We start from the raw sequence: 72,089 nt of genomic DNA on the forward strand, positions 1-72,089 counted from the left end.
CGAAGAGAACCGCGATATCACGGGACGTTCTCGCCCCTAATGCGAGCGAGAGACCCTATTTTGCAGTTTCTATCGTAGCTGCAATTATGCACTGTGATATAATTCACACCTGTTAAACGTGAATAAGGGTGTAATTGTGTCTATAACCTAATTATCACACCCTTTCACCTAACCCAAAAGGGTGTAAGGGTGTGATTTATAGAGAAATTTACACTTTTAAGGGTGTAAATTGTTTTAGTGTGAGGGCAATCTGCGCTGCATCAGAGAGGTCATGCATTAATTTTTAATGCCTGGGATACTTTACCGCGTACATAAATCGAACTGCACGAGCGTTCTCTTTACCTTTTTCTATTTCATTTTCTTCCTGTATTTCGCCCCCATCAAATGCTGCCACCGCGAGGGCGAATCGAGCCCACGACCTCAGGTTCAGCAGCAGTACGCCATTGATAAACGCGGCAGATGAGGTCCCCATCACAAGCTTGCTACAAAAATACATTCCAATACATAACAGCCTAATAAGTCTGCCACAGCTATCTCTTCCGCTCTACTACAGTTTGGCTTATGGGCTGCGAGTTTTCTTTTATCTTTCTTTTTATATGTCCCTTGCCTTAGCATTAATGGTATCAAAGCGGAAAAATCTGCATGTGTGTGAAATGTGGGAGCTGCTTACATGATATATATATATATATATATATATATACAGAGAGTGTGCGTGTGTGTGTGCAACTGACGGTGAGTCCGTTCACTCCTCGAAGAGTCAGAACGTGTGACCAGTGAGCTTCTGAACAAGACTTTGCCATGTGTTGAAAGTGGTTTACATCATGGATAAGAGTTGCGGCGTAATGCCTTACCCCCATTTATCTCACATGTGCTGCTACATATATATATATATATATATATATATGTATATATATATATATATATATATATATATATATATATATATATATATATATATATATATATATATTTCATCTTGCTGTCAGCCTTGATGCATAAACGGCCTCCCACTGCTACACCGGCTATACGCTCGCCCCAAGCTGACGAGAAAATGCGGCACCACTCGACTCTCACCCCGCCGCCGTCTCAGCAACGGGATTCCCAGAGAAGCCCCCTCGGAGACTGCGCATGACTCGTCGCCCGTTCTGGACTGCGTCTTTCCGCGCCCGCGTTATTAACACTCGTCTTTTCACTTCGCTATCGTTGGATCGCCTTGTTTCCATAGTGAAGGCTTACGCCTTAATTCCTCCCTCTATTTCAGCCCACAGTGGCACGAGGTACGGCTTTGTCTTTTACCTCTTTCTTGCTGCGTGTATTTCGCCAGTTTCGCTTTATTTTTCTCGCATTTTGTCGCTGCCCATCCTTCGGTGTTTCCATTACTGCTTCATCTTCTCCTAAAAGAGAAAGAACAAAGTAAAAAAAAAAAAGCACGAGGAGATTTCTTATCTGGCTGAATTCTTTCAGGCTTTCCTTTCTCGTATGCTTTTTTTTTTTCTTTTATCGGACACGCACGCAGCGTTCATGCAGTGGTGCGGGGCAGCGGCGGCATTGCGCCAGCCAACCCAGCGCCGCCTAAAAGGGGTCGCGTTTCCTGCAGCCGCCCCCGGTCGCAGGCTCTGTGCGTAAAGTGATAGGGCATGGGGGCCCCCAGTTATCTTCTTGGAACACACTGCACCCGTCCCACCATGTCCCGGCAGTTCTCCGATGCCCCCTTTCCACCGCACTCGCCTCCCTCTCTCTCACTCTCTGTCGATTTTCCCTTTGATTTTACTTTCATTTTACGCTCTCGTTCTATACCGCCTTTCTTTCTCTTCTCAGCGACCTTCCTCAATTGGACCCGCGGCTTCTTTCTTGTTTCTTTTCGTTTTTCTATAATTCTCGGCGACATTCAGTTGGCCCTCTTGGTCGCTGCCGCACTTTCCCGCTGCCTCTCAACCTCCTCTTGTTCCTGCGATGCCATATATTCCTGTTTATATGTATTTTTTTCGTTCATTTTCTGATTTCCATATTTCCGTCTCCCCTTCAAAGAACTTCTCTTTTTCTTGGGCACGCGCCTTTCTTTTTGTCTTTCCCATCGCGTCCTTTTGTCGCCACGTTCCGTTCAGTACTATCTCTCCCTCTCGCTCTACCGTTTTGCGTTTATCACACGAACCAGGCGCCGGGCTCACTATCCGGCGGAAGCGGAAGCAACCAAGAACCGCCGCAGAGGAACGGCGGCGCGCCTGCGCTAACCGGAAGTTGGATTAAAGAGTTCATCGTCCCGTTAACGAATGAGGATCGTGCGAGGCGCCGAGTCCCCTTAGGCGTACTCTTATATCTTTGTGCTTTACTAATTAGGCGCGCGCTGTGCGATTCCCGAACGAGAGTCAAGTTGTTCGAGGGCGAACGTTCCTTGCGTCGCGTATGCCATGTCGTAACGGAATGCCCGCTTATTATCTAAATTAAAAAATTGTCGTAGAGGCTATTGGGTACTTCTGTAGACACATGTAAAAACGCAGAAACAGACGAACGGGTGCGCTTAATTGTAACTAAAGCAAGCCTTGATGTAACTAGTACAGTATAACTTGATGGAAGTGTGGTAATGGCTTTTTTTTTTTTTTAACTCCATGGGAAGACACGCTTATGCGCTATACTTATTAGCACAGGTTGCCAAGGCTATAGCCTTTTTTGCCTGAAGGAACACCGCGACCATTAAGTCGTTCGCAGTTCTGACGTCACAGCTGTTTCTCGCAACAACGGCAGCACACGCGAGACTCAAGCGCAGCGCAGTATCCGCGCAGCGCTACCACCCCGTTAGTATTGAAAGAAATAAAAAAAAAGAATAACAACCAATCAAAAACAGTTTAACGCAGTAATCGCGCTTGTAAAAACTAGGGTTCAGATTAAAGTAAGTCCGGCACAGGGTAGGCTTATTTAGCCTCCGACTTCCTAAATTAGTTAAGAACCTCAGAGATTTAGCTCGCAAAGCCGCAGCTTTAGGGTGTATAATCGCATGTATTAACACTGTCGCGCGGAAGAAAAAATAAATAAATAAATAAACTAAGCACGTTCCAGTACTACAAACTAATTAACTCTTCCGTCGTCCTCTACTGCGGCATGCGTCTCTTCTGTCGGATTACACAAGGCGCAGCACGGTAACAATGTACACGAACCACTGCATCCGGCGCCGTGGCAAAGCAGTGTGCTATGCCGGAGAGCAAACAGACAGGTCGTAAGCTGCTCTTCGCATGCGTGGAACTACAGCCGCTCATTCGGCGAAACAGTTTTCTCACTGCCAGAGATCGCAGCTTGTGCAACGCTCTTGCAAAACCGTAGCTGCTGCGAAGCATTGCAGGTGGGCGACGGGCTCCGTGGATGCTGCAGCTTTTCGTCGAAATTCCATGTGCTGGGCTTCACTACGGTGACATACATGTACGGTGCCGGTACACCTTGTCGAGCAATGATAAACGAAACGCACAGGGAAAGGGTAATGCACGTGATTAGTGGGTATTGAGGCGCTCACGATCGTTGACTGACACCGGTCATGTTGCGTTTATTTTGTCGCGAGAAGGTCAGACACTCGATGCACACATACGGTCTACAACATGGCCAGATCAGCGTAATATGTGTGTAAGACGAGTAACGAAACGAGATGCATCTACATTTTTCGGGGCATGAAAAGTTGGTTGCTGGCGCGCGATAATCACAACCGCGTGCACCGCATGAAAGGTAGATTACACTTCTGGCTAAAGAGCTAAGCGTTGCTGTAGTAAGCGAACTTGTCAGCCAAAGAGCACGCAAGAATGAAACACCAGTGGCGACACCACCTTGCACACCCGTACCAGTTCCGTGTGACATAACATATTTTGACAGCGTACGCTCGGCGCTAGGTATATGTTTAGGCATATATTATATAAGGGACACTGCATTCCCCTCCCCACGTGTAGGGTAGCAAACTGGACTCAGTCTGGTTAACCTCCCTGCCTTTCCTTCGTCCTCTCTCTCTCTCTCTCTCTCTCTCTCTCTCTCTCTCTCTCTCTCTCTCTCTCTGCATTTGAAAGTGAGCCGAGGCCCAAAGTCGCAACTGTTCGAAACTGCTCCTGCGTGGAAACGGGCGACGTAGAAAAACAGAAAGAAAAAAATATATCAGTGGCGTCGCACTGACGATGCAGTTGAGGCGCGAAATTCTAAATGCGGACTTGGGACTTCGTTTGCACCGGCGATAATCAATATATCAAATGCAAATATAGACAAATACAGTTTTGACAGAATGTGCTGTCGCTTATAGCCTAAATTTATTTGGTTTTTTCTTCGGCGTCCGTTTACGGTAAGCGTGAAAATGAGCAGAGTGGAGTATATATGAAATAGGTGACAAAGACGGCGAGACGCTGACTGGCATCACAAGGAACCTCCCGGTGTTCCTCAGACTTTGGCATGGCCGACACTGCAGCACCTAATCCAGGTTCCTTGTATAGCACGCTTCTTTCACTGTGCCCGTCGTCACCCGCGTCGCACGAGAACATGACCCGCTAACGGCGAAAAATGCGGCTTCGTTGCGTCGAGTCGTGCACGTTGACGGTATCGCCGGCAGTGATAAAAAAAAAAAACACCGGGGGCGAAGAATTTGAGCGAGAGCACCAGTAGTTGATCAACGCTCAAAGCGTGGCTCAGGCGGGTCGGATGTTCGCGTTCGTCACGCAGGAGGAGCTCGGCGAGGTACGCGATGCCAGCGCGGCCAACCGGAATCGCCTCTGAAGCTCGTATTCGTCGAACACTTCGAAGATTAATAGAGGGAAAATTAGACATCCACCCGTTCGTAGCTATTGCTACAAACCAGATGTTCGCGTGATCCCTAGGCACACGCTCTCAGCGCATCGGGAGCTCGACAGTTAGTTCGAGTCGAGCCAGCCGCACGGCAGCCATGTTGACACAGCGCGATAAAGATTGGAATCAGCCTGCGTACGGCCAGACTATGTTCTAAGCTTACTTTCCAAGCTTGTCCTAATCTAGCGAGCTGGCTTACGGTTTCGTGCAAGCGACTCATCGCCTAGGGAAGCTTAAGACTCCTTTAAGACAAATCACTCCGAAGACGCTGATTAGACTGGACAAAAGAGTTGTGTGCAAGTGGGCCCTGGGGGTCCTATAACGTAAAACTATTCCAATATGTCTTTAATCCAATCTCTTGACGTCAAATTTGCGTAACCGCCGACGCAAGCATCGGGCGGTCACCCGAAGGGTTATCTGAACGGACCAATCAAAGGCTCTCCTCCTTCATAGGAGGGCACTTTTGTTTGTTTGAAAAACGAATATCATTGCCTACACTGAGCGGCTTGTCTTATCTTATTAACTGACAAGAGGAGAGGGGCACGCTCAAGGGGAGAGGGATTCGATGAGGCCGAGCCACTGCACTGAAAATCGATAACCGGATGAAGATGGTGGTGCCGGCGTCGGCGATTGGTCCGCTTTCCTTTACTTAGCTTGCGGTGGCTGGTCGAAAATAGCGGCGGCATGCCACGGACGCTTAAGAATGACGCTAAAACGTATTTTCAGCTTAATAAAGATGGCAGAACGCGGTCGTAAACGTACCGAAAGTGCTCGAAAACATTACACGGCCACGCAAAAAGTTTTATTATGCGCAAATAAACCCATGCTCTCCGGCAGGTGCCAGTAGCCATTGCCTGAGCGATCGGCGGAAGCCATCTTTTATTCATTTGGGAGTGGGGTAGCCTGCTGCTACTCAGAAGAAAATTCAGTTTTTTCGTCATATCAATGCATGTTTAACACGTACACTTAACATTGACGCAGTGAATTTTTGCGGTTTTATGACATCACGTGACAGGCAGGTGAAGTGGGTGCAGCCCGAAAACTTTTGACTAATAGGCGAGGGCTAATGGCGAAAGGAAATAACCATTCAGAAATAACCATATTTCTTTTTTTCGGTTAAATCATGCATAATCAGGGTGCACACGTCATATCAGATGAGGAGCGGTCGTGGTTTTCGTGACGTCGCGTGACACACAGGGGAAGCGGGGTGGTCCAAAAATGTTTTTGACCAGTCGCGGAGGGCTGACTGCCGAATTGGAAAAGTTTGGAATAGTTGTACGTTATAGCGCCCCTGCAGTTGACCTGTGGTAGGCAAGTCAATGGGCGAGGCGGAGGCACACTTTGTATTGTATATAAAGTATACTTTAAATGCTTTAAATTCTTTCCCTCCGCCTCACCTGCCAAGAAAGTAAAGGTCGCGAACTGAAAAAAAAAATACGCTGAGTACATTTGTCCTTGTAAGCGTGATTGTTGCAAGCGATCATGTAACACGCATGATTCTTCGACTATCTTTGACATCCAAGCCTGACGCAGAACGCTTATCTCCGAATCATGCAAACCACGTTGTTGGTAGGCAGCGGCGAAGCCGCGCGGAACCCCAACCAATCCCGAGGTCCAAACAACCGCTCCCTCATCACCGTCATCAGAAAGCAAATCTAGCGGCGGCGCCATTTTACATTCGGGTTCGTTAAACGGCTCAACGTCCCCTGGAAACATCGCACCGCCGGTTGGCAATACTGAGTGGCGCAGTCGGACGAGTCCAATCGTAAGGCTCATAATTACTGCCTCTTTTGGGCGGCCCACGCGGATCTTGCGCAATCTGGTAGTCCGCACGATTTTGCGCAATCTGGTAGTTCGCGCGATGTGCGCGCAACGCGGGCTCTACACGTTCGTATAACGGGCTCCCATCAAGCTCTCGTAGGTCGGTGGTCTCTACCAACCCCCCCCCCCCTTCATCTATATAACAAACGGCAACACATCTGCCAAGTTTCCGAAACGAGTTTGCTAAATGACGCGTCTAACTCGCGGGCGGCCGCCACCGCCGATGCGTCCGGGGGCTGCCGGCGAACGAGCGAGGCAAGCGTGCACGGGCGTTGCGCGAGCCCTGGCGCTATCGGGGGAAGAACCGGGGTGCCCGATTCGGCCGCACTCATTCAAGCCTCGTTACCAATGTGCCGACGGTCGTGCTCGCCGAGAGAGGGCGCGCAGGAGGCGGCGGTGGCGACGCCATTAGGCCTAAGCAGCGGCGAGCCCTCGCTCGCCAGACATCGCTCCCCTGCCGGGAAGGGCCTAATTCGATCAGGGCCGTCTGTCTTGATAGCGGCCACTCGTAAACTGTTGGCGGCGCTGGCTGCGAGCAGGCGAGAGTGCCATGCACCTAGGCTCTGCTACTTCGGCGGAGGCCCGTGGGCCTAACGGTCGTCGCCGGACGTCTGCTGCCTCCTAAAGAAGCAGCGCGCCGAGCCACTCTTGTTCGCCTTAAGGTGGTGTTGCCCTATTGGCCCGCCCGTCGTGGATAAGTGGCCCATCTTTCCGTTCTTTTTCTTCCTGTTCCTTTCTGTTTTCCTCCTTCTTCTGGTCGGTTGGGTTTCGCCTTGGAATCGCATGTGCGTCTGTCTGCGTCGGGGATCAGCGTCTAAGCAGATGATCGTGCACGTTTCGGAGGCTAAAGAGAAAGGCTTCGTACATACATGCTAGTACACGCCTTTACAGATTTCTATATACGAAATACAGTCGCGACCAGGGAGAGCCTGAGAACGTGTTTCTACTGTGCGGAACGAAGAAACAGTTTATCGAAACCGAAGCCTCGTTGCCGATTCTGTGAAGCCGTTCTTGTAATACGTTTCAGTCTTGTGCGTTGGTCAGTAGCTTTAAACCTATAAGCTCAGCTTGCTGTCTGCTACTTTTCGTGCGTGTATGTTTCTTTTCTTATTTTTATTTTTTGCTGAGGTAAGCTAGTTCTAATTTTTCTTGTTTGCCCACAATTTTGCGGTATTTACGCCTGGTATATTATCTGATGTGGACATTAACACTACTGTTCAAACTCCGTGCGGCTGTGGAATGCTTGGAATATTGATTTCTGCGGTGGAGAATTGCACCGAGCTGGACCTGATACATATTTTAAATAACGAGCACTTTGAAGAGCAACCTGTAAACTGGCATGTTAGCTGTAGTAAACTGGGTGATCTTTCTTGACTTGACCGCATATACTCAGCGATGCGCTTGTTGTTCTAACTTTCACCTTATGTGCTTCCGACAGCAACCGAAGTTAAACTTCGCACCTCTAAGCATAACGAGGCATGTTAGGCTTAGAGGTGCGCCCTATATGTCCACGAATGCGTGTTTGCAAACGCGTGTCCCATTGTTGCTGATTAGAAGATCCGTGCGCCCGATTATGAACTGGAATGCAAAAGGCACCAAGTCATCGTTCGATAGCTGCCAGGTCACTGCAGCAACGCAGCACTACTTACAACTGCAGCACTACTGACAACGGATGTACATGCAATGCAAGCACGGCTGCTATTCCTTTGGTATAGTACTGAGCCATGCTTATGGGTATGGCGTATCGCCTGCGTCGAGGGCATGTACGTATTGTGTCCTACTTCTGTCTTCATCTCATCTCCATTTCCCATACATCAGTGCAGACTTGTAAACTGAATACTATATACTATCTATGGCTAACTTTCCTGCATTTCCTCTTCCTTTCTGTCTCTCTCTCTCTCTTGAGCATTTCAACAAATAAATGTCGTCTCTCTCTCTTTCTCTCTCTCAAAGGGGTTCATTCTCTGCAATTCGAATAAATAATTACATCCTCGTGCAGTGGCATATTGTAAGCTATTCTGGTTTTAATTACTACGTCTTACGGATTTATCAACGGTGTAGCGAAGAATATGGGGGAGGGGAGGGTTTCGGTGTTGGAAAGAATAATCCCTGCCCTATCGGAATTATGCTGATCTCTGCGAGAAAAACGAGAAATAGCTCGCGAGCAGGTGAAAGACATCCATTAACATGCAGTCTCGGCTATGGGGCTAACTATGGTGATGGGCAGAGAGGCAAGTACGTCTAAATGAAATGTAATCACCTGTCCTGAAAAACGCTTGCTGCGTTATCAAAGGAGCGCATCGCGCTGTTTCTTTTTCCTTATTTCTTTATTATCTTTTTAGACCGTTCCATCTTTCCCTAGGCTCCACTAGTCGACATACATTGAATTTTCGACTTCCACTAACCCTCGCAACGAAATTTGCAATTGACAACGCGAATTCAAACAGTTCCGTAGCACGTTGCTCGGTGACCATGTTCACCATAGCCTTTGTACGAGAAGCTGTAGTGGAGGTTCAGACGTCCGCTTTTGTTGGTACTGTACAACTCGAAAAGGTACTACGTCCTCCCTGGCAAAGACGGAACTGAATTAAAGAGCTAGGACGTCGGTGCGCCCGAAGCGGTCGTCGCGATAATGGCGTCCACGCAGAAAAGGCAGAGCCGACCGTGCCACCGTCCCCCCAACGTTTCGCTCTGCCGACGTGGAATAAATTAATCGACGCTTTCTGCCCAGCGGTCGCGCAGGGAAAGAAAGTTCGGGAAGCAACCGGAATGAGAGCCGCGGGACGCTGCCGAACACTGCTTCTCTGTCCGCTCATTAGAGCGCGACCGCAGGGCGCGGAAACCCCGTTTAGGTCACGTATGCGCGCTCTCGGCCGCGTAATTCCTTCCCTATGGCGACGTGCGATGGAGAGAGATTTTTTCTCGACTCGACAGTTGACCTCGCGGCTACGACCGGACACCGCGGCGAGCGCTGTGCGTACATACCCAGTGTGCTGCGGAGGTGGCGAGGTCGCGAGCGCCTGTCGGAGTACGGGTAGACACGCAGGCAGGCTCTGCGCAAAATCCGCGGCCCTGCAGCAAAGTAAAACACAGAGAAGGCGGTGACCGCAGCAACCCTGTTGGCGCGTGGTGATGGATGAGAGGAAATTGCAGACCATCCCGAGAGGAGGGGAAGGAAGAGGGAAGGCGGGGGGATGAATGAAGCGGTGGAAGTGGCAGTGTATATAGAGGTGGCTTGACTTTTGCCTGAACGTCACTCTCTCGACTCCCCTTCTCCTTTTCCAACGCACACACACGCACACACACAGGCGTGCAGTTGGAGTATGTTGGAGCGTTTCAAAGAGTCCCAGCCCTTTTTTTTCCCCTGACATTCCCCCCGCCCATCCAGAGACCCGTGCCACCTCTGTCGTCACTTCCGCCACTTCTAACTTCCGGTGTGTCGGCACGCCACCGCTGGCTCGAGAGGGGCTTCTAAGCTCGGGCAAAACCGTGCCCTGTGGCCTCCCGCGCCGAGACACGCTGTTTACTTTGCGCCCGCCGCGTCCGCGCCAGTGATGGCCCGAGAGTTCCCGTGCCCACGCTTCCCTTACCCTGAAGTTCCGATCTGTTGCTTTATATTTTTGCGCCCCACGCTTATCGTTCTATTTCTTATCACCCTCTTTCTTTTTAGTCCGCCATGTCCCAGTGTGCATCTTCTTTATTAAAGGGCGCGTGCGCGTGTTGCTGAAGCTTTTGTACACAGCGGCACAGAGCGTGAAAGGCAACGAAACAGATGTAAAAGCGAAGAACTTCGCTTCAGTCTGAGCACACTTCTATTATAATGTAAATTTGCTTCTTTCTTCGTTCCCACCGAAAACGTTTTTGTAGCGTCAACAGCTCCTTCCTGCTTTTCTTTTTTCCAAGGCCGCTTCGCGATTTTTCTTTGTTATTTCTTGTTTCTTCTTTTTTTTTCGTTTGAAGTATTCAATGCTCGTACTTGTTCTTACTGGGCAGAGTTACTTTCTCGTTATATGAGCGCTTTCGGAAGTTACTCGAGGACGTTTACTCAAAAGCGGAATACTTGTGGGCAGAAAGATAACTAGTTTGATGAATACGCTACGCAGCCGGTAAGTGCTTTATGACAGAGAAATAAGACCACTACCGTTGTTGCCTTGAGCTATATCATCGCTAAATTGGCTTACCAATAACTGCCAAGCGCCTCTGCTTCACGCGTCTCCACGTCTTTTTAAAAGCAATCATACAACGATGTGCGCTACACCACTTATAAGAGCCCACGCTTTGAGGTTAATACGTATAAGTATTAACCCCTTGCCCTGTGTAGTGTAGCAAACCGGATGTGCGTCTGATTGACCTCCCGACCTTTCCTTCCTTGCTTCCTTTTGCTCATCCTCCTCCTCCTCCTATAGGTGCGGGCGTTAAAACGCAGACAAGGACATGACAAAATAGCACGAGCAACATATAGGGAAGTTCGCGCAGTCCGGACTTCAAATACCATCGAAGGCATGGATATTTTTCTTGCTTTTTTTTTCGACAGGGAGAGAAACCAATAGTGTTTGGATAAATCACTGCGCAAACGTGCAGCGATATATATAAATTTACACAGAAAGCAATGATGTACTTGTGTGCTCAACTTAGAGTCTACAAGATAGCAGCAATATTCTTAGTGAGCGACATAAACTCATATTGTGCGCGTCGCTTTGTGATCTATAGCATCGAAATATGACAGCAACGGCATCAGTGCTACTCGCAGCCAAAGCCTCAATCGCAAAGTACCCGCCGCAGTGATGACGGTGCCCGTGTTGTCGTTTTTTTTTGTGTGTCTTTACTTGTTGTTGTTTGTTCGCGCTTTATTAGGGAAATGCAGCGGCTACACGAAGTGATGGAGCATCATTGCTGAGCACCATGCAGGTCGCACGTTCGATTCCCGACCACTGTGATCGCATCCTGACTCGAGAGGCATGCATGCATAAAAGCGCCTGTATAAAGATGTTTTTACGTGCTATAAAGCATAAAACGCATGAAGCAATAGTATCACTTCTACCCTGCTCACTATATTCTGATTCATTCACTCACGCACTGAATTACTTGCTCAGTCATGCCGCTGCTTTACGCGCTCACCCGATTATTTACTCACTTACCGGCTGCACTAGCTGACTTCCTGACTTAGCTTACTCAGATCGTATGTCCGTATATAAACACTGACAAACTGAACTTTGTGTGCCTCCTTATGTGATGCTCTGGTGCGTCCACGTTTCTTTTGTGCTACGCGTAGAATGCTTTCGCGATCCCGTACTAATGATACCATCCGCGTACTGACTGATTGAACTCACTCCCGTCCTTCTCACTCATCCGCAGAACCGCCAACTCACCTACCCGCTCGTTTACTCATCGAACACTCACTCCCTCGCAATGGCCACGAAATTAAAAAAAAAAAAAAAAAAGAAGTGGCGCCGTTTTGCCCGTTATTCCTTCCCATCGTCATCTCTACAGTTCCTCTGTCGGGAACGCAAAGCTCCGGAGCGACTTTCCGCATTGAGCGAAATCGCTTCAGCGGCGCGAAAACCTGCGTTTCGAGACGAATAAACAGCCAGAGTGCGCGCTGCATCCCGGTTATAACCGGAACGAGTGCGTTGTGCTGCTGCGGGAAGCGGGAGGCGAGTGAGGCTCAATAGTTGCCCGCGCACGCGTTCGCTCACAGCGAAACCAGCGGGCCATTTTACTACGCTAAGCTGGAGAGCCATAAAGTGGTGCGCTGCTCAGCGCATGGGTCTCTCCTTTAGCCGCCCGGGGAGTCGCCGCGGCGCCTCATTTGCATAACGTTAGCTCGCTTCGGCACGCTTTTCTCGAAGGCCTCTCTCTCTCGCTTTCTCTCTCACTGCGAACGCTGTACTCTTTCTTATGCACTTTCACCTATCACGCGTCCTTTCCCGCAAAGTGCCTCCTTTCCCCGATTTCGTAATCATCTTGAGAACATAAAAGAAAGAAGCATTATCTTCCGGAGAATGCTGCAAACGACGGATGCCAGGGAGTGGCGATCCCTGCAGTATGGGAATCACGAGTTTTGCTTACTCAAGAGTATGGGAGAAGTTGCGCCTTATACCCTCCGGAAGTGCGCGTTATGCGAAGCTCGCACACACCGACCCTTTCAATCGCAAAGGCCATCGGTCATCCTGAAGTGCTGCCTTCGAGCGTCTGTCAGTGAGAGTTTCGATTACCTAACTTGTGCAAACATCGCCTATAACATTCAGTTAGAAAAGCTTGCTGACGACGGCAGGGTCAAGACATCCAGAGAGATCGCTAGCGCAAAAGCTGCCTGCCATTTAAGTGCCTGCGATGATCTTACAAACACGCGAGCAGCGTATACTTCAACGCCTATGGCAACATCGACTACCACATAGCATCTCAGTGCTGACATATACTGTTTGTTTGCTACACGAATATTTTTTCTTGTCGCAGAGAGTGCTAGCTTCAAAGCAGCGCTGCTCCTAGGTATAAAGAAAGTAATCCACTCTCTACACCGCACACACGAAAACAAATACATGCAGGTAGCAAAACATGATTCTCTTCATGCATTGTGTCATCCCAGAAGAAGAAAAAATCAAACGAAAGCTGAAAAACAAGTGGCCTCAGCACAGCTATACACGCACGTTTGCGTCCTTCGGCACGCAACAGATGTTTACTACCGCGTTTTCTACGAAGCCGACGACACTCTATGTATTTGCAATTTTCTTCCTCAATAAAAAGAAGGAAACTGCTATGGGTTGCTGAGAACATGCGACGGCTTGGGACTATGGTCCACTCCCTGCCGTTTGCTCCCTCCTTGCCAACGCCGCTTTCCTCTTGATCGCAACCACACTTTCGCGCTTGGATTTCTTCTTTTTCTTCTTTTTTTGTACCGTTTCGATACTCCCCCGCTTCATTTCTCACAGCCACTTTCGTCAATTTTCCGACCACCCCCTACACTGGCCGTTCGTCTCTCGTGTTTTTGTTAACACGATTGCGCTGGTCTTCCTAGAGCTTCCCGTTTATTTTCATCTCTCCCTTTACCCCTAATTTTGTTGCTTTCTTTACCTTCGTCTCAATCTTCTTCTCACTTTCTGTCTGTCAGCACCGCCGAAGCCAGTTCGCATGTCATCATTGGCGAAGTGGAAAACTGTCGTAAAACGCGTGAAAAGAGAGTGCAAATAAGAAAAACAAAGGGCGCATTGGAAGGAAGGGAGACGGGGGAAGGGAAACGCTATATCCTCCCAAATTCACTAAGAAAAAAAGAAAAGGGGAGCACGAAAAAATAAAGAAACACGACACCAAAAATAAAGACAACAAACAAAGAAACCATTCGACTCTCCTTCCCTTCATCAAGCCCTTTATCTCCAACCTCTGCCATTTCTCCACTTTGGAGAACCATTTTTATCGCCCGCTTCTCCACGAAACAAGGAGGCGTAAAGTAAGCTGCCCAAAAAAAGGGGCAGAAAAGGGGGGGGACGGGTATCGTCAAGACAAAAGAAAAATTGGGAAGTAGGGAAGAACAAAATGGGAAAAGGCGGATCGGTAAGGCGACCAAGCGAGACCATAGTAAGAGGGTGCGGATGGGGGAAAGGTGCAGCAGGGAGGCATGGGGACCGGAGGGGATGGCGCGGTGGGAGACTTTAAGCCATAAAATGAGGCGCGAGCACTTGGCCACGATACCAAGAAGAAGCAGCAGGAGCAGCAGCAGCGGCTGGGCTGTGACTTCTTCTCGGGCCACGAAGAGACGAGCTGAGGAAGGGCGGGCGTTGGCCTGCTTGCTCACTGCTGCTGCTGCTGCGAGGAATACGAAAATAAGCGGAGAAGGGCTCCCGTCGCTGCCCGTTCTTTTAGTGCTTGCGAGGAGGGTAGAAGCGCGGATTCGGCGCGCTAATCAAATAATTTGTACGGGTATATATAGAACGCGTGGAGCGGCGCACTCCTTTTCTCCAGTCTTTCCCGCCCTCCTCCCGAGATACCGTCATTTGCGCTTGCGTTCCTGCACCGGGGCACAGCAGATGCGAGGAGTGCCAGGAAAGACGGAAAGAATTAGGATTAAAAGGGAAAGAAAACGGGAGTGCGGGAGGCCGTAGCTCACGACGGACGAAATCTTTCCTTCTTCTCCTCCTTTTGTTGTTAGCTCCTTTTGTTCTGGTTTAGTTGTTTCCTGGCAAGGCAGTTCCGAGCCCTTTAAGTGCTGCCGCATGCGGGAAAGGGTTGAAGTAGTATAGGAAGTGTGACGGAGGGTGGGGAGGTGGGCGGGGGAACGAGACAAATCTGATAGAAAGATAGGAAGCGTCATTGAGTGAAGGTTATGGACAGCCCGAAATAAAGCCACCAAACGGGCAGCGAACGATCAATAAGGCAGGCGCCATCTCCCGGTCGTTAATCGTACTGCGGCGTAAATATTGGATCGCTCCCGCAAACGGCCCTGGCGCGACGGCGCAATCGAGCATGAGCCGTTGGGAACGGGCACCAACTCGTTATCTCTTAACTTTAGTTGCGTGTACATTCCGGAGAGAAGCGGAAAACGCACGCGTTCTATAGTTTCGGTTTTATAAGTGCGCAATCTCTCGTTTCTTTTTTTATGAGAGCATTTCTATAAAATAGCGGCATGAGATGACGTCACGGAAATGCGGAAAAGCTGCCGTGAATTTCGGTGGAAGTTAATGAAGGGGCCACCTCCATTGCACGAGACGAGTCAGTATGCTTGCGGCTTAATTATCCATGTTATGAGTCACTGACTAATTCTCCCGCATAAGTTTTGTCCTGTGCTTTGGCGTGTTTGTTATTTACAGACTGCAAGAAGGCAGACGTGTTCGATTTCGGCTCCTGTGGTCGAGTACTTGGTGTCTTGAAAGAGCGCGGTACGGCTACGCGGTGCTCCAAATACATCGGTTTGTCTTCCACAAGTTCGAACGTGTGCCCCACCATATCAAGGATGATTAATTGTAAATCAAAAAGCACCACCCTCTGTCGAGGTTCGCTTATCCGCAAAAATCTTGCGCCGAAAGATTCGCAAAAACAACCTGGGTACGTGCAGTCACATCACTGCAAGTAAAAACGTTACGTGTGCGCACTGTTGCCACATCTACACGTTTGCATGGATATGTGCATATCTTTCTTTCTTTTAATTATGAAGACATATGCAGCGATATTTCGACATTTCTAAAAAAAAAATTATTCTTGCGCCTCCTGGGGCATGCAGCCCATCTTTCTGCTCACTTTGCGAATAGTGATTTTCCGACACAACGGTGCTCAGCGGATGCCCGAATAACACGCTAGGCTCCTCGATCTGCCTTCGTTTTACACTTGAAAGATGCAACGTTTAAGCCTTAAGAAATTGCTGGTGATGGTTGACCTGACACGAGACGAGACCAACGAGCAAAAACCTCTCAACGAGCAGTATAGTGTGGTTTTAACATGTTGCTTCCTCTGAGAGAGTTTACACTCTCATTACTTCTGGTGAGAATACTAAATTACCGCGAATTCTAAATTCGCGCCTGTTTTCATACGTTCTCCCACATTCTCGCGGGAGCTTTTACAAGCTCGTGGTGATTTTCAGTGTACAAGACCGAACGTTACAAACATGTGTTCCGTACGCGAGCAAGACAGTGAGCAGAGCGACTATCTCTTCTGTGAAATAATGTCGATCTTAATTTTGTCGTTTCTCATCCGTAAGAATAATAATTTCCTCTTGGGCATAATTTCAATCGGCGATATTGCAGTAAAGCCTGCTTCGTCACTCCAAAGGTGAGCGTAACGATTAATGTCGCGCTATTTCCCCTGAAAAGAATAGACGTCTGGGGATAGACAATAAACGAACGCTGTACACATGAAGTACAAGCTTTTACCAAGAGCTACGCACTTCCCGGAATTGTTTTTCATGCCGTGCTCTCTCATTCAGTGGCACATTGCGACCGTGTGCCGGTGAGATAAAAAAAAAATCCAGCGGAATTCTTATACGATGACTGTCTAAGTTATGCGAGAGTATTATTCGCTCGCGCAGCACATATACCTTATTCAACTTCCATTAGAGCCGAGTGGGCGGAACGTGACAGTGAGTCCGTTTAGTTTCGTCACTTTTGCATCCAAACTCACTGCGCGTCTCTGGAGGCATTCAAACTCCCCGCGCGCGAGCCGAACATGCGCCTTCATATCCTGGCAGCACATCGGTGGTGGCGTTCTTTCACTCGACTGTGGCACGTATTTCCACACCCCTTCTCAACTGTTGGCGCGGCCCCGTAGATAGGTGCTCACTTACGATGCTGCAGGCGTTTGATTTCTCGTATAGTGTACCAGGTGTTCTTATTTTACGCAGTCATTGAATCGAGGCCACATAGACAGGTCAAGGTGGGATAGAGTAGCCGAAAGAAATGTTCTTGTATTTAAAACGTGCATCGCCGCATGTGAGAATACGCGGAACTACAGGCTTTCCGTGAACAAGGGCTTGATTGTAACAATGGTTAAATTTAACTACGCATTATCACGGGTCTAGCTCCGGTATACTGTAACGTACAAAGGCCCAACATTTAGGGCGCGTATTGTCTCGGTAGATTATTCTAATGGTGTACACACTGCCATCTCCACCACCAGTGGACGCTGTGATAGCTTATCAGATTGTATCTTGTGTATTGCTGTGCATTGTTACGGTATAACCCACGTCACTATGTGCGTTATGTCCATTCGCTCACACTAAACGCCACATTACCGTGACCGCCCAAAGGTGTCCCTCATATGGCTATTACTGTAATAGAATGGCGCTTTGTGCAGTGCGCGAAGGGAACAGTGGTAGTTGAATGCATTGTCTTTCATTCTGTTCATGCCTGCAGGACGAACCAAACGGGCACGTCACATGCGGATTCCTCAGTTCTCATGGCGCACATTTTCCTGCCAAGAAGTGCTTGCAGTGATCCACGTCGCCAAGGGCGCCCGAGGTGAACGTCACCGAGCTAGCCGGAGCCTCCAGGTAAATTCCTAATTTCTGTGAACCCGGGCGAATGTTCGAAAGGCAAGTTCGTACGCAAGAGCAGTGAGTCAGAACAGGGGCCGGCCAATAATGGAAGCTTACAAGCGATTCGGTGAGGGCCTGTTTGTGCTGTCTTGGCCCCGCAAATAATAATACATACAGGACGAGTGATCTGTTATCTCCTACAAGAACGGTTGCCTTTACCGTTGCTCAAATTTACGATTGTTTCGTGCACCATTTCTCATTGTGGGTATGCAAAACAGAAAGAAAAAGAAAGAAAAGATAGTTCATCGGCGTTTTAAGGCATCCAATGTCGCGAGAACTCTGCGTCGCCTAGATAACCCAAGGAAATAGGATTGCACGAGTTGTAGAAGGAAAGAAAGAAAAAAATAACAAAAGGGATCCGCAAATGCTTACCAGCATAGCTCTGAGGCGCGCGCGCAGCTCCTCGTGAAAAATTCTGCTTCGGAGAACTGATCCCGCTGGCTGCTTTCTCCCGTGCCGCACTGCCGTAAGTCGAGAAAGCATTCCTGAACTGCGATTAAGCAAGAAGCCCGCACACTTGAGCAAAACGCAAGACTCCTACATATAAAAAACGACGACGTCCCCTTCTCTCCACCCAGAAAGGATATATATATACGTAATAATAAAAGAACAAGAACACCGGGCATGGTCAGTGCCGGAATCCGTTAAAAAGCTGGTCGCTGCTCGAGAGAGACCCAGCCAACCACAAGTAAACCGCCGCCGGCTGCCTCGCTTCAAAATCTACGGCTCTGCTCTTCTTCGTTCGCCGCGACGTTAAGCTTATTGGTTCGGCGGACACGGCGCACAGGATAATCCTGTCCAGACTTCCTTCCTGGCTCCGCGTAGATTAAATAAGGGATTTGCAGAGCGGCGTACAGGCGGGTACAAGTATACATAATAAAACGGGAAAACGAGAACGATTGGCCTCTGTCTCTCACTCCCTTTCTTCTTTTTTTAATCGCGCGTCCCGAAACGTTTCTCTGATAGGCGTGCGCACGCCGAGATAGCAGAGGAAGGACAACAGGCTTCGCCTTCCCCTCACTCCCGCATCGTCAACCGCGCTTCTCCTAGAACACACAAATCTCTCCTGGTTGCCTGTCCCTTCTCATTCGCCTCAAGCGCGGCACGCATTCGAGTACGCTGCCTTTCGTTACATTTTAACGCGAAAGAGATCGGTTCTTTATAGAGACTGTGAGTTACCGCCATCCTCCCCCCCCCCCCCCTCCCGCTTGCCTCTCCCGCTCTTTTCTGCCTGGTATAGGCGGTTGCCGGCATATGACGCTTTAACGACTGTGGGACTCGCCGTCGTTCCGGCTTTGGCCAGCTCGCATCGGCTCCGGAGCTTCCTTTTCGCGCCGGAGAGGAAGAGGAGTAAGCAGACCGGCACAAACACGCAGCTCACGCGGCTGCCCGGTTCTCGCATCCCAAAGAAAGAAAACAGAAACAGGACACGCCGCTGCGGTCTCGACGAAGTAGCAGCACAACAAAGCAATGGTGAACATCTCACGCTTACAGCGGGGCCCCAGGCCTGGGCTAGCTAGCCGGCCCCGGCACAAGCGGAGCGGCCACGCCGGCGTGATTTCCACGAAAACCTCTCTCTTCGATCGATTTGACTCCGTACACACAGCAGCGTCGGCGGCAGCAGCAGCAGCAGCAACGGCAGCGGCTGTTTTCTGACCGTTCATCCAACGCAGTTCTCTTTCAATCGCCCGTCTGGTGCTTCGTGTGTGTGTTTGCACTTTCTCCTCTCTCGCGTGGCTTCGCTTGCGCGTTCAGTGCTTTACCACCGGTTATATATGTCTGCGTGCGTGTGTGTGCGTGTGTGTGTGTGTGTGTGCGTGTGTGTGTGTGTGTGTTTGTAGCCACTTGTTTCATTTTTTCTTCCACCTCCTCCTTTCCCCTTGCTTCCTTCGCATACCCTTCGGTTCCTTCCCACGGCAAATTTCGCCGCTCTTTACATCGAGAAGCGAGTTTGTTCTTGCTGTTTCGTGTGTCCCCAAAGAAGCTTTTCTGCAATGTTTCCTGCAAGGTAGTTCGACGGGCCGGGAGGGAGCACCGCGCACGCACCACGTTCTCAGTCCGCTAAAGGCCGAACATTCTCTAGGCGGAGAAAGAAGAAGAAGAGGGGAACCCCCGTCGATGTTTCCGAAGAGGGAGAACGAGGTCGAGACGAAGATGCGACGAATTGGACCTCCAATTTATTGGCATGCTCCAGGCCTCCAGCTGCTTCAGTGCGCCCGCTTCCCTTCCTGTGTGTGCTCGTCTCCTACTGCTGGCCCTCTCTTTCGCTTCTTCTTTCGTCTTTTTTTTTTTCTTTCCTTTCTGATACCGTGGTTGTTCTGGTACGTGCCCCTGCCCTCCTGCTGTACCACGCTTCCGTGCGCAACTTTCTATGCGCTCAGCTTTAACCCCGCCTTATTCAGAGTGTGCTATTGTCCTTCTTTCTTCTTTTTTCCCCTTTGTTTTCTTTCTTTGACTAGGAATTCGCCAGTTTCCTCTTCCCTCGCTTATATAGCCTCCACGCGGAGCACGATCTCTCGTCTGAATTCGTTAAAGCTGCGCTGTTAGAACTCTATAGGCTTACGCACAGGTAAACCGTGGTTCTCTTTCTTTTTTTTTCATGTACTGCACGCTTTTGTATCTGCCGTCTCCGGCGTATTCATTTATAGCCAGCAAGGTTCATTCTAAGTGGACACGGATGAGCATTCGGTAGCACGAGAGACACCCTATTTCTTGTACTTGGTAGCATCATTGTAACGATCCCGTGGAATGACGAAAAACTGCTTAAGAAACTGTCCTTGCCTTCGAAGATTGGCCTGAAGTGCCACGCGTTAACCGATGCCGTACGAATATTTTTCCGCATAAACAAGACTATGCTGAAGGGAGATCAGAAAATTTCAATGACGGAAGAGCAGAGACGTCGGCAGATTGGCATTATCATCCAGTCGTGTTCTGGCCGTGCCTATATGCGATGAGATATGCTAAATAGTTGTGGAAGAAAGCGCGCTGAAAGCATGGTCTTGCTTTGCAACTACTGTCGAGGCTTATTAACTGGCTCAACGGCAAGCTCTCTTGAAGATTTGGATATATTCTGTTGACTTCCAGAAGTCTTGATCTGCATTTCAGCGAGCTCGCCCCCCCCCCCCTTTCTCATCCCCGCCAGCTTAATTATTTTTTTAAAAGTAACTGTACATGCTTTAGACATATGCTAGCAAGCCCATTCAATTTGGTCTACTTATGGTACACAGACTACGTGTTCGTGTATTTCTGTAGAAGTTCGAGTTTGTCTATTTGTTGACCACTTTCTTTAATATGTCTATGAAAAACCAGCTCGGCAACTAAACCGCTATTTGAGAAAAGAAGTTCACGCAGAAACTCCCCTGGGAGTTGTCTAAGTATGCAATATTATGAAACTTGATCCAAGCAGTACAAACGACAGAGCTGCGGCGATACGAGCTGCTGCGGATGGCGGCGCAAGGTGAATTGATGACGCAAGCAAACTACTGCAGTGGCGGTGCCAGGTGCACTGCTGACGTTCCGGTCATCAAAAGCCGTTATCGCTCTTTAGCGCTTTATCCATTCGCGTCGAACCGTTATGAATCGTGACCAACTGCATTCCGGCGGTGTCTGAGTATGGCGTGGCCACGCGGGCCATATCTTGAAAGCGATCTCCGATGGAGACAGAGAGCACCGACTAAAGATAGCTTCGTGAGCGTTGTGTTCTCGCCTCTCAGTTCGTGTTCAAGCTAAAGGCAGTACGAAGGCAAATTCGCTCGCTGCTGCGGGCCATATCTTGAAAGCGGTCGTCTTATGTGTCGGGCGGACGTTTTTCCTCATTGGATAAGCATGAAAATGTTTACGCATTTAAAAGAAAGATTTAGACTCGCTGACGACTTCTTTCCGTGAACGCTGCATATATTTCATTGATGCAACTGTATAGAAAACATGCAGCCCACTGCACGATTATTTCATACAAAGTACGCCGTGTAACTACTCGGGCCTATATTAACAGGAGAGGGAGCAAAACTTGTCTCCACCTTGTCCAAGCAGCAAATATTTTAGCACTCTTAAGGATGCGGGTTTGACACCTTACACTTACTTTGGAGCGGTAATATCGATTCGTTGAAGGGGACAACTGTTTGTCTTTTTCGATGAACTTTTGTGGAAAGTGAACATGATAAAATGAAAACTACATCAAATAAACGTTAGTAGTTATCGCTGTCACACTCTATAGCGTAGGATTTTTGGTGCACGCCAGACGGTCCAAATCAGTACACAGTCTTTAACTACGGGTTATCTCGTTGCAGTTGCAGTTTTAGCTGGCTGTCGTATACAGCTAAAAAATATGTTTATAGCATTAGGAACAGGTCTGTTCGCAATGGGGACGAGCTAGCACCCCTAAGGGTGCAAAAGAATGTTCATTGCGCCGCGTCGTTCGTGTTTACGCTGGTTCTCTCTGCGCAGGGAACAGACACTCCGCTGGTTCCTGGGAGCAACCGGGGGTCGCCCCGTCGAGATGCTGTCACTGGCAGCGACTCCAGGGACAGCGAGGCCGCACCTCGGCGACGCGCCCGCATCTCTATAGCTGCCGGATGCGACTCGATAACGCCGCCGCCCTGACCCGCCGTCACGCGCTATCCGGCCAACTCAGGAAACGGGCGCAGAACGGCAGCCACGGCGGACCGGAGTGCGAACGACGGTCTCCTCCGGCAAGCGGCAGCTTCTCGCCTTCCGCGACCACGGCACGACGCTCTCGCTCTCTCTCTCTATCTCTCTCTCTTCCGTCGGTAATTAGCGGCGCTACCGGCCACCGCCGCGGCCGGACAAGAGAAAAGGGGTGAGCGTGAAGAAGGCACTACAGTCTGCTCTGCCCACACTCCTAATTTCTCTACGTTTACACTTTTTCTGTCCCCTACGCTACCTTACACACCCCGTTCTTTTTTTCAGGCGAATAGTGAGAGCGTGCAACCAATGACGCCGCCGCCGGCCCAGAAGCCGCGGCGGGCCTGCGGCGCGGCGGGCCACGCGTCCTTCACCGGAAACGGAAGCGTCTGTCTCAACACGCATCGACCGGATCCAAGTTCCGTTTCCACGTTTCCTTATCATTCGACTGTCCAGACTGCTGTTTTCCGAGGCCTGGACGGAGAACTGATAAGGGCTTGTGGTGACATTACTCAGCGGTTTGAAGGGGAGAGAGGTGGACCTGCGAGACGCTCCAGCAAAATGGCACGTTCCCGCTTGCTGCCTGCCATTTCCCCTCCCACTTTTGTTCTTCCCTCCCCTAACTTCCTCACCATCCTTCTCGTCCTCTCCTCCGTCCTGGTTCTCAGAGGGCGGCATTGGCCACCCTCCACTCGTCCAATCTGCTTTCTTTGTGGAGTCATTTAGAGCCTGTTCCCTTTGTTCACAAAATGCCCGTTGATTACAGAGCCCCCTCCCCACTACCTTCGCCCTACCCCCCTTCTTTTGTCTCTTATCACCACCTCGCGCGGCAGTGACGGCTAACGCCCCAGGGCTCCGGCCAGATTTTTCAGCCACGACGAAATCAATGACGCCGGCGTCCCACAAAAACTTGAGAGCGCCGATTAAACTTTGGCTGCCGGTCTGTCGTTATCTGGCTCTGGAAGAGAAAATATGACCGCAGTGGCTGTATAGTGACGATGGAAACAACGTTGTAAACCATTTTACGGCTTTAGTAATGACCAAAGTATGTTAAGTTGACGGCATTACTGAAAGGTGAAGTATCACGCGCGTCAGCAGATTTTTATTTGTTTCCACAAGCAAGGAGGTACATGGTTGTGGCGGAAAAACAAGGGGGAAAAGCTGCGGAGGAAGCAGCTTTACTGGCCCCAGATGCTATATAGAGTCACATTTCTCGTTCCGTAGCCCAGGGGAAGCACACCAAAGGGAGGCCCTTGCGATAAGGGCGTTACAAACAGTCGACATGTGCGCTCGCATAAACTTTTCGCTGCCGTAACCTTTATATCGACGAAGAGACGAGTCGAGGGAAGAGGACACAAATACACAAATCGAGCGTTAGTGGTGGGCCACCCTACCATCGGAGGCTAACTCTCTAGCGATAGCAAGCGTTGCCATGGGAACATTGGATGCCAGAGTGCCACATGTCGACTATGGCACGCGTCTCCCTAGCGTAGCAACTTGTGCAATGACGCAAAACTCTGCACTGCACAACTATTAATGGTCCTTGCAGGTCAGAGCCCACACTATCACACATTCTGCCGAAAGTTGGTGGCACGGACCAGTTTACTTATACACCATATTTACGCCGTATTATCAGTTAAGGTAACCCGCGTAAAGCATACGTTGCAGCTTGAAAGCTTACAATCGGAAGCGCTAACGTGAGGCCGAATGTACGTCCCTTGTCGTCGCAGGTCTGCGACTGCAGCTGCTAAAATTCCTTGTCGCCGTAACTCTTGCGTCGAAGCAGCACGATACTCAGGTTTCAATGCCCTCATCACCGTAGAAACCAAAGCTTTGTGGCCTGACTGGTTAAACAGCTTGCGTACTTATGCGACCCTGTAATGTTAACTGGAAACTGCAGTTATGGCTCTCATTCCCGCCGCATTGCTCTCAGACCGCGTCTATAAGCAAGATCTACTTCACTTCCTACACAAAACACTAACCCTTCAAGGAGACATCGCAGAGTTGCTCTTCTCCAGAAGCTCCAAAGCTGAGGAAATGACTGAGCTATCTAAACATTTGCGTGAAAGCAGACTTTGAGAGCTCAGTGTGAGTAGACAAGACGAACGGTCTACTCCTTGGAAAGAGAACAAACAAAACTTTATTGAATGTCTGGCGACTCAACACTCCAAATGCCCCGGCTAGCACCTGTAAGAAAGAAATTGCAATCACTCATGCCGTCTCTCAATTGCATTCAACGGACAAGTGTAGCTTTAGGCACTACATATATGAAACAGATTTCAATAAACATCGAATTCTATGAAATCTGACCTTTCTCTTCCCGCTCTAGTGCGTCTCGGTGCGAGAAACTATAAAATGACAAAGATCATTAACAGTATAATGCCCGGTGAATTACGAAATTCGATGTATTATGATTGTGTGTTCATCACGATCCGATTTCAGAACCGCTTCTCTCTGTAACTAATGCAGCACGGTTATATGAGGGTAAATAAATCAATCTAACAAGTGAGTTGCTTTCTTCAGTGCACGATACGCTTGGGTCGACGAGCATGTCCCTACATCACTACATCCGGTTGCAATCATAGTTGCTGACGTCGGAGCACTAATCCAAGTATTTAAGAACTGCCTGCTTGGCTGGGGATGCGAGATGACCGGCGGCCAAGCCTATACGTAATGAATTACACAAGCAATTCAACCCCTCACGGCTTTTTTTTACCAGCGATCTTAGCACAATACATGATGTGAATTCATGACGCATTGAAAATTCGCTCCCGGAAAGAGTAGCTTGTTAAAGCAGATAAGCGTTTACCTACATGTCACGGAAATTTTCATGCACCTGCTACTGAGCATGAACAGCTACTTCATTAGGTGAATTTAGTGCCGTTATCTCTCCAGCATTACCTTGCAAGTCATCGTAACGTATTACGCGATTTCATATAGCGGAACTTTGAAAACTAGTTTCCTACATAAGTAATGAAATGAGCTAGCAAGTAGACAGAAATGTTACCTAACATTAACGCAACAACAACCGCGCTGTCAACCACAAAGCCAAACGGGTGATGCACGTATTCGCAATAGTGTGTTGCTAGTATTAAGCACACGCTAGTATGCACGCACCCTTGGTAAATGTTGCACGGCTTGCGGCACAAGGTTTCTACACGCGCCCACTGTCTGGAGAGCATATTGTACGACGTTCTTTTATCGCGTGGTATTAGGAATGTACTCTTACTTTGTCGTCACGTGAACAGTAAAGGTCTAATAATAAATGTCACTACAAAACTTCCAACTGCATATTTCGCTGTCCGACTGCCAATTAAGGAGCGTTTTGGCAGTGACAAGCGGCTCGACTTCTTGCGCCAGTGCGTTTCCAGTGTCAATAGGACTCCTCTATAACAACTTTTTCGACGGACTACAAAAATGCAACGAGTTTAATAACCAACCTAGCGCATTTGTCAAATATGCTCTGTATTCCGTTAGCGTCGCAGGTGCAGCAGGGCTTCAACGACGTAATAACCGGGAACGCGTATTAGCAGGCAGCGTACTAACGAAGACAGTATTAGTGAGGTCCTAACTGTAGCCTACGCGGTCAGAAGCTGATGCATTAACATCCGAAGTCATAAACGGCATTACCTACGGAAAAAAAAAGAAAAAAGATAAAAACAAAAAAAAAGGCCGACAGTTGTTGATCCGCGATAATGGGACTCGTTTTACCGTGAAAAAGTGCGACACGCACGGCAGACACACAATCCATCAGCAAAGAGAGTTCATTTGCCGGCTAAATTATGGCGGGCAACTTTCCATTAGGTGTCCCGGCGCAAAGGCACACACAAGCAATGGGAGACCTGTAACATAGCGAGCCCGGCACGCAACCTGCGTGGTATAGTGCCAGGGCTGAAAGGGAACGTTATTCCACCCTCGGGAGTTAGCGCGGGAACGCATAAAGGCAGGGAGACCCCCGTTCCCGTTCATCGTTCGCATACGCACGCACACAGCGCAGCAGTGGCTCCTTTTACTCGGCTAGATTGAGTGACTTTACGTCCCTACGCCGAACCAGCCCTGTAGAGGCCGCCTGTGGCACGCCGCTAATGGACAGTGACCAAGGGCCTACGCTTGCAGCGACGCACGGTGGGGGACAAATCAAGACGAACGCGCCCGCAAGGATTTCCCCTTGCGAGGAACGTGGGTTGCAAGACAACGAAGCACCGTATATAGTCGCGGTGCTCCTTAGCTGTGTATACGTGCGAGAAAGGAAAGGAGCGAAAAAAGAAGAGTAAAATGTTCTCGCGTTATTATATACAGGGTGGGTACACAAAGGTCTACCTCGTGCACACCGCTGGGAGAGACTCGAGTAACAACTGTTGTTCGTGCAAGCTCTCTTTTAAGACACCTGCGTGCAAGTTCTCCTATCCTCATTACACATTCTCTACACCCTTAAGTTTGTAGAATTACCCGACAACAACAATCGTCGTTATTCATTTTGGCGTTTCTCTCACGCTGAATATGCGCGGCGTTCTTTAGCTGTCAGGAGCACTTAGAAACGCACGTTGCACAAGGAAGAATAAAAGGCACGCTTCTCAGCATTAACTTGAAAACTGGATATGTAATATTGTAGGATAAGGTTGCGCACTAAACGGGGCACTATATATATATATATATATATATATATATATATATATATATATATATATATATATATATATATATATATATATATATATATATATATATATATATATATATATATATATATGTGTGTGTGTGTGTGTGTGTGTGTGTGTGTGTGTGTGTGTGTGTGTGTGTGTGTGTGTGTGTGTGTGTGTGTGTGTGTGTGTGTGTGTGCGTGTGTGCGTGTGTGTGTGTGTGTGTGTGTGTGTGTGTGTGTGTGTGTGTGTGTGTGTGTGTGTGTGAAAGAGCAACGCCCTGAGCTACACCCAGCGTCGCACACTCTAAATACAGTTGCATCCTTTGGGGTGTATATTTGCCACACAACAATAATCGTCATCTGTCTTCTCCGCATTTCTTTTAACGCGGCGAGCCCGGTAGTTTCCAGTAACGAACGGAATGCGCGTTATCAGCATGACATAGCATTCCCGACAGGAAAGTAACGAGCGCAGCGTTTTCAAGAAAGGAAATGCGGGCAAGACAGATGACGATTATCGTTGTGTGGCAAATATACACTCCACAGGATGTAAACTTTTCTTAGAGTGTAGCGGCCTTTTTTGTCTTCAAATAGGCAGCTTGTCTGTGTATATACGTTCTGCCGCAACTGGCGCCACCATTTCAATAATGTCGAACTGCACCTCTCAACGGTAGAGAGACCACGTCATGGAAGCGCGGGCGAATCGCGCGGCGGAATCTCCGGTACTTGCGGCGCTTGACGATGGGAAGGACGCGCCTGCAACAGAGGGGGAAAAAAAGTTTGGCAGTTGCGCCCGAAGGGCGACGCATTGACATCAATAAGCAAGGTTTAGCGTTGCGCTTGGACTCCTCGGACAGACTCTTAAATTACGCTAATGCGAACGCCGCATTGAACAGGCAACTCCTGCTCAGCAGAAGGAACAGTGCCCTGGCTGTCACCAGACGTCTCACAACGCTGGTGTGATGAGCGCCGCTGCAGTGCATACACACAGCAACTCATCAGCAACGCCGTGGGCTTTATGGTGTGGGTGCGCACAGAACACATGCCAGCGGCAGAAGGCAGAACATTGCCCTTGCTCCGGCGCCGAGGCGATTGAGAGTAGAAGAATGGACGGTTCGTGCACTTCACTTGCTCGTATTTTTTTTCTTTTGCAGCCAAACGCTTTCCGTGTCTCTGCGTGAAAAATCTCCCCGCGCAGGCCTCGAATGCGCCGTCGAGCGGCACAGCGCGTGACAACGGCAGCGGCCCGACGGCGAGAATGCTTCTCTGAAGTCCAGATTAGTCGAACGCCGTTATAACGAAGTGCTTGGGACCGCCATAATCATTCGTTATACAGATCATTTCGTTGTAGCATAATCGTTCGTTATAGAGGTCATTTCGTTGTAGAGGCGTTCGTCGCAGATGCCCTAAACATTGCTATATCGCAACGAAAGTTGCGAGTTCTACTGTAGCGCGCTCGTACGAATTCCCACAGAGACAGCTCCTATGAACTGCTATGCACGCCTTCAGCTACCACTCATTTACGCTCTAGGCGAGGTTGCTATGTTGAAGCGCTGGGAGCTTTAGAGATTCTAAATCGTCCGCATAGCACTGCCGTTTCCCTAATACCGAAACGTCGGTGAACTATACAGTAGCAGCAGCGCTGGCAGCGGCATCACGTAGCACTTTATTCAACCGCAAAGCGGCAGAAACACCTTTGTGTAGCACAACTTTTATCGAAAATAAAATTACATTAATGACTGTGTTGTTGCCGACTATACTTTACCCAGACAGATAAGCAGTGCGTAGTCCTAATTAGTTGCCATAATAGTCCTTTCCGCTGTGGTTGAACTCGGCGTCACAATATGGTGCCGCCAGCGATGCCGCTCACGTATTCCGTAAACTGCAATACACATACAGACAAGCTAAACGTATCCGAGAAGTTGGCACAGCGTTCCGACGTCTGTGATCATCGCAGAGCCCGACACCAGGTAAGCACGCAGGACCAACAGCCGGAACGCCACCTCGTTCCGGCAATATGAAATGCATGTCGCATCCATAGGTGCAGAGACAGTTCATAACCATGCCGGAGGCCCATCAGGCAAATAAAGACATTCGAATGCTAAATTTCGGGTACAGGGTGCAGCATAGATGGCTCGTAAAATCCACTCTACAAACTGCACACGCTCATATCAGAAGCCACCACCATGCTGAGAAGCTTCCTCGTCTATGTTTCACTTCCTCACAAGCATCTACACGACGATGCACGCCATGAACGAGTATGGAAGCACCATTACCTGAATGCATGCATAAAACGAACAAACAGCGTTTACAGCGAAAAACTGCGTCAAGACGGGGAGGCACTGGGGGCAAGAAACAGACGCAAGAAAGCGATGAACAGGAAACTACTGCTTTATTGCTTCTTCGCGGTCCTCAACGAAGCGCACGCGCATCAGAGAAAAGAACGATGGTCGTGATGCAATGCTGTCATTGCAATGCTAAAGCTATGTTGTCAGGTCAGCGCGTTGTTGTGTGTTTATTGCCTTCAGTGTCTTCACGATAAGCCGCGTACCAATCAGCCCAAGCGAACACAATGCTGCACTAAACATAGCGTGGTGCTTACCCGCAAGTACTTCTGAACTGGTTCAGATGACGTTCGACTTTATTACACGCCATTAACGGAGCAAGTGACAGGTGCTTCTACTACACTGCTGGTCGAAGCAACTAGTGGTTGGCCTCTTTCTGCCACCAGAGAGTCTGACGAATGGGGAAGTTAGCACGCGAAGCATAGCGCAAAAACCGAGCGTGAATGAGGAGAAAGGATAACGAGTATGATGCAAACGGAAAAATAATCCTGAAAACTTTTTTACACATTTAAGGCTGAAGGTGTTGTCTGTGGGACAAATCAAACACCATCAGGGTGCTACACCCTCATACTTAAGGATGTAAAATAAAATTTTTACTGCGCACGCCAGCGAACCGAGAAACCGGAAAACCTAAAAAATAACTATTGCATGTAGCGTTTAGTTAACAAAAATGAAAAACGCTTAAGAAGTCATATTACGAAAATCGCCACGCAGCAGGAAGATAGGAGTCCTAGAAACCCATAACATGCTTACGTTCTAGAAGTTATGAATGGTCATAAGCTCACCACGAAAATCTCAAAGGGCCTAAAATCCTAGAAAGCCCGAAGTACTGACTTATCTACATTGCATACAGGGGCTCTACTCGACAAGAAAGAAGAGAAGCGGACCGGTACCACAAGCTGACGGCTACAAACGGACAGCTCTTGACTAGGCTCCCAGGAGCCCAGATATATGTAAATTCAGCACTAGCCAATCTTATTCACGGTCTGCAATAAATTTTCGTCCTAGTTTCTTTTTAATCTACAGAGGCATGCTTTCATTTCCACAACAGCCGCGCCTTGGTCGGACATATGGACTAACCAGGGGCCACATGTTGTAATGGTTTGTTTCCAGATCTGCTGTCTCAGACCCTGTGTTCAGTCGTCATTGAAATAAAAGTTTCTTGTATCAATGTGTGAGGCCATTCCAGTTTCCCGGAAGCGTCGGTTCTGGGTGTAGTTTAAGCATTAATCAACACGTTGTGATATCTTGAACATAACATTTGTGGACAATCGGCTTTAACATTTTATTCAGTCTACATACAAGTTTATATATAAGTAAGTTTCAGGCGGCCTGTAAAGGTAACTGTAAAAGACAGTTTCTAGAATGTTATATTCCGCAGCTTCGCCTCATTTTTAATATCCTATTTCTGTAAGACGTCTCTAGCGTCGCGCATAAAAGAAGAAGTGTGCAAAAGCATCCGACTGGCTGCCTGTATGTCGTTATAAGCCCGAAACTAGTTGAATTTCAGAAGCACTGAAGACAGTATCTATTTCTTTTCTCCGCCACCTTGATCACTTGTTGCGCTCAGCACCGACTAAGCGAATAACCATCACTCAGCTAAAAACAAATGGCACATTCGGATGGTCGTTTTCGAGCCTTCCTGGACGAATAACAATGCAGCTTATTTTTGCCGTGGCACTATAGCATGCTCCTGTAATGTTTTTTTTCTTTAAATGCGGGAGTAAAGATATTGAAGTCTTAGCTATAATATACCTTGATTCTTGTTTTGAACGTCCATCAAAAAGCTACCATTGTGCTTCGAAAATACTAGTTGAATACGCAAAAAGGAACATGTGCAGGCAGAGCCTGTATGGTCGTACGCTCCCCCAACTCTGGCAGCCCAGAAGCGTTGTCTCGGACGTTTTGCCATTGCCTAATAGCACCAGGCTTTTACGTATGAGCCCATCAGAGGGGACGCTAACATCTCTCTCTGAGCCAATCAGAGCAGGCAAGATGGCGGAATAAGTTTCTGGAACAGGAAAGCGCCAGGGAGAAGGACGCCAAGGGACGTACAATGGCCCTGCTTAACCGCGGATGTCTTGTTGATTGCAAGACATCACGCGTATACACCACGTCGACGCTGACGCCGTCATTTTTCCGTGCGTGATTTTGACGCCACGGTCAAGTCAAGGGTATCCGTTACTAAATCCGGTTTGAATAACAAATACTCCAGGCGTTAAAACCGTGAAGGTTAAATTGAACTGCTCGAAGTCTCCAAAACACGGCAAGCGAAAAGAGCACACCCCACCTGCACGTCCTGCACAAACTGCACAACCATGTTCTCGTTGGTCTCCGCGATGTTCTCGAGAGAGGCGCACATACGCTCCATCTTGGCACCAGCCTCCTGCAAAGCCATTGTTAGGCAACGTTAAATCACCCTTCAGCTTGAGGGATGCTCGCGCAATATTTTGCACCTTAAGAACTTTTCAACTGTATTTCTTTTTTCTTTCTTTTCCCCCACAGGTGAGCATATCCCCTTCAGTCCCTCGACCGCGTCCTCGACTTGTCCTTGTTGTCAGCCCTGCCAAGCGATGGCAAGGGAAAGAAAAGCACGCTTGTTGAGCTTAGGAACATAAACCTTCTGCCTACTCCACGTGACTTCATATCACTTCGATTTGCTCAGGATTGCTGCACACGATACATTTGCTGCAATGTTATACCATGTTTGACGCCATGTTCGACGCGGCGCGTTCCGTACATAGTGGAAGGAGATGCGTTTTTCTTTTTTTTTCCTCTCCTTGAAAAGCTTCCAGCCATCGACATCTCCATTCCAGCAACCGAACCATCGAACCAATAATGTTTGTGAACAGAACGCAAACTGAGTGTACAATAAATCGATATTCCATTACTCGTAATTGCGAGCACTCGCCACAAAAAGGGCAAAACTTCATCCTGCTATCTTGATTTTATTTCATTGGAGTCCGCAGAGCCTTGTGATAAACGTATGTTTTGAGGAACATTTATCGACAGTTCATCAAAATTTGTGACTGAATGGGATATTTTCGGTAGCGTGAGCGATATAATAATTTCAGATAATGACCATAAAGGAAGCGATGTTGTCAAAGAACAGACATTGAATATCAACTTCTCTGACGAAAGGCAGCACAACTGGGGCTACACAGGGAAATCGTTGATACAACGCCATAAGACTAGAGGGCAGCTAGCGTTTTAGAGATAGCAGCTTAATGATAAACTAAAGACCGCTCATAAGAGGACCCCATAACGAAACGGGTGTGATTGCGGTACAGAGGTATACAGATGGACGTCATGGGCTAACAAAGCGTGAAGGCTGCTTTCCCTATCACTTCTTTTTCTGTTTACCTATAGTGTTTACCTATAGTGTTATAGTGTTTACCTATAACGTTAAAAACAAAACCGTGCTGTGTTTACCTACACAGCACGGTTTTGTTTTTAACGTTCTGCGTTCTATCCGGGGACGGTTGTGTTCGCTTTGTTTGTCCGGAAACACTACTGGGGTGAACGAACCTCCTCCTCCTTTAGTCAAAGGCAAAGGCTGCAGCGTCGTAAACCAATCCGTTAATCAGTAAACAAAAATCGAAAAGTCGTCGACCCAGGTGGAACCAAATATTTAGGCCTGATTCTGTTTATCACGCGACTGTGTGTCTCGTACTGTTGTAGCCACATTTAGCCCTATATACAGCACTATATGACGGCTCTTGTAGCTGCAGCAGCCTTGGAATACCCAAATCACTGGGGAAGCGACACTCTGGATGATAAACATATTCGTGTGTCTTCAAACACACCATATATGGAAAGGAAAACAAAAGGAAACGAAACAAAAGTCAAGTGCGTAACTTATATATAGGGTCATCGATGCATTTTAACTCATATACGACTTACTGCGCAAAAATCTCGAACGTTTTAGTTTGCGCAGAAAACAAACAACAAATGATAAAATTAGAAGGGAATCATAAGGTATTATGCTCACTGTCATGCGATTTAAGCTAGATCCCATTCTATACTAGAAGGTACCTGATCTCTGCCGAGGAGGGTCGCTCAGCTCTGTTCTATAGCACAAGCGAGTCACTCTGTGCAATAACGACCTCAGCGCAATTGGCTCCTCTTTCACAAATGCAATCGAGCTGTTTATACTCTCTATCACGTAGCATATATACAATTCGACGGCGCACGCTGCGTCGTCAATGGCTTTTCCCGTTTTGTCATCCTTTAGCCGCCTTCGGTCGCGATTAAGGTTAATGATAATTTCAGTGCTTGAAGAAACAACTTTATGCTTAGTAGTAAGGGAATTTATGCGGTGGGGGTGAACTTTTTACTGGAGCGTTACTCTCAAACCATCGTAGCCGTTGCCGCAATTATCGCCCTTTTGTCACTGCGGCTTCGTCCAGCGTGCGCTGTAAAATATTTTGCACCCTTAAAAGTGGATAAGGGCGAAGATCTGTCTATAACTCACACCCCTGAACCTGTAAGCGTGTGAGTTATAGGCAGATTATTGCCCTTATTCAATTTTAAGGGCGTATACCAGCAAGGAAGTGCCGGCATCCACGCGCTCCTAGTATAGCGTTTCAATCGCTGGGCACAGTTCGTTGGCCGCAAAGCGCCCGCATAACGTTTGTTTCTTTCGCGGCAGCGTGGAATCAATCGTCGATAAGTTGGTCGAGCCGGTCTGGCCCGAACGCCGAAAATGCGCTGTGTGACAACGGTATAAGATTCGCGTATAAGATAGCAATCTCACAGAGGGAAAGGGGTCTCCCGCTAGGTCACGTGGCCCCTTTTTAGCGAAATCCGACAACGACGGCACAGGGTCCACCACAAACAGCTTCGCTATAAAAAAAACTGCGGAGTCACGCTGAGGGGATTCTGTGTATCTTCCGGCCGCAGTTATGCCGGATTAAAAGCGTTGTTCCCCGTCCGGTGGCGTGTTCCCGACTCTGCTCGGAGCCCTGCTCGCCCGAAACGTAGCAGCTGGTGACAACGGTTGGATGGCGGATTCCCGGTGGCTCTGCGGCAGCAGTCGGTGAGGCTTTGGTTTTGTACTCTCGTACGCCATGTGTTATAATTTCTTAACAGAAGCAGGAAATAGGAAAGGCGACTAGAGGGGACTTTCGGAACAGTTGCGGGTAGCCATGGATCTGAATAGCTTGCCAAAAGTAGATTTGTTAGCCGCAGCAGAAGAGCTCCGTGTGGAATGCAGCAAAGCTGTGCGGAAACCCGAAATTATTGGCGAACATTTAGCGTGCGGGGCCAAAGGCGACGTAACTGCTGAAGCAGTGAATGAAATTCAAAGGAAACGCCGAGTCAGAGATAGAGAGGAGGAAGTGAAGCATTGAGAAATGGAGCAATTAAAGCAGACACTGGCAAACAAGGCAGAGCCGAGACCCATCAATTATGACAGATTTCCCTCAGCCTTTTGCCATCGGTAGTTCATAGGGGCTGTTTCTGACAAACTCTTAGCGCACTCGCACGAGAATGGGCTTTGAGCTGTCTTCCTAGCCCCAGAAAACTGAGCTTGTTGCTGGCGGAATTCGCCAATATTCTGGCCACGCTGAGCCCCGAAGAAGCGGAGCCTTACGTGGACGTAAATTGCGCGTTGTTAGCAAAGTATAAGTTTTTGCCTCAAACTTTCAGGTTAAAGTTTAGAGAAACACTTAAACAGCCAGACGAAAGATACTCAGTTTGCGTACAAGCTACCAAGATTTCTGGAAAGCTAGATAAAAAAAAAGCTGAAGCATTTGATGACAAGGCGAAAATGCTTGAGGAAATTAGCCTAGAGCAGTTTTATTCCATGCTTCCAACTAAATTGAGGGAATAGGTTCTCGCTAGGTCAGACGTGAAAACAGCATGAAAGGCAGCAGAGTACGCAGATGACTACTGCGCTAAACACTGTTCTGCTAATACCGAAAAGAACGTGCGGGTCCTAGGGGTTTCCACAGCGGAGCTGAGATTCTTTCGTGCACTTGAGAAGAAAGATCGCATATGAACTAAAGGAATCCTTGGAGTTTCGGCACAAGTCGTTTGAGGCGCAGAAACGAATTGTATGCTTTAACTGCCAGAAATCTGGATAAGTAGCCGCGGGGTGCCGGGTTCCGAAAGTGTCTCCAGTCCAGTACGTTCCGAAGCAAAACAAAGACCTGCTGCAATGTTACCTTCATGACATGAAAGTTAAGAGTAAAGAATTGAAAGTCTTTCACGACACAGGTGCAACGTAAGATGTGGTGCACCCGTTTCTAGCAAAGGCTGCAGATTTCTCAGGGGATTAGGTGTGTTTGCGGCAGGCTTTGAGAGCAGGTACGCTGAGCCTTCCAGTAGCAAAAATAGCATTGAAAGGTTCGTTCAGTGAAACTGAGACCGAATCAGCCATCTCAGAGTATTGCCTAGGTGTCCACCTGAGCTGCTGGCGAATAGAACGGTAAAAGCGCTGCTGAAGACGGGAGTTACGCTCGACGTAAGTCCTGCAATGGTTTTTGCTAAGTCAATCGCTAAAAAAAAACAAGCTCACCCGGAGCCCCTTCCGCGCGCTACTGCTGACATCCTTACGGATCAACGGCACTGTCTAGTAGATAACAGCGGCAGCCCAAGTTTAGACTCTGAAGAAGAAAGCGAGCCTAAGAAAGCGACGAACAAAGTGAACTTGAAACCAGTTAGTTGCAGTCCTCCCACGAGCTGAAATTTTCAGGCGTTGTCTTCCTTTGATAAGAGCGCGGTGATCGAGGAACAAACGAGATTCAACTTTGACAAAATGCCGTGGAAGCGTTTTCAAGCAAGAAACAGGTAGACCGAATGAGAAACGAAAGGCAACCATGGCCACCGCACCCATTGTTCCGGAGCCGTTTCGCAGAGCCGGGGTTACGTCGTCGTGCCTATGACAAAGTCGGGGGTTTAAATGTGTCTTGCCGATCGTGTGCCTGTTGCTCTTAACCATGGGGTGGGCGTTGTACTCGCCGCTTAAGCTAGTTCGAGTGATTTGGGAAGGGAAACGACCCGACGGTAGTCGAATAACGTTTGCAACCTACTGCAGCAATTGGACGGCATCGTCGTATTTTGACATTCTTGGGCTGAACACTTGAAACAGCTGCGGGTAGTGTTATAGGCTCCGAAAGGCTGGCTTAACTTTAAAAGCTCAGAAATGTCGGTTTAGTTGTTCTGAATTTGGCTACCGCGGACACAGATTAGAACAAGGACATCCAAACCCACTCGAGTTAAAATTCTGGTGATGAAAGTCTCCCCGGCCGAAAACGAAAACAGAAATCCGCACGTTTTTAGGGTTAGTAGGTTATTACGAACACTATATCAAGTGTTTCTCCGAGGTTGCTAGCCCACTTACAGACGCGCTCAAAGAAGAGGCCCCTAATCGGGTAAAATGGAACGAAGTCAGACTGCATTTGTTTCTTTGAAAGCTGCACTCGCAGAAAAGTCAGCCCTCACCATTTAAAGTCCCCTTTTTTTCCAAAGCCCTTTTTGTGTGTGTGTTTAGTCTGACACGAGTGAAAAAGGGGTAGGTGTAGTTTCAAGCCAGGAAAACGAGCAAGGGCACGAGCATCAAATTCTGCATGTGAACCAGAAGTTGACCACTCGCGGACAAGCCTACAGTACCATAGAAAAAAATACGCGTGCCTGGTGTGGGCTGTAGAGAAAGTGTCGTGTTATTTGTCAGGTTCAGAATATGTTTCCATCGCAGATTGTAGGCCGTTTGCGCGACTTCAACAGATGAACAAAAAATGACCAACCCTTCCTCTACCGGAAAGTGGGGGTGAGCAAAGCTTGTCCTACGTGCCCCTGACCTTCGTCACGGTTAAGAAACCCATAGGTAACGGTGTCAGATTGCTTCGGCATCCCGCTCCAGCTCGGGATAATCTCGTTGCTGTCGCATTGCCTGGGCTCGGACGGCTCTAACGGCTGGATCGTCGCACCGACGGCGAGCGCTTTTCACGGGCAAGTTCTCGCCGCCACTCGTTGAATGCTGCCCGTTCCTCAGGGGAACGCACAACGCGTGGCCGTCCCATCCGTTTTCTGAGATTGAACTGAACGAAAACGAAGCCGATGCGGCGCGCGTGAAACCCTTTCCTGCCCTTTCCCTCCCAGGCTAAAGCAAAACGGCTCTGATTGGCTGCGCGCGTGGCGTGAGCGCGCGCCTATGCAGCTGGAATCCTTGCAAATGCCTCAAGCTCCGGCGCCGGCGCAGCTTTCAACTCAACGAACCAACCTTTCCCACAGCTGCCCTGCTCTGGGAGAAACTGGGTTATCGCTAGACCACGACAACGCCACTTGTGAGCCAATACAAGTTGAAAAACGGCAGATTGCTACGATGGAGCTTTAGGCCCAAACAATGAAACGTTCATTCGACCGCTTCCTAACCTTACGTGAGGCCTCCTTCCACCGAAGGACTAGTGGAGGAAGCAAGTGTGCTCTGAAAGCTCGCTTCGCCTGTCCTCACGTAAGGAACGGTTACCGCATGCCTGGGTTCGAGAGGATATATCTTAAAAGTTTTACGCGAACAGCATTATTCAATAAAAAAGATGTTGTATCGTCGCATAATTTTTAAATTGAAGTGCTAATATGGAGACGCGTGCACGCTTTCTTCAAGTTTTGTTTACTAAACGAGAAAAACTACCACACTACAGCGCAAAACTTGTGCTCCAGCAACGCTGGCAAACCGGGCGTCGTGCACCGCCTAGCAGCGCCTAGGAACGCCACTCATGCCGAACGTGCGACTGAAACGAACATGCCTGGCAAGAGGTACAGTGCTCGAGTTTCTTCGCAGGTGTGCGACTGCGCGCATGCGCAAACAAACATCACGTGGCTAAGCAGTGAGGTGAAGCGGATGCATGAAGGTAGCTTCGGAGAGACCCTTCGCTGAGGAAGCACCAAGGAAGTAACGAAGCTTTCAGAGTGGTATAAGGTGCCCTCACAGCAATGAAGGCTCCCTTACTGAGGTAAGGAAGATTTCATTGTTTGGCCCTTAGTTTGCAACCATACGCGTTTACGATTAAACATATGAAAGGGCGTCCGCACGCAAAAGCAGATAGCCCGAGCAGGGCTCCGAGCCGAGTCAGCAATACGACGCCGGACGAGGAACGTTTTTACCTCGGCGTAACTGCCGCCGGAAGATACACAGAATCTCATCGGCGTACCTGCTCTACCCTTTCTTTAAAGCCTTGAGTGACGAAACGAGGAGGAAACACAACTTCCTCGTACATAACGATCATGCGTGATGGCACATTATCATGCCGAACAGGTTCGTCCGGCTTCGGCGCTTGGTGTAAACACTCATGCGCGCGAGCGCAAGAATAGTACCGATATATACAGCAGTCTGGGAAACGCGGCCAAAGGCGACAGTGTGATTGTTGCGACACCCTTGCACAAGTTCACCCCGCCCGCAATACAGTGGGCAACAACTAGTGTTACGTTTCGCCTACGACGCGCGGTTTAGCCGGCGCGGCTGCAACGGACGCCGGGGCTTCGTTCAAAGCGGCAGACATTTTGGCCCGTTCGGCGCCGCCGCTACGCCTCCCCGCCAAGCGCGTCCAGGCCTGTTCTAATGCCACGTGTCTTCATGTGCGTGTGTGTGTGTATGTGCATGTTGGTGCCCACGCTTGTCGAAGCGCGGCAGCCGGGGAGAGGAGCTCCCCCAACTGTGAAGCGAGGGGTCTGACCGGCGCCGGCACGACGTATGCGCCACCTTCTCTTCCCATTGTTCCCGAGCGGCACAGTCACGTGCTCGTCTATAGAGGGGTTCCTTCTTGCCCTCAACTGCGAGAGTATAAAAGCAGCTGCCCCCGGACGCCAAGTAGAGGCTCCGATTTCTTCTGTTGAGTAACGTGCTCTCCCGTCTCTCTACTTCGGTCGACCTGACCGCCAACTCTTTGCGATGTTAGAATAAACAAGTTGCTTTGTTGTTACCAGTCGACTCATGCTTTGCCCGGACCTTCGGATGCTTCCAGTTGTGCCCCAGGCCGCCAGGCCAACGCTACCCTTGGGGCTTGCGACCCAGGTGCAACAACGGGCGTCAGCGCCGAGTTCCCAACAACTCGTGCCAGCGGTGCGATTCCAACAACTGTCTGCCAGCGGTGAGATCGCGACAACGGAGGCCAGCAGCGAAGATATGCAGTTGACTGTATGCTGAGCAGCTCATCGACCATCCGGGAGCAGTGCAACGAGCCCTGTGTGATGACTGGTTGCCTGCAGCGGAACGACTGCGCTGAACTCTTGGCTGCGAGGTTTGGTGAGTGCGGGACTTTCTTCTTCTGAGCTTTGCCAGGCTTTTGTTAGTGTCAGAAACAGAGCTGGTAATTGTGGTTGTCGTTGCTGCCGGGTTAGTTTGCGGCAAGACAATAATAGGCAGTAGAGAAAACAGCATTCAGAGCAGCCATGGATTTGAAGTCGTTGCGCAAACCGAAATTGTTGGAGCTTGCAAGAGAGTTGGGTCTGGATGTCTCGGAGAAACTCAGAAAACCAGAACTGCTAAGGGCTATTCTTGAGTTAGAAGCTGAGGATGACGAGCTGTCGGAATGCCTTGAGACCATTGAGGAGAGGGAGACTGCAAAAAGACAGGAGCGCGAACTTAAAGAACAGAAAGAGAAAGAAGAGCGTGAACGTAAAGAAGAGAAAGAAAAAGAAGAGCGTCAACACGCTTTGGAAATGAAGCGTCTCGAGATAGAGATGGAACGCGCTCGTAATGGAAGTCAGGCACACGGTGCAGGAGAACGAGTATTGCTCAAAATGACTGACCTGATGCGGCCGTTTAAGCTTGGAGAGGACATTGGTTTGTTCCTGGTTAACTTTGAGCGAACGTGCGAGAAGCAGGGGTTCTCTCGGGAAACGTGGCCACAGCGCTTGCTCACTTTGTTACCCGGCTAGGCGGCCGACGTAGTCGCTCGCTTGAATAGAGAGGAGGCAGAGGATTTCGACGAAGTGAAATCGAGTCTGTTAAAGAAGTACAGGCTGTCAGCGGAGGCTTTCCGTCGGAAGTTTCGGGAAAATGAGAAAGGCAGAAGTGAGTCATACACAGAGTTTGCGTACAGGCTTATGTCAAACATGCAGGAGTGGCTCAAAGAAGAGAAAGCGTTTGGTGACCACGATAAAGTTCTGCACTGCTTCGGGCTGGAACAGTTTTATAGTCGGTTACCTGAGAGCGTGCGGTACTGGGTCTTGGATAGGCCAGACGTTTGTACGGTGGCTAAAGCCGCTGAGCTAGCCGAGGAGTTTGTGACGCGTCGGGCTCGCGGAGCTAAGGACGGTCAAAAGGGTGAATTTGGCTCGAAGTTTGAGAGGCCGAAGTTCACACCCATGAGAGCAAAGGGGAACACACGTAGTGCGGATGCGAGTGAAAGCAGTGCGACCGAACCTAAGGAGACGGCGGCAGCCGAAGCCGAACGCAGAAAGCGGTTCGAGATGAGGCAAGCGCGCGTGTGTTATACGTGCCAGAAGCCGGGTCACTTTTCGGCGCAGTGTCCGGAAACAAAACCAAAAGTTGTGTTTTTGTCATTATGCAGCACTGACGAGAACATGAAGCTTCTCGAGCCTTACATGCGAGACCTCCTCGTGAACGGGAAAGAGTGCCGAGTGCTTCGCGATTCCGCAGCTACAATGGATGTAGTTCACCCCTCTTACGTAGAACCCCATATGTTCACGGGCGAGTGCGCATGGATCAAGCAAGCCGTGGAAGCTCATAGCGTGTGTCTGCCAGTAGCAAAAGTGCTTATTGAAGGACCTTTCGGAGCACTTGAGACGGAGGCCGCAGTGTCATCTATGCTGCCCCCCCAGTACCCGTACCTATTTTCGAACAGGTCCGATCACCTCCTGCGCGAGACGGGGCTTTTGTTTGGTGAGGCTAGCGTTCAGGCCTTAACCAGATCGAAGGTTCGGGAGCTCGCTGCAAAGGCGGTAGTTGCGGGGCCGACGTTATCAAACAATGAAAAAGGGTCAGAGGCGCAGCAAGCCGATATTCAGAGCACGCCCGAACTGAATAAAATTGAGCCTGTAGCGTTGAAGGCGCCAGATACTGGAGAGGAAATGCCCGATAAGGGAAAGTTAGAAGAGCTATCTGCAGATTTGCTCATCGCGCCTACGTCAGACGGACTTGATAGGTTGCTAGAAGTCAGCCGGTCGGCTTTGATAGCCGAGTAAAAGAAGGATGGCAGCCTAGAAAACGTGCGCTGCAATGTCAAGGAAGGTATCGCCAAGAAAAATGCGCGTTTTGTGGAAAGAGGTGGAGTCCTGTACCGGAAGTATCTAGACCGCAGGAGAGTGGAGTTCGATCAGCTGATCGTGCCTCAGTGCTATCGTCAGGATCTGTTGCGCTTGTCGCACGGGGGTTCGTGGTCCGGACACCTAGGAGTTAAGAAAACTAAGGACCGTCTCTTGCAAGAGTACTATTGGCCAGGGTGTTTTCGGGACGCAGACCATTTCGTGAGGACATGTGACACCTGTCAGCGGGTGGGCAAACCAGGGGACAAATCAAGGGCGCCGTTGAGATTGGTACCTCTCATTACGGAGCCTTTTAGATGGCTCGTTATTGAGACAGTGGGACCTCTGCCGGTAACAGCCACGGGGTACAGACACATTTTGACTGTGATCTGCCCAGCGACAAAGTTCCCTGAAGCAGTGCCGCTTAAAGAACTCAGCTCAGTTGAGATAGTCAATGCACGACTGTCCATATTTGCGCGAGTTGGTTTTCCTGCGGAAATCCAATCAGATCAGGGCACAGTGTTTACTAGCGCTTTAACGACAACTTTTCTCGAAAGGTGTGGGGTAAAGCTGTTACACAGCTCAGTGTACCACCCACAGTCGAATTCCGTTGAGAAGCTCCACTCCGTCATGAAGCGCGTGTTGATAGCCTTGTGTTTTGAACATCAAACTGGCTGGGAGCTGTGTCTGCCTGGGGTGATGTTTGCATTACGGACCGCGCCGCATGCGGCTACGGGGTTTTCGCCAGCTGAGCTGGTGTACGGTCGCTCGCTGCGATCTCCGCTTCGCATGCTTCGAGAATCGTGGGAAGGCAGGGGCGACGACCCAGTCGTGGTGGAGTACGTGCTTAAGCTCCTCGAACGCTTAAGAAGGGCACAGGAGTTGTCAGGTGAAGCAATGGCAAAGGCCCAGCAGAGGGCCAAGGTTTATTATGATCGGACAGCCAGGGCCCGTCGTTTTGAGGTGGGCGATGAGGTCATGATATTGCGCACATCGCTAAACAACAAACTAGACGTGCAGTGAGAGGGGCCGGCACGAATTGTTCAGAAACTGTCGGACGTTAACTACGTGGTGAGTCTGCCAGGAAAGCGGAAAGCACAGCAAGTTTACCACTGTAATCTGCTCAAACCCTATAAACAACGGGAAGCAGTGGTGTGCATGATGGTAAACGTTCCTGAAGAGCTTCCGGTCGAGCTTCCGGGACTAGGCTCAGTGACGAACAGGGAAGACACCGGTCAAGTCATTAGTGACCTTATCAGTAAAGCACCGCTGTCGCCTGAGCAGAAAACCGAACTACACCAGCTCTTACAAGAGTTTCAAGGTCTGTTCTCTGAGAGGCCTGGTAGGACTTCTGTCCTTACTCATGACATAGAACTTACCTCCCCAGAGCCAGTACGATCCAAGGCGTATCGGGTGTCACCCCGCCAGAACGATATTATGGAGGCTGAGGTAAAGAAAATGCTACAGCTCGGTGTTATTGAGGCAGGTGAGACTGATTATACCTCCCCTTTGATTTTAGTTGAGGTACCGCGCAAGGAACCTCGTCCTTGCGTCGACTACCGCAGGCTTAATTCCATCACTAAGGATCAAATTTATCCGATCCCTAACATCGAGGAGCGCCTTGAGAAAGTTAGTAGCGCTCAGTTTATTTCCACCCTAGATCTTGTCAGGGGTTATTGGCAGGTTCCACTTACAGAAGAGGCTAGTAGGTATGCGGCGTTCATTTCACCAATGGAAACATTCCGTCCTAAAGTATTGAGTTTTGGTTTGAAGAACGCGCCATACTGTTTTTCAAGCCTCATGGATAAAGTATTGCGGGGACAGCAAGAATTCGCTTTACCGTATCTGGACGACGTAGCGATATTCTCCGCATCCTGGTCTGAGCATATGGCACACTTGCGGGCAGTATTAACCCGCCTGCGCGAAGCGGGCTTGACAGTCAAGGCTCCCAAGTGCCAGTTAGCACAGGCTGAGGTTGTCTACCTCGGTCACGTGATTGGTCAGGGTCGTCGCCGCCCCTCTGAAATAAAGGTGGCCGCTGTGCGAGACTTCCCGCAACCGCGCACGAAGACCGATATTCGGTCGTTCTTAGGTGTCGCCGGCTACTATCAGAGGTACATCCCCAGGTACTCTGATATCGCGGCTCCCCTGACGGATGCTCTAAGAAAAACAGAGCCCCAAACAGTCGTATGGGACGAGACAAAGGAAAGAGCTTTTAGCGCCCTAAAGAGCGCCCTAACAAGCCAGCCTGTGCTACGATCGCCAGACTACACAAAAGGGTTCGTAGTTCAGTGCGATGCTAGTGAGCGAGGCATGGGCGTTGTACTGTGCCAACGGGTAAATGGAGAAGTAGAACACCCCGTCCTGTATGCTAGTCGTAAGCTGACCAGTCGTGAGCAGGCGTACAGCGCCACCGAGAAAGAGTGTGCGTGTCTCGTGTGGGCCGTTCAGAAATTGTCATGCTATCTAGCCGGCTCAAGGTTTATCATTGAGACGGATCACTGCCCTCTCCAATGGCTGCAGACCATCTCTCCCAAAAATGGCCGCCTCCTGCGCTGGAGCCTCGCTTTGCAGCAATATTCCTTTGAGGTGCGTTACAAAAAGGGGAGTCTCAACGGTAACGCCGATGGCTTAAGTCGAAGCCCCTAACGTAGGAATCAGCCTCAAAATTGTTTGTTACTGATGTTTTTCTTCCTGAGGCAGGATTTTTAACATATTGCTTTTGTGTAGTGTTTCAAAGTGATGATGTTCTTTCTAGTGCAATTTTCCAATTTTTGGACGCGTTCTGAGTGCTGCTAGACTACTGTAAGGAACTAGGCAGTGGTATAGAAGGGGAAAGAGCCTGGCAGGGCTTAGTGAGGGTTGTGCCGTGCTTGCTGACTGAGCGGTTGAGTTTCAGCGTAGTTCTAACGCTTGCCGGGAACGAGAACAAAAATGTGAACTCTCCCGAAGTCACTTTGCAGTGTCCTGTGCGAACCTGAACGAGAGAACGAGGCCTTCTCTGTGCGCTGCGCTCAAGAAACGTCGAGGGACGCCCGACTTCGGTTATGAGCATCATCGAGCGACATCCCTCCGGACAGCGGATGCAGTCCCCTGACCATCGGGATCTCCTTCCCCCGGCGGGGCGGTCTGTTACGTTTCGCCTACGACGCGCGGTTTAGCCGGCGCGGCTGCAACGGACGCCGGGGCTTCGTTCAAAGCGGCAGACATTTTGGCCCGTTCGGCGCCGCCGCTACGCCTCCCCGCCAAGCGCGTCCAGGCCTGTTCTAATGCCACGTGTCTTCATGTGCGTGTGTGTGTGTATGTGCATGTTGGTGCCCACGCTTGTCGAAGCGCGGCAGCCGGGGAGAGGAGCTCCCCCAACTGTGAAGCGAGGGGTCTGACCGGCGCCGGCACGACGTATGCGCCACCTTCTCTTCCCATTGTGCCCGAGCGGCGCCGGTACGACGTATGCGCCACCTTCTCTTCCCATTGTACCCGAGCGGCACAGTCACGTGCTCGTCTATAGAGGGGTTCCTTCTTGCCCTCAACTGCGAGAGTATAAAAGCAGCTGCCCCCGGACGCCAAGTAGAGGCTCCGATTTCTTCTGTTGAGTAACGTGCTCTCCCGTCTCTCTACTTCGGTCGACCTGACCGCCAACTCTTTGCGATGTTAGAATAAACAAGTTGTTTTGTTGTTACCAGTCGACTCATGCTTTGCCGGGACCTTCGGATGCTTCCAGTTGTGCCCCAGGCCGCCAGGCCAACGCTACCCTTGGGGCTTGCGACCCAGGTGCAACAACGGGCGTCAGCGCTGAGGTTCCAACACTAGGAACAGTTCAATCAAAAAAGTAAACAAGTGCCCCTCCATACCTGCCTCCCTCCCCAAATACAAGTTAACATACAAATTTCAAGTGTTGCACCGATAAGAAATATAAACTTTGAACAACTATATCATGCATAATCGTATCCGTGGCATATTAAGGTAGACAAAAGCGACATTAGTAGATAATATTGGAGTAGCAGTTGCCGGGTTGAAGTTCCACAATATATTTCCTTCGCTTGTTTCGTAGTTCACTTCATTTATTCATTAATTTAATAAATCGATCAGTTTGTGAATCAAGAAGGCAATCTTCCATCATACATTTTCCTTCCGAACAAGCAAACATCGCGGTGAAGCCAAGAAAGAAAACTTACGCAACGGTCTTGAGAGATCCTCTTAACACTTCACCTATCGCTAATAAGGTGCAACATCACGGTGATGCCAACGATACTTGGTTGTACTATATTTTCGCATGATTCGCTTCTACTTCACTCTTGTCACCCTTCTTTTCGGGATAAAACTTCGAAAACGCGCAAGTCAGCGTACAATGTTCACTAGATCCCACCAGGCCTCTTCGACCTGTCGTCCCTGACTCCTCAGGACTGCCCGTGAGGCTGCGTACGCAACGTTTATTGGCCGAAAGCACTACCTCGGGCAGTCCGGGACTGTCGGGGACGGATAATCGAAGAGGCCCACTGCCATCCTGCCACGTAGCAAGCCAACACGCCTGCGGGCAGTGAGGATACAGCGTCTTATGCATTCGAGTATTACTGTTTCACATCCACTCACTTCTGCCTTGTCGAAGAAGTCCTTCCACGTTTCGTCGTTGCGATCCACCAGTTCCATCAGTGTCTGGCACACCTCACGCAGGCGATCTGCGTCGGCCTTAGGAACACATGAAGATTCGCGGTGAGGCTTCTCGTAAGCGCAATTGTCACCCAGTACTTGTTATCCCGCAGTATGCGAATTTGTTTAAAAAACAAACAACGTTTTTTGCACAAGATCAGACTACAGAATCCTCCTAGCGTGCCCCAAAACATATTTTGATCTCCAAAAGGCAACTTGAAAAAAGTTCCCCTTAGAACAGTTACACAGGGTGTGTTAGTCCCGAATGAAATCGTCTTCACATTTGTAGTAGAATCGCACACCTTGATGCACGCGTAATGAAATGGGCCACAATTATTAACGAGAAACTGCGAGATTTAAAACTGTGCGATTCAAATGCCACGGCGTGATGCCCATTTTCGCGAGGCTTCCCTATTAGATAATGTAATCCGTGAGCTATGATATACAGTAATACCGTATGATTGTATATGATCATTGGATATGGGAGTTATAGCGTATATGAATTTTATAATGTTCTCATCTCGAAATCCACCGATCGCGTTGGTTAGAAACGTTGCCAGGGATTATCTCTTCGCCTTCCATTCACAACTGGAGGTTCCAGGAGGTGAACTGCCTCACCTCCTGGAACCGTCACAAACGAGGATGTTCGTTTCGTTCGACGTTCCATCTACCACAATACAACGACGTGATTACATATCTGTCTTATTTACCTTGGAGAAAAAGATAAAACGTCTTTTTTGAGAAAAAGAACTAGCTCTCGCAATAAAAAGCTCGTCTCGAATCTAAATCCACCATCAGTTACAACAAATGTACCGCAACGTGCCCATCTTGGAACTGCGCTTCAATAATGCTCCTCAATAATCCTACTCAATAATGCTCCTCGGGAGCCTTTGCGACGCGGAGTTTCGCAAGAAGGAAGTATTTCCGCTCCGCTATCCGTTCCACAGATGCTGAGATTGCTTGGCTACGTACTCTAGCGCCAGAATTGCCGAGGTGCGTTAAGCGTAGCGACCACTTCGATCAAAGGAAGTGCTTACCCGTCATAAATAACGACGTAATCCCCATGGTCAGTGACAGGTCACGAATGCAGCGGGGCAAGTGCCCCTCAAAGGCACCATGCATAGATGTACCAGCGAACCTACCTCTTCCTAGTTTCCATCCATTGTATCCATGTCCCCGCTTACAACTTGCTCAGGGGCTTTCTTATGGCAACACTTCTCAACCTGACGTGGTAACTTCTTGTGTGCAGAAGTGCTACCCGTGCCTATACAACGGAATGGCATATTTGACTGTACGCACATGACCACCGCGTGCTCATAGTGGCTCAGAAACTGGAGCAGCTTGCTCTCCGTGCTGGTGCCCCCCCCCTCCCCATCTGCAAAAGAACTATTTCTTGAAGCGTGAAGGAACGAAGGGGATGCGCATCACACTTCTTTACTTCGGTGGGGGGAGGGGGGAGGGAGGGGGACAAGCCATTCCTGGAGTTCTGACTGGTCACCGTTGATAGCTATCATCTTCATCGTCATCGAGCCCAGACGTATTGCCGAGGTGACCTCTCGAACGGGAGGACGTTTTGGATTACAGGAGTAACATTCGGTCATGCTGCGCCATAACTGCTAAAATGGCGAGACGTTATTTCTTGGATAGAACGCAGCTCCCCGTATACTGCTATCAATTCACACCCGCGTGCTGCACTCACCTTAACTTCGTCACAGAAGCTCTTGGTTTTCGACTTCTGCTTCTCAGCCCTGTCCATCAGCGCCGAGCACACCCTCAGCGCTGTCGTTCCGAGAACACAAAGATAAGCTTAACTTGTTACATCTACTTAAAAACACTGCTAGGGTGACTTTTCTTAGCCACCGCAAGGTTGTTTCGGCACTAGGCTGTCGCAAACGATAAATCTGACTAATAACAGACAAATGACAGACGAATATCGCCCAAAGTAGTACCTTGTGCCCTCTCCCTGAGCATGCGACGTCTCTGCTTTCGCAGAGCTCTCTCCTGGAGATGGTAGGCGTTGAACCCGGGTATACGCCTTCGCTGGAAGTCAAGATAATTGCTCGGTGAACCGATGCCGTCTACGTGCCGGCCACATCTTGCTACGCTACGGTCTTATCTCATTGAAGCCGTGAAACGTAGTCCACAGTGAACAACAGCAAACATCATAAACTTCATTACTGATGCACTCGACAATTTGTTGCCGCTTGTATCTCAGCAGCCTGGCGAATGAAGGTGCCTGCGCAGGCGCGCGCCGAGTTCGAACAGCAAGGCGACCGACTTGCGGGTAAGCCCCAAATACCTGCGTGCTTGTATACACTGACTAAACGGACGTGATTAAACGCGCCTCAGTCTCTTGGCTTACGCTGTATCGCCAACGATAGCATCCACTGCTCTAAAGTTGAAGTGGTTTTCGTGAACACACAACGTTCCCATCATCTCCTGTGTACAGATGCGCTCAACTACATAAGCGGGCACATACTGCATGGACAACGAAGTCCACATTAAATTCACCGCACGCACCCTTTGGTCCATGTCATTGCATTATATGGTCATTACATTAGGTGGACGCATGGGCCGATTAATACGAGATGGAATTGACGTCGCGCTCAATTTTCCACGTGTGCTTCCGGCGGCCACCTATGCCCGATTTATATGCTTCTCCAGTGGCGCCGCGTGTCTGCAGGTTTATTCACTGGGTACCCAGAGAAGGATGCGCTTGGGCGGGGCAAAAAATCATCTCAAGACTATGTCCGGCCGCCAAATAATCCTCCTACACCTCTTCAGGATACCGACGCAGTAGCTACGTACGTGCACCAGCTAACGAGCGTGTTGTAAGCCATTTGTGGGCTCTAATAAGCTCCGCCTTATTGCATAAAACGACGCCCCTCATAACTCCGCTGACTGCGACATCTCGAACCTGACCCTAAGGCGTGAGAGGGCCCTAGCACCCGGGCCGGGCGCTTGAAAGCTGGGGTGTAACCTGAAACAGAGGAAGAGTTTGTCTAGAAGAATAACGACAAACTGTTCCTCTCTCTTTGGCGACGCCCTCTATCCTAAGTGCCAGCCTCGGGCACTAGGCGAAAAAAAAATTGAAAAAAACCCTTCACCGCAGTAGAGACCGACGCTGCTCGCCTTTGCTGACTATGGATAAGCCTTTGCGGAGAAGGCAAGCTGGCTTACCACTGGTGCCATGGTCAGAGGTCGAACAGCTGTTGAAATCAGGAGCCTTGAAGAGGACGTCCGTGCGGCGCGTTCAAGAACGTTCGAAACTATGCCGGCACGTAAGCGCCGAGGTCGTGCAACTGCGCGTGGTTGCTCGTGGTTGCGCGTTCCGGTTGTTCGTCCTCTTCCCTTTTCTCTCGCGAAGAGAAGCATCTGCACCATGCATTTGCACTTTGGGTTTGCTATGCCTAAGGAGCTTGCATACTCTGTTTCTCTTTTCTTATACGCCAACTCTCTAAGAAACTTCTATTTAAGTAACTTTTTAATCTACACAGGTTGGCCGAGCTATCATGGGTCAAGTAGAGAGCGAAGCCTTCTATGCGGCTGAAACCAACTGCGACTTCATTGGAGGAACCTGAATAAGCGTTCATTGTTTTTTGTGTGTGGTTATTAATTAATAGGGTCGTAGTGATTATTTAGCTAACTTTTGTTATTGCATATGTGAACACTAGGCTTCTCAGCACATTTGACCATGTCACGTTCGATCGTTCGCGAGACACGTCACCTCACTCTATACACAGCCAACTAAGACACCCCGTATAACTTTGTTCCTTTTGTCACCAGCTGGCATTGTTGAATTTCGTGACGAATAAGCCAGGAGGGCACAAGTGTTACCGGCGCATGATTGGTAGCAAGGATATTTGATAACGCTAACGCACCGGTAACGTTACGGCATCTTCTGGATCACCACCAACTTCAACTGGATTCAAAGATAACGAAAAAAAATTAAATAAATATAGGAATTAACTATTTGTAGGACGCAGGTGCTTTGGTTAAGAAGCGCGCGCGCCGACGCCTCCAAAAATCAAGCACTGCGCAAACCTAGCCAACCTCGAACATGCAATAGATTTACCGAATGATCTAAATATCCTGCAACAAATAGGACGTCGTATGGATATCCATTACATCCACATTGGGAACATATGCAGAGCCCTCAAAGTTAAGCTATCAATAATTTTAACAGAAAGGCTACAATAGCTACTCAAATGCTGCTGGCACATTTATACGCTTTGGCGGACGCAATTTTCGCGAACAAATTGAATCAGCAAGTACGCAATTTAAAAAAGAAAGGAAATAAGCTTTTTTATATATTTCGCGATTATGGCATGTTTTTACTAAAACCTTTAGGACGATTGTGTTTCAATCCAGCTCCATATAACGTGACGATTCTGAAGCGTTTGTGGTCAGAAATATCACTAACACTCAGTACGCGCTAACTTCGCATTCAGGGATGGGAGTTTCGAAACAAAGGCGGCGCGCGGGATCAAATCCTGGCCGCGGGATTTTTATTAAAGTGAAATGAAAAAACGCCCGTGTAACTAATCCGGAGTACTCCACGTGTGCCTCATAATCATGTCGTGGCTTGGGAATGTAACATCCCAGACTTTAATTTTAATACAAAGACTAGCCCCCGCTTCCTTTTTTTTTCTTTTTCCCGTGGAGCAGCCAGTCACGGGAGAAATAGGGAAGCCAGCCTTGTTTGTTTGTTTGTTTGTTTGTTTGTTTTCAGCCGAGGGTAGCAGCGCAGCTGCTGTCACCTCCGCCTGGCTACCATAGGAAGGCGTGCATTATGGAATCAGTTACGTCAAGTGCGAAGAGGGGTGTTAATCTCTGTGTCGAGACTCAAGTGTACTGTATAAACATATACGCCATAATCGCGAATATAATAAAAATTAAGTTATCTAAAAATTTTTATTAAATATGTAATTGCTGTTTCTACTTGTTCGCCAAAGCACATAAACCACCCTGTGCAAGCTGAAATTGCGTAGCTATCATAAAATAAAACTACTGATAGCTTAACTTTGAGGACCCTGTATGAGGAGAAATACGTCTATCAGACAAAGATGGTACCAAAGCTTTAGACGTATCAGTGAACGTCACTGAATCTTAGATCCATACATAAAACATTTGCAAACACTGTGCTTCACACGTTCTACATTATAGAAAGTGTTATATCGCCATGGAATGTTTATGAAGCCCGTGCTTTGGACGCGCGTCGTACGCGCCACACAGAACATCAGGAACGTCTATGTCTAATCTGTAGACTTTTCTCCAACACGCTTTTGACGTATGTGGACGACGCTGGCATGTATCGGTCTGCTAAGCCACGCGACATTCGTGCATTCGGCACGTTAGATTTCAAAACAGCTCTCTACAACGTTTTAAACCAAAACGTTGTTTGGTGCGCCCGTGCTCCTCGCTGGCTCTCTGGCTGCGCCATCGGGCCAACGCGGCACCAAAGTCTCGGGACGCGCGGTCGTTTTTATCCTCTTCGCTTAATGGCCTCCATGACCGCGGGCTCGCAGGTGGCCGTGCGCGTGGTATACGTATATACGTATACGACGACCACTACGACGACGACGGCACCCGCTGCAGTGCAAAGCCGTATTTACGACGAGAAAGGCGAGAAAACTCGTACGCCTGCAGCGAGGGCGAAGGCGGGGGCGCGCCGGGGGCCCGCTGCCGTCCTCTCGTTTAACTTTTATTGATTCCGACGGGTGAGTGCGGGCTAACGAGGCGGAGAAATATACACACGCAGAGATCGCGGGGTACGGCTGGAAAAAAGAAAAAAAAAGAGGGGCCACAGGGGAGGAATACCACCTCAGCCGCCGCCACCGTTAAAAATTTTCGAGCGACCCATTCCCGCTTCCTGCTGTAAATAACGAAGTCCCGTGCTCATCACTGGGCGCGTTTCCATCTTCTATTTTTCGCAATTTTTTTTTCGCTAGAGGGAGCTAGAATCCTTGGCAACGAGATATGCCTGTAGAAACTTATCATCGTATGTTATTTCGGGCTAGTTGGCAATTCATACTGAATTTGTCGCAGCACGGGCGCGCATATAGATAGATAGATAGATAGATAGATAGATAGATAGATAGATAGATAGATAGATAGATAGATAGATAGATAGATAGATAGATAGATAGATAGATAGATAGATAGATAGATAGATAGATAGATAGATAGATAGATAGATAGATAGATAGATAGATAGATAGATAGATAGATAGATAGATAGATAGATAGATAGATAGATAGATAGATAGATAGATAGATAGATAGATAGATAGATAGATAGATAGATAGATAGATAGATAGATAGATAGATAGATAGATAGATAGATAGATAGATAGATAGATAGATAGATAGATAGATAGATAGATAGATAGATAGATAGATAGATAGATAGATAGATAGATAGATAGATAGATAGATAGATAGATAGATAGATAGATAGATAGATAGATAGATAGATAGATAGATAGATAGATAGATAGATAGATAGATAGATAGATAGATAGATAGATAGATAGATAGATAGATAGATAGATAGATAGATCTTATTTACTGGAAGAATCTGAGGTACTGGCTGAGGTGCATGAAGGTGACGCAACGGGAGCATTTGGTAATGGTAAACATGCTGGGAAGTTTAGTGAGCTTGTCATGATTGCAAAGGTTAGGCGCCCGGCGTATCGTTTGTGCGACTTCCTTCTCACAGTGCTAACCTTCGCCATTTGCCGCAAATTGACATCTTTCAAGTGCTTTGACGTGACCAGCAAATTCATCTAGTCGGCTTTGAAAGATGGCAGCATTTGAATCGCTGAACAGGATTACTCAAAGAGGCGGAGACTAATTTCACAAGAAATCAAAATTCGCGTTCGAATAATCAACAAATTTGCACCAATTGGTGTTTTTACTTATTTACTTTGCTATAGAAATTGCAACGTACGACGTATAGCCGGCGAGCTCGTGAGGTGTACGGATCCTCTAGGAACTAATTCTCAGGAAGACGCCTGCTTCGAGGAGTTCGTTTCCAAAGTGTGCGACGAAATAGATTGGCGTTCCAGTTACTTTTGTGCTTCAATGCATAAAACAGGGTTTCGTTAAAAAAAAGCGTAGAAGTGCATTTTACCGCAAGTTTTACAGCGCATATATCTAAACTGGTGGCATCCTCGGAATTCGTTTCAAATCTGTATGTCTTCTAAACTCACCAGCTACAATTTGTGAATTCCAATATGTGCCGTAAATTAGCAAAAAAAAAAAATAATTTGTCGATTACGCATTTCGATTTATAGGGCAAGTATTGTCCACCTATTTGAGTAATTGAGTTCAAGTATTGGAATTGTGCTACAAGCCATTGGTGAGTCTTCTAAAATTCAAATAGAATTTAAAAAAAGTAAGAACTAACAGCCATATAGGCTGCTGCCTATAAGGCTGTTAGTTGTTGGCTGTATTGTTGGCTGTATTGTTGCCACCGGAAATCTTTCTCAACTAAATTTCTAAATCATATCTAATACAAGTACAGGGATACATAAAGTCTGCGTAGAGTCCCTCCTGGAAAGAAAAATAAATAAAGACTGATGCAAGGGGACGTCCGGTCAATGAGGAGCTCATAAATTATAAACAACGGCTCTCGGCACCATGACATGTAATGATACAACGATGCAATTATGCAGCTTGCTATAGTGCTATCTGCTCTCAGTATACAATAGCTGTAACGTTTTTATTCTTAATAAACCAAATCACACCAAAATTAGTGAACGTCGATATAAAAATATTTCTCCGTCCCCGTCCCCAAGGGAAAGCTTGCTCCTAACCGCACGAAAAAGCCTGTTTATCACGCAGAAATTAACTTCTGACGCGCTGTTTTCATAGCAGTGGGCATTAAGTAGAGAAACGTACTGGCACCTGTGCATGGTTAAGTTGCCTCCACGAGAATTCCGTAAGCACACAATCACTGATTCCGTTATCCACGCGCACAGTGCGCATTTGTAGGTTCCGCGCTCAAAGCTGCCTCCTCCCGTTTGGTTCGCTGGTATTCGCAAAACGAATGACAAGTGAAAAGTGAAATGAAAAGTGAGTGACGTCTCGCAGCACTTCCATGCTGCTGAAGCCCACAAGCACACTGAGGAACACTATTTCCGTGATTTTTTTGTTTGGTCTTGTTTTTTTCTTGTCTCTCTCTCTCTTTCTCTCTTTTTCTCTTCGTTTTCTTACCAGTTCGTTTTGCGCAAATTGCTCAGTCATGAGCCTGTTCCGGAAAAGGCATCGTGGGTCACCCCTTCACGCTGATATTACGATGCGAGTTTCACATTACTTTCAATAATGCGCTCTGACTGCGCCGGCATTAATTGTCCTCACCAGGGGCGTAGCCATGGGGGGGGGGGTAGTCTTATGGGGATTCAGCCCCCCCCCCCCCCGAAACTTTATTGTGCCGTCATGCACCGCCGACCAAAACAACCCCTGGTGCCGGAAAGGATTCTGGATTTTGTCTAGAATGTCCTTTTCACGTTCGAAAAGACATTTCAGCGCGAACATGGCGAAATTGGGCTGGATTTCACGGCAGCGCCCATGCACCGGGAGTCACCTAATGCAAGGAGCCTCATCCGACCACAAAGTTTCAAGGAGGTTTTGATGGTGAACGGGCTCGTCACGACCTATCGCGGAGGCCGCGGAATCTACGGAGCACGTGGATTTCAATTGCGAAATTTTAGGGGTATGAAGTTCTCAAACTTTTGATGCGAAAAGTGCATTGACATTTCCAAAGTCGTGCTTTAGATTTTCGATTCGGGAACTTCGTGAGTTTAATGTTGTTATAAACATTTGACGCCAAAGGTGCATTGACTTTTCTAAAGTCGTACATCAAACCATACAACGAGACAAGCCAAATCAACACACTATCAGACATGTTGACAAAGCGCGCAGCGAGGTCCGACGAGACGAAGCGTTGCGGTGGTTAATTTTTGCCGTCAAATCACAAAAAAGAACATTTTTTTTCCCCTGCACCAAAGCATCCATGTCAAGACCCTAAATCCAGCAAAGGCAACTACATTCCTATTTATTTTTCTACTTTGACTTTTATTCGCGTTGACATTGAGCCTCCTCATTTTTTTTTTTTTTTTTTTTTGTTCTCTCTACTCGCGAGCTGCCGGAGTCAGGTGGAGCGCATGCGTTTTTCTCATGTTGTTCCGACCACCACGCGGCGCATTTCGATGCGCGTTCGTTTTTCTCTAGTCGAGTGTATTTTCGCCTGGCAGAGTTTTGGACGTTTTCTGACTAGCAGACGAGAAAAAGAAACAATGGTCGCTCGCCGGCATCACTGTGGAGACTTGACGTATTGCAACGCGTTCGCTTGAGCGCCACCTCACCGGAAAATTTAGACTTGCCGGTGCAGGATACTGAGCAGCATAGGCGGAGAGTTTTCAATTTCCCGGGGGGTGGGGGGATGGGGGGTGGCTGGGGCCCGGCCTGCTTTCCAAACCCCATATATATATATATATATATATATATATATATATATATATATATATATATATATATATATATGTATATATATATATATATATATATATATATAATCTTGCATTTGAAGCAACTTCGTGAGACCTCGAAGAAGTGAGCGCTGAAGTGACGGCGTTATATGAGTATATACAAGACCTCATAGTAGGAGACAGTTCAATTTCACAGCCTGAGTCCTCTCGGTGGTGTAATCTTCCTTCGTGTAATTGTCGCATACTTGGCGATCACTAATACTGCTTCGCCTTTCCTGCGAAACTGCAGCTTCTCACTCTCTTTTGTTTTTTTCTGTTAGCCTGAGTATAATTGCTGCTGCGCATGACTGCTGTTGATTCTGATTTAGAGTGAATCCGCCTTGGCCTCGTTTCGGTTACTGAGTGCTTTATACAGTGTTCCCCAACTATCATACACCAAGAGTTTAAAAAAAAGAGCATTTGCGTTACTCGAAGACAACATCGTGCACATTGTTCAGTACAGTGGAATAGCCGCCAGTGCTTCTTTCGTTAGTGAGATTTAATTAGGTAGTTATAATTAATTATCTAACTCAAGAAATACCGTCGTAATTATTAAATTGTCAATGAAGCCTTTGCAGGCCGGCACCGCCAAATGACATCTAACTATGGTATTTTCAGCGACGTACTAATTGCGCACAATTCTTTCCGACTCGTAAAGAAACCCCACGAAAATTGAAAAATACCATGTGACTGCGCTCCCACCCGCATCATAAAGCAGCGCCCTCATATAAGCTGATTGAAAGCAACTGTTTTACCTGTCGCGCACCCGAAGAGACAGCGCATCATCTCGATAACGGTACGGAAGGAACACCAACAGTAGGTTTCGCGGCTTCGCAGCTATTCCTTCGTCTCATTTCTACGCCACACTTAATATCTGTCTCTCAAGGCCGACTGATCCCATTTTTGACAAAAGCCCTTTGATAACGAGGCCGAAGCGCCGCTCTGACCACGCACGAAATGCGAAAAGCAATGTAATAGGCATAGAATGTCTAAAAATCCCGGCTTTGCTCGCACGCATCGAAGGAGTGCACGCGGAACCATATTTCGCGCCTGAAACTTGCCTTGGATCAAAGCCAAATTAAAGTGACCGTTTAATTTTTCATGAAAGTGTATACGAGCTGCAAAAGATAGTTCGCGTCAGAAACTAAAAGCGAAATAAACTGACCGGGAACCGACCAACGTGTATAGAGAAAAGGCAAATCCGATGCGTTCAAGAAATGAAATATACCAATTCTAAATGAGCCGAATTGGCAATCAGGATGTCTGCACAAAAAAAAAAAAGAAGAAAGAAAAGACAAAAACGAGAAGAAAACATCAGATTTCAGTGTGCCCCAATTATCTATGAATTCGTAAGCACCGTTAAACACCAGCCTAGAGGACGTGTTGGAATAGGTCTCCTTTTGCAGCTATGCCGCACTGTGTCTGTTTTATCATATATTCAGTGGCTTTCTTGATGACCGACCCCGGAATTCTACGGCAAACATCCGTTACCCTTGCCTTGAACTAATCTGACTCCGTCCCGATCATGTAAGCACTATCCTTCACATAATCCCAAAGAAAGAAATCGAGTGGAGAGAGGTCAGGTGGCCTAGCACAAAACTGGCAAAGTTCAAGTTGGAAGCGCTGCAACATCCGCCATACATCCCAGACCTGTCGCCTTGCGACTTCCACATTTTGGGGCACTTAAAAAAAACAGCTCAAGGGAACCAGATTCATATCGGACGATGACGTGAAAGATTCGGTTAAAGAATTTTTGAAGCGCAGCAATCCAAGGAACTTTATGAGACGGGAATCACGCGACTCGTTAGTCAGTGGGACAAATATCTAATTGTTCATGGAGACTCAGCCACTTCCCACCGAACAACCAGGATCCACCGGAGTTTACGCCGGTTCCACGCGAGCTCCGCGACCTGATCACGATTGCAACCATTCCGCGAAACGTACATCCGGAGCGCAGTCGACGCAAGCACCTAGCCCGGGCGACCACATTGCTCAAACGCATAGACAAGAAAGCGGACGACGTCGCTTGGACGCCGCCGCCTACCGATGCAACCGAGCCTTCACCGCGGTAGCGGTCTCGCCCTCGCAGCGGTCCCTAAACGTCGCCACCGTACTCGCACGTGACCGCGAGGGGGCGGAGCAAGTGGCCATAGCCCTGTTAATGCTCGACGACACGCGAGAGGTAATATTCAGCGACTCGAGACCGGCCATCAAAGCGTTCGAGAGAGTCGTCATCTCTGACCAGGCGTTATACGCGTCCTCCGCGGCGCTGATCCGAGCAACCTCAAGCACCACACCGTCATCTGGTTTCCCGCCCACCTGGGTCGGATCCCGGGCGCCCCGTCCAACCTCAACGAGACAGCCCACGACGATGCGCGCGCGCTTACCGACCGCGCCGTCACCCCTGGGCAACCGCGTCTCGACGAGCTGGAGGCGAACAGGAACGCCCCAGTAACGTACGACGAAATCACTAAACACTTCTACTTGGGGCAACGTCTCTTTCCGCCCCCGCACCCCAAACTAAACAGGCCGCATGCGCTAACGCTACGCTTGTTACAGACACATACCTGTCCCAACCCCGCCACGTTACACATAATCTACCCGGACGTCTACACAGACGATGCGTGCCCCTCGTGGGGCGACGCGGCGACACTCGCGCAGGTGTTCTGGGAGTGTAGAAACACTTCGTCCCAGGTAGAGTCGGGACTCTACCTCGGACAAGTGGGAGAAGACCCTACGAAGCCCGCTACTACAGGACCAGCAATTGGCCGCGCAGCAAGCTCGTGCAGCGGCCGCCAGGTACTCCCTGTCGGACCCTGCGTGGGAGACGCCCACTGCGCGCGGACGTGCGTCCTGCAGGACCTTTAATAAAGTTTGTCCAATCCAACTACTTCTAAATAAAGGACCCTGTTTGTCATATATTCGCATTGGCTCACTTTAATTTGACTCGCCCTCGTGTATTTTGCAGAACTCCTGTATTTTATATATGCTCTCTGTTGCGACTATAATTTCGGTGCAATTACAATACGCGACCGGTCACAGCTGCTCCTGCGCAATACATTCTAACAAATGACAGCGTCATTGAGATTTTTCCGTGGCCGTTGCATATGCATAGAAATGTCAACAAGTTCTTCAGTGACAGAGAGAGAGAGAGAGAGAGGAAAGAGGAAAGGCAGGGAGGTTAACCAGAGAGAAAGATCCGGTTGGCTACCCTACACTGGGGAGAGAGGGGAGGGGGAGGTAAAGTGGACAAAGTTTCATTAAAATATTTGTCCTCAACTTGTTCATTTGATGGCCTTTACATTTTTCATATCAGCGGCATGCACGGTTTTGCTGGTTCCAAACTGATAGAGTTCTAAAGTTCGTGTGATATTTTCCTTACTTATTAAATAGACAGAAAACATGGAAGTATTGATATTAGTTATCTCCGTCACAATTTTTCAGACATACGAGTATATTCTTTCATGGGAAAAAATCTCAGTGCCCTTCCACTCTGTGAATGAGGATGACCAACGAAGCTGTGTATGTGGGCCCCTTAATGGTGAACTGCACCTCCGCCGTGGGTCGGCCCGGCATTGCACTATCTTCGGGATCGGCCCACGTATAGGAAGTGCTTAACGCCTGCTTCACCTCCGCCTTAGGTCGGAACGGCATCGTACTATCTCCGGCATCGGCCCACGCATACGGAGTTTTTTTTTTTTTTTTTTGCTTACCCCGCCAACAACACGAAAATTTCCTTGGAAGGTAAAGGTATACAGCTTCGCTGTAAAATCATATTTTACTGGTCTTGGCAGTTAGTAGCGTTCAAGAATTGGTTTGCGACATTTTGACAATGGCAATACAGTTATTATTTATGTATTTAATGCCTCGACAAATACTGTAAGGAGGAGTCCGAGCTGCAACGTGAGCCTCCCCTTACGTGAGATTAGCTTCCGCTGCCCAGAGAGAGCCGTCGCTGGGTCGTAGATTTGGACTCTTATATTGCAATGCTGTTCCCCTTCGCGTTTCGTCAGTGGTCCGAGCAGCTTTTCACCCATGTCATCACCAGGTTCGGCAGGCTGTGAAAGGTGAAGGATAAAAAAAAATAGAAGCGATCGAGAGATATCCGTACATAATGCTGGTTCCTAATTCGCCTAGTGATAATGCAATGAGCCGAAAGGATGGCTGATACTTTCTCGTGGTACATAACGTGGAAAGACTTTATTAGTCAGTTCTTCGTTCGTACAACTTGCATGTCTTCCCCCTACTTCTTTTAATTTTCCTTGACATTCTTGTTATTGCGTCAGTGGCATGTTCAACGTACGTATTCCAAGTCGCATGGTTCAGGGCAGACCTGGTTGCGAAGGGTTTCGGCATTTGTGCAGGTCTCGTCTGCGTCGTAAATCTTGAAGACCGTATTGCCATCCGCATCGGCCACTGTGCACCAACCAGAGAAAAAGAAATACCACAGTAAGTACACATTGAAATTAGCAATGTTGATGCTCAATTCTAAACACGTGCATGGATAGGATTGCATAAGCGTACCAACCTAATTTTGAATTTCACTACGCAGCCACGAAAGTGCTAAGCCAGATGCGCTACCCGTCATTGTAGCTCAGTGGCTATGACGTTGCACTGCTGATCTCCAGGTCACGTGTTCGATCCGGCCCCGATGGCCGCATTTCTACGGGGGGCGAAATGTAATAACTATCGTGCAGTTTGATTTAACTGTGCGTTAAAGAACCCTCAGTGGTCGAAATGAGTCCGTAGTCCCCCACCACGGCGTGCCTAATCAGGTAATGGTTCTGGCGCATAAAACCCCAGGATTTCATTTCAATTTAAAGCCAGATACGAATATTTGCCGCCTCTCAAAATAAACGCCAATAAACATATAGGGTGAGTAATTTTTTTTAGCAGCGCGAATTAAAAAAAATTGTCTGTTGTATATAAGACAATTCTAGCTCTTGAGCTAACTTACTCGATGAGGCTGTCATTGCTTTTACGAGAAATAGAAATGATTAATTGAACAACTAACTTATTTACATTCATTAATGTATTAATTAATGACATTGCGGCACATTTTTCAATCTACGAATTGTAGCTTGTGAGTTTGCGAGGCATATGCATTTTGAATGAATTCTGAGGAATTCGGACTTTGGCGTGGCATGGTCTGCCGATGAGCAGCGATGAAATTTGGCGCTCCGAAACTGTCCCATTCGACGTGAAACTACTGCTTCTAACATTGGCGTAATAGTGCTAATGAGGGAACCGAGATAGCACAGTGCTCCCTCATGACTGACCTTCCTTGAAGTAGTAGGCTTCACCCTGGTATGGAGGTTGGAGTTGGTAAAGACGCACCTGTTCACCTAGAGTGGGAAGAAAAAAAATAATGTGTCGTTGAACAAGGTAGTTTTCAAGAAGTGATGTAAATTTCTTTTAATCCCTGCAGCCACATATGGAGAGTGGATGGATGGATGGAAAAAACTTTATTGACAGTCCTGAGATACGCGATTATTGCGTCGGCCGAGCCTGGCCGACGCATTGTGGGCTCTCTAGACGGGGCCCAAATTTGGTCCCCGTATATTCGGGGCTTCGCAGTGAGGTATTCCGTCTTGACTGGTCCGCTTGGTCTGTGCCTCGTAACGAGGGGCATCGCCAGAGCATATGTTCTAAGTTAGCTGAATCGCAGCAGTGATGGCAAGTATTGCCAGTATACGTGTCTGGATCGATCGAGTGTAATAAAAATGGGCCGTGGTATATGGCTGGAAAACTTTTCGAGCGTCGTGCGTTGCAGAAATTGACACGTGACCACAGGAAAAGGGTCAGTGTAAGAAGGACGAAGATAATATGTAGGTGGACGTGGGAAAGGATAAATAACCAAATGTGGATGTGTGGTGGACGCAAAAGATGCGAAAAGAGAAGTATTTCAGGGAATAGTGAGGCCATACGCGCTGGAGGCGTAGCTGAAGGTAAGGCGAAGGGGCTCGCGAACTAAATGCGCGATGAACACGTCTTGTACGCAAGTAAAACCTCTTGCGGTGTGGTAAGGATTTCAGACCACTCTCCGGATGACTCCACAGTAGCGTGGTGCGCTGTTTTTAGCAACAGCCAGGCCTTAAACGCAGGCTTTCCGAGTCGTTCGAAAGCGGCGGGCTTGATAGACGCTACACCTCATTTTTGCACTCGAAGTCACGATAACATGCTCTGATTCCAGAATATGAAATTATGAGGCCGTATATGGCCAATGCATTATGGTTCTCGCCACTACAGAAACCGTCAGGTGTTATGGAAAGGATGTGGTCTCTCTCTTTTTCCTGAAAGCACCTTTTAGGTTACTTAGCGCCATGGCACTAAATTTATTTTCCAGTAGAGCCGGAACTATGCAATAAATTGTCGCAGAGGCACTGCTCATACTAAACTAGTGTTAGTTCTTCCGGTTGGTGTGCATCAATCGATCTTAAGTGATAAAAATACGGTGCTCTTTATTGGAAATTGCTTTGATTTCCCTGCTGTGTGACGCGTGCATACATACCAATACATTTCGGGTATCTGCAACTCTATAGGGAATTATTCTTCCTCTACAGGACTCTTCTTAAATGTTCGCGTATGTACACCCGTGAGAAAAAGTATGCGGACGAGGGATTGCGCGATAAAGTCCATTTTTTCATCTGCCTCTAAATGCAACTTGAAATTCAGGACTGCAGTCCAAAGATGGCATTGCGAACTTACCAGTGTACTCATTAATTTCACTTTGTGCATGTTAATTACAATAAAATTGTTTCTTCGGCGACCTTGTCATCCGTATACTTGTGCTCGCGGATGTATGTCCACACCTCATTATGCCTTGCGCGGGAACTACTAAACGCACAGGTAAAGGCGCGCGTCAGAATTCTTTTTATGGGTGTCCTGTAAACCCCTTTACATGGCTGTGCAGCTGTATCCACATGCCTCAGAGTGTGCAAAAACCAAATAGTTAAATTCTCAAGAGGAAGTAAGTAAGGGAGAAGTATTTACGTCGTAAAAAAAAGCAGCCTATTGACGAAGCTTAGATTTGTGGCCTTTTATTGATTCCAAATATTTGCGCTGATCAACGTCTTCTGCATTCTTATACTTGCCATGCCAGAAAGATGTCGTCAGATAAATGCCAGCATGAACTACGGTAACTCTGCGCATAATTCTTTTACGTTTATTTATTTATTTTTGTATGTTTCGCATAATAAAAAAAAAGAAGAGGTGGAGCACGAATACGGTGCCGGCTAATCCTCATCCACTGAAGAGTTGATATTTTGCAAATATGCCTATTTGCACGGTAAAACATACACAGGTACTTGTGTACGTTTTACCCATGTGTCTTGTTTTGAAGCGCTGCTCTTTCTGTGTAAAATAACTGCGGCACTCTTGTGCATGTAATACACTGTACATATACAACATACGGCATCTGTACTACTTAACACGCACTCTTCTGCATTACAGACTAAGCAACCTATTGCAAAGAAACTCTCAGAACAACAGTGCGAAAAAGACAGCGCTACCAGTTAGCTTACAAAGCGCAGAATGACAGGATATATATATATATACACATATATACACATACACACATATAAATAGACACACACACACACACACACACACACACACACACACACACACACACACACACATATATATATATATATATATATATATATATATATATATATATATATATATATATATATATATATATATATATATATATACACGTTTCTTTAGTTTGTCACGTTTTTGACGGCGTCATAAGATGTGCAACATTAGCTCTGGGGACCAACGACCGCACAAGTTCAGCCACCTATGAAGCGGAGTCTTACGTGTGTCAATGCCATCGTATATACTGAGCCCTTTAATATGACAACGGTGTTCAGCGATTGCGGCTGTCAAATTATGTTAAAGCGATAGCTTGCTTTATATATGTATATATATATATATATATATATATATATATATATATATATATATATATATATATATATATATATATATATATCATTTCTGAATTTCTGATCGTCGGTTTCCAATGCACTTACCCCAGCACACAAATATATGCTCTAAATAAGTCCACTAATGCATGCCTAAAGAGATTTCCTCGGGCAATTAAGCCAGCACTCCGAGACGCTTCGCGCGTTCAGAGCGCCGCATAGCAGCAACTCACGTATAAAATTTGGAGCACGCTTAAGCTTCACCCTTAAGAGTGGAACGCGATAGCATTCAAAGATCTGTGACTGCTTGTCAGGCTTCCCGGTAACCGCAGCTTTCTTGCAGATGCGCGGAGGAGAGCACCCTCTGGATTGTGTTGTTGCAAGAAACCGAGTGGGTCGCGCCACTCTATGAATTGTAGAAACGCTGAAAAGGGGGTTTTTGTTTGACTAACACCTCTGCGTCACCCGGAAGGCCTGCGTGGTTGTGGTTCGGAATGATTTCTCGCGAAACGACATCCGACGCCAACACCGGATTTTTTGCGACACGGGGCCCTTAATGCTATGGCGTTAAAAGATAAAAGTTACGGGACGGGCTCATTGCGATAATTCGTTGCGCGTTTGACATCGTGCTAAGGTGCCATGGGGTGTTTTTAGATAAGGTCCCTAGAAAAACCGGGAACTTTATTTCTACAACGTCAAGCAAGTCATGTCGTGTAATTTGACACGTTTTAAGGCTAAATAAAAGTAACGCTTTCTCTACAAGTCACCAATGGCGACTGAGGAACGCCCTCGTCATTGAAATCGGCTGCGCGTCTTTTGTCGTAATGCGCCATTTCGCCTCGCTGGCTCATGAAAGCTTCGCGCACACCAATTCCCTGTTCGTGGGATCTGCATATTTTTTTCCTCTGCTATAAATACAGCTGTACAAAGGAAAGTAAACCTATGACAATTTCTTGTCTTCTCGTTCGCTTTTCTAAGCTCATTTGCCAGGAATTCTCGCTCTAGGCCCCCCAAAAAAAAGAATGAAATAAACAAACGGCAGCCTATGTGTACGCCCTATCCCTGCCTTCCACTTTAGCGTTAACCCCCTTTCCAACCAACTCTTTTGAATCTTCTATTAGAGATCAGTGTAGAGGTTGCAGGCGATGGCCGAACGCACCGTCTCGTGATATATTGGCGTAGTCTCCTTGTGATTCGTACTCGGCAGAGGCTTCAAACCTGCAATAGGTTGAAATTGTTACGATGTGAGAAAAAAGCTACAAAATCACTAAACAGCACTAACGAAAATTATTAACGTCGTTGTGAATATTTTCTCACTTCTACTGCAGTGTTGATTGGGATAGCATCTCTATCTTTTTTTTGCTCAGGGCACCTGGATTCAGTTTATGATCCCTGCTCGGACTTTTGTTCATCTTTAGAACAATGCGCAAACATTGTAAATAGTGTTCTCGTTATAACACCTCAGTCAACCGAGAAAATCGACGTCATTATCGTACCTAACATTGACCCGAAATTTTTCATCTGCAATTCTGGGGCCGAATTCAGGAAGCTTTTCGTTCGTAAGTGATGTTTATCATTGCCTGATCGCCTTCGATAATAATATGTCCCACATCACTATTGGCTGGCACGAGCGATTTTAGCGTAAGAACGTTTTTGCGAATAGGGATCCTGGTTGGTAATAATCAGAGCTTACGTCCTACGTCATCTTCAAAAAGTCTGCGATAATCTTTTGGCACTGCGTTAACGAGAACAAGTACAAGATCCCACTTCGCAAAGTTGGCTGACTGGATGGTGCCCTGCGTGTAATAGCGTAGGTCACACACCTATTTGGTACACGCAGAACGCAATTAATCGCCTTATCTCACTTTAGTGAATTCAATGCTGTTTTGCACTTCCATCTTTTACCTAACAGAAAGAGGCTAGTGGCATTGAGGACGTAAACAACTCAGTGTTAGACCCTGGGATCCAGAGTGTCGTTATTCCGTTAGACTCTCTTTTTTCTTTAAAAACTTAAAATAGACGCTATACCTGGCTATGACAACCACAGGCCAAGCTTGTTTGGTCAAAACTACAGATCTAACCCATTAGTTTGAGATGTCTTCTGGTAATTACGGAGATTTGTATTCGAGTACACACTCTAACATGAACAGACGTAATTAGCAGCAATCTTATATAATTGCTACAAGTTCGTGCTGCGGCTACAAATTTTCTTGTCTAACGTGAACTTCTATGACATTTCCGATACTTGATGTCAGTGACGCCAGGCTACCAGTTCTCCCGCTGTATTTAGCTGTTTTAGTTTCAAGGGGAGGGCTTTGCTAGTGTTTGAGTTCGTTGGTTTTGGTTCGTTGGTTGGTTCGTTGGTTTTGCTAGTTTTGAGTTCGTTTGAGTTCGTTGGTCTACAAGGAACGCCATATCAGGAAGGCTCCCAGCTAAGTTTTGGCCATGCTCATTTGCACCAAAATCTGAGCACACGTACGCACATTTTTTTCCCTTGCGCTTGGTACTAGGCGAATTTTGTGGACATGCGACCTCCTGTTAAATAGCAGAACGCCCCGACAAGGAAGCACCTAGACAAGTGTACTCGAAACGCAAAGAAAGAAAAGGGAAAGGTAGCCACCTCTGGTTCTCACTGTCACCGGCAATCTGGAACGTGCACACTAATTCTGCTTCGTTATTGGGCTGGTCAGAGCCTTTCCACATAACGGTGAAGTCGTGCGATGAGGATGGCTCGAGCAAGGTACCATTTCGGTAGCATTGGTACGTCGTCACCTCGCCTTCATTGTGTATCCTCTGCACACATTGGGGACGTCATACCTTGTATCGATTCATTGTTTCGAACACTAAATTTCTAACACCTTAACGCTCTGTGTTAGAAACGAGGTGCTGGTGCATATGAGAGGGCCTTCACCACCAGAGTAACCCAAGAAAATCTGGCCTCAAAGTTCGTCCTGATGGACGCATGATTCGAACAAGTGCAGAATTAGCAAGTTAGGTGCGCGATAATATACATGTTTAATGATGCACTTCGTCAATTTGCTTCGATAAATGAGCCGCCTCGCTGCCCAAGTTCTTCTCATGCATTACCGATGAAGAGCCGCCTTTGTGGCAGTCTCAGTTGATAAAATCAAACTCATTACTTTATTCAGTGTCCTGCCGCAATATTGCTGCGGCAACATATAACGCACTGATAGAAAGTTTCAGTCATGTTTTGTCGTACGCTTACCGCGCGGTAACCGGTGCAAGGCATGTGGTTTACCGTACTATACTGTGTGGCAAGGAATTCTCGGTAGGGTAAGACGTGGGGAGGGGTGGCTAAAGCTCTCTAATAAATCCGCAGCTACGCGCGGGAAATTTTGACGCCTTTAGTCCCGCTGTCTCGGTAGCGGCCTCTCGCCACAAGCGCCAGGTTGAACGCAACACTCGGTTTTACCACCATGCGTGAAATGGTGGAACGCGCAACACCCGTAAGCGCTTGCTCGTTCCCCTCGTAAGAAAATCGCGTGATTCAAGGGTCTTCGCGGTGCCCACGTGGCCGTTAGTACCGACTGCCGCCAAGTGATCCAGATGAGCGACTGAACATGACAACGAGGGATAAGGGGTGTATACGTATGCATTCCTTTCCTTCAATTCTGTCCAAATCTCGGCCGCTATCTTGCACACGTTCTAAAAACCGACGTTCAATTTCGCCTCACGCGATTGGACTAGATTGGCCTAGGCCGCGATATCGGCGCAACCTGGGCAATCGCGCGAGGCGTAATCGAACGTCGGCTTTTCGAACGTGTACAAGATAGCGGCCCTGATCACTCGTCCGAGCAAATGGTCAGTATGCCACCCAATGACGGAAGGCAATAAAGAATGAATAATAAAAGAATCTTTACACAACGCGGCTCCAGCAAGCCGAGTATGCCTAGAAGTGTTTCGTATTTAGAACTTTTGCATGCTGCCCATAGAACTATCTGCATGGCACGAGAGCAAGCGTAAAGACGCTTTTTTAGCCAATAAGCCTGCTTCTGGCAGCAAGTTCGCCATTTAAAAACGATTCGTTTTTCCGTTCACCGCGTGCCACTGTCGTTCGACTTTATTTGCACGGCCTGCAGGCTCCGAACGCGAACGAAGCGTGCCACCCCGCGTGGGCCATATGCTGGTGTCTCTCTTCAGCTCACTTCTTTTTTTTTTCCTTTTCGTAACACTTTCCCCCGCCCCCTCGCTGACTTCCCATACTCCTCCTTCGACTTCGTTTAACCGTATCTCTTGCTCTGTTCGTATACCAGTTGCAACCCTAATACAGCTGGCGCCACACGTGTAGAAAAGAGTCGTTACTTGCCTGAAAGAAATCCTCCAGATCAGTCGACCCGACCGCCACAACCATTGCAGCAATCAGAGAAACCACGTGTGCGTATCTCATAGACATGGCTGGAAACAACCAAGCGACGGATCATGCGCTTGCATCGAGACACGTCGCAGTTCTGTAGAGGTTTCTTTTCTTTTTCTTCTGTAACCTCAATAACCAGGCCGCAACCTGGCTTATGATAACTCGCTAATCTGTTTCGCTTACGTATGTGGCGCCAAAGTATGACAAGTGTATAACTCTGCGACTACTCGCATTAACCTGTATATTAAACAAAATGAGATGACCTGATGATTAACATGATTATTGCGCCATTTCTCCACTACATCTCCTGAAAGATAAATGACTTTATATGGTGTCCATTTTATTAGTATGGTGTAATAACTAAGCTGTATTCCCAGAAACTATCGTCACCAAGAAGCCAAATATCGGCGGCACTTCACATTACATTTGAAACATAAAAATTCACGACCTAGCAATGTTCTCCGTTGTGCTATATGCGTATATGCGTCTGGCTTGAATCACCGCTTTTCTTTTTTTATTCGAGCGGCTTTCCTTGCGGAAAATGCGGGGATTGTAATGAAAGCGCTGAGGCCCTCCTTGCGTAGAAATTGTTGTGTTGCCTTAGAAAGCTTATCGTCCATAAGCCAACGAATATGTCTGTCCGAACCCGCCATGGTTGCTCAGTGGCTATGGTGTTGGGCTGCTGAGCACGAGGTCGCGGGATCGAATCCCGGCCATGGTGGCCGCATTTCGATGGGGGCGAAATGCGAATACACCCGTGTACTTAGATTTAGGCGCACGTTAAAGAATCCCAGGTGGTCTAAATTTCTGAAGTCCTCCGCTATGGCGTGCCTCATAATCAGAAAGTGGTTTTGGCACGTAAAACTCCATAATTAATTAATTGTCTGTTAAATCAGCTCGTTAACTTGGCAGCTCTACGAATTTTCTCTCGTGGAGGCCTCGTTTCTGAACTGTCACAGGTGGTGAACTTCCACTGTAGATGATGAGACTGTACAATTGGGACAGTTTCCGGAGTACTAGGGTGTAAGACCCTTGATCCAGATGACGTAACTACCGGCTTCCGGCGGTATCCCGCCCTAATTATAACCACTTCATTTCCCAATATGTCAGATTTGTCTGAACGGAAACTGTTACATGACCGGCAACTACAATTTCTCGATGCTAGTGCCCGTTATACACAAAAAAATGTTTGCTACGTTTTCTCGAACAATGATGCGCTGATTCATGTGAACGATTGTGTTTTATATGTTGTATTAGAATGCGATTACAACGAGTCCATTTCAATCGTTACGTTCGAAGAGCGGGTCATATACCACTGAATAACATTCGCCCAATTTTAATTTCACAAAATTTGGCTAAAGTTGCAAAACATCACACAAAAGGACATAAAAACGTCGAATTCGTGATTTCGCAAAACTCGTGGCGAAAATTTGTGTCCGAATCCTGTAACCAGCACCTCACAGTAGCGCTAACAGTTTAGATGTAAAATATTTCGTCCTATCAAAACATGTATTTCGGCATAGTAACAGCCACAATACCTCCATCAACCCAGTTAACAAGAACATATCAAGTGTAATATAAAGGTCGGTTTTCTTTTACCTTAACGTAAGCGTAAACGTAACGTAAATGTACCGTTTTAGAGTCAGCAATAAAGTTGCGAATTTACTATATTCATGTTAATTTTAATATTTACCAACGCTATTTAATACCTATGAATTCCTAGAGGCCTTAAATGAATTATTTGTACCATTCAGCCACTGGAAATAGACTATTCATACAAAAATCTGCAAATGCTATTCCGCGCTTCATTAACGAGGGCCATTATGTATACTCACCAGTGGTTGGAGTTGCAGTTCAGCTCTGACCAGCAGCGTCGCTTTTGCCTATATTGCAAGTGCCTGCACTCTCAATAACTGCATGTGCACATGTTCAGTTATATGAGATCTGTTCAGGCTGACAAAGAAAGCATTCCATGGATATGGTTGTTGACCCTGATGTGGACAACTTTATGTCCTCAGGAAACAGCTCAGACGTTCGTACTACAGTCGGAGTGCCTTCAAAGAGTTGACGTTCAGCACCGCGCTCAAATGACGCCGATACATAACACGCTGCGTTAGAACCTACTCGAAGGATGCGGTTGTTTCCATGATTAAGGAAAGGCTTGTGGGGCACGTTTTTACCACAACATTCCGCAAGATTCGTTGCCTTACCTACAAAGGCAAGTAAATCTCACGTTCGCACGCTCGCTTTAGAGGGTAATTTTAGTTCTCGCGGCTGCTGTCTTTCTCATTGTATAATCTTTTTCTAAGGCAAATTTTTCACGATAGTCATGGTAGAACGTAGTATTTATTTTGCCAAAGCCACCTGTTGTGCTCCCTAGAGCTGTAGACCTGTCAAAACGTGGCGTGATTTATGCAGCGCGAAGCACTGATGGGCGGAAAGGAAAAGAAAAAGAACGACACAGTGCACGTGTTTGTCCTTTTGCTAACGCTTCTTTTTTTCTGTCATATCCGCACGTCAGTGCTGCACGCTGCAGAAATCGCGCCATGAACTCGGACCATTTCGCCCAAATCACTACATTATGTAAACATGTTTCCATGCCGAACGAGACTGTGCTCGTGTGACTGTTGCATGGTTGCATGGGCGAACCTACACATGCACGACAGTCGTGAGGTGAGGACCAACGCATGCAGGGTGATTGGCGATTGGCGATTGACACTTGCGGGTTTCCCTCAACGTTGCCTTCTTCACAACGTCCACCTCAAGCTAATACCACCGCGGCTATATAAAGAAAAGGGGGGGGGAGGGGGGGTTGATGCAGCAATGACTAACTTTACTAGCATACATAAACTGTGTGCATATATGCACTAGAATATTTCTGCTTAAGCATTCCTTGTCGAACTCTGTTACCTCGCGTCAAGGCAAATTTAAGTGCGTCTCACTGCGACCCTCCCCTCTCCCGTGGTATTTTCTGGTGACACGGTCTTCTGGTTATAGGATTGCATCAACAGAAAACATAAATCAAGATTTCGTTCGTTCTTTTTTCCACTAATGTCACCGTGATGTTCTGCACGTCGACGAAGGCTTTGAGTTGTGTGATCTGTAATAACGTCATGGACACCGACCCCATTTTCTCAACGTTGTTCTCTTGACCCATAAGCGCACTTTCCGTTTATATTTTACTTCCTTTTTGCCTCCAAAGCAGATCAATCCGACACAGATCTACTGCTCCTAAAAAGAAAAAAAAATCGCCTGCTAGCACGAGTGACTCTTCCCGAGGACTGAAGTGAGTTTTATAATCGGAGGCAGTTTCGCGAGAGAGCAGATTTTCGGCCAGGAAACTCCATTCAGTTGTAGGCTTAACTTTGTTTTCATCGCTTCTTCCCACACTAGTATACCTAACGAGATACATGTAATTAATTACTTGTATTCAATTACACTTTTAGTTGTCTCGTATTTTATTGATTGCTCTCTTTATTCCGTAATGGTCATTGTAATTCAATTACTTTTTTTTCAGTAACGACTTACATGTAACTACTCGCTTTATTGACGAGACAAGCTGTAACAGGCAACTGGCACCACGATTATCATCGTGGGTGTCACTGGTACTGTATACATCTCTATAGAACTCCTCAGCCACTTAAACTATCTCATCCATATTAGTAATAATATTGCCGGCTTTGTCTCTTAACGCATACATCTGATTCTTGCCAATTCCTAGTTTCTTCTTCACTGCTTTTAGGCTTCCTCCGTTCCTGAGAGCATGTTCAATTCTACCCATATTATACTTCCTTATGTCAGCTGTCTTACGCTTGTTGATTACCTTGGAAAGTTCTGCCAGTTCTATTCTAGCTGTAGGTTTAGAGGCTTTCATACATTGGTGTTTCTTGATCAGATATTTTGTCTCCTCCGATAGCTTACTGGTATCCTGTCTAACGGAGTTACCACCGACTTCTATTGCACACTCCTTAATGATGCCCACATGATTGTCGTTCTTTGCTTCAACACTAAGGTCCTCTTCCTGAGTTAAAGCCGAATACCTGTTCTGTAGCTTGATCTGGAATTCCTCTATTTTCCCTCTTACCGCTAACTCATTGATCGGCTTCTTATGTACCAGTTTCTTCCG

At 47.8% G+C, this 72,089-nt stretch overlaps 1 protein-coding gene and 1 long non-coding RNA gene across 2 annotated transcripts; one reads left to right on the top strand and one right to left on the bottom strand.

Annotated features, from left to right (window-relative positions):
• The first annotated feature begins 17,483 nt into the window (after positions 1 to 17,483).
• On the top strand, positions 17,484 to 24,586 carry LOC142582714 (uncharacterized). Its single transcript, XR_012828472.1, has 3 exons — positions 17,484 to 17,596; positions 22,085 to 22,457; positions 22,568 to 24,586. It is a non-coding gene; the product is annotated as an uncharacterized LOC142582714 (long non-coding RNA).
• On the bottom strand, positions 24,394 to 49,411 carry LOC142582713 (uncharacterized). Its single transcript, XM_075692677.1, has 7 exons — positions 49,301 to 49,411; positions 48,070 to 48,160; positions 47,820 to 47,899; positions 46,064 to 46,159; positions 31,557 to 31,652; positions 27,583 to 27,677; positions 24,394 to 24,469 (listed from the first exon to the last, which is right to left on the bottom strand). Exons 1-6 carry the CDS (start codon positions 49,310 to 49,312, stop codon positions 27,606 to 27,608), a joined length of 447 nt encoding a protein of 148 aa, XP_075548792.1. The 5' UTR covers positions 49,313 to 49,411; the 3' UTR covers positions 24,394 to 24,469; positions 27,583 to 27,605.
• Positions 49,412 to 72,089: the final 22,678 nt, after the last annotated feature.

This window comes from Dermacentor variabilis, chromosome 5 (assembly GCF_050947875.1).
Source record: "Dermacentor variabilis isolate Ectoservices chromosome 5, ASM5094787v1, whole genome shotgun sequence".
Classification (NCBI taxonomy): Eukaryota; Metazoa; Arthropoda; class Arachnida; order Ixodida; family Ixodidae; genus Dermacentor; species Dermacentor variabilis.

Bases quoted from the DNA above. Each gene is read 5' to 3' on its own strand.
- LOC142582713 (XM_075692677.1), bottom strand. The intron at 47,900-48,069 runs GTACTACTTTGG...TCGGAACGACAG, and splicing joins GCTCAGGGAGAGGGCACAAG to CGCTGAGGGTGTGCTCGGCG. The intron at 31,653-46,063 runs GTGAGTGGATGT...ATGGCTTTGCAG, and splicing joins ACTTCTTCGACAAGGCAGAA to GAGGCTGGTGCCAAGATGGA.